Source organism: Siphateles boraxobius, unplaced genomic scaffold (assembly GCF_051911475.1).
Source record: "Siphateles boraxobius isolate OS27281-9 unplaced genomic scaffold, OSU_SipBor_1 184, whole genome shotgun sequence".
NCBI lineage: Eukaryota > Metazoa > Chordata > Actinopteri > Cypriniformes > Leuciscidae > Siphateles > Siphateles boraxobius.
Genome location: NW_027508793.1, coordinates 70,536 through 142,624, shown reverse-complemented (window position 1 = coordinate 142,624; position 72,089 = coordinate 70,536). Strand labels below are relative to the sequence as shown.

Here is a 72,089-nt window from a genome sequence, read left to right as displayed (position 1 = left end):
AATGTAATTACTTCTATAGTCTCAAAATGCAATGGGGGTTGAAATAATTTTGATTACAGCTGTAATTGTGCATAGTTAGGAATAGCAAAATAAATGAAATAATACATTTTAAAAATGAACAGAAATCTTTCCCATGTATTTTCTTACTGATGTCAAAGACATTTCATTGCCAAGTTAATATAAATGTGTACTCAGACTAATTAATGGTGCTTATATCAATGATATTAAGATGTTAAGTTTGTTTTGTGGTAAGCATTACAAATGTACCATTGACAAATGACATAGGACTCACCCTCAACTTTGACACAAGATAAATCAACAAGCATACAATGTTGTGCAATAATTATGGTGAACATAAATGGGTTGGTCTAATATTTTACTAGCATCATAACTGATAATAGTGGGAAACGTTTTGTGTGTTTATTTGTCTGTCTCTTTATATCAGTTTCTATATTTGACTCTCTATGTATATTTTCTCAGACAACTAGTAAATGTACAGGCCAAAATACATTTATCTCCTCTAATAATGGTGTGTTATGTCTGGTTCTCATTAACAGAACTTCAAGTTCCTCTTTTTACGAAATGCGTTTGGCTTCCACAGCTTTTGAACAATGTCTCAGTGATTTTTGCCCATACAATGAAAGTCAATGGGGTCTAAAAGAACATTTGACCACACTGACTTCCATTTTACAGACAAAAACTATTTTTAAAAATATGTTGTGTAAAGTAATTCAGGTTTGCAATGATGTGAAGAAGAGTAAATGATGACAGAATTTTATTTTTTGGGTGAATTAACCCGTTCAGGGTCAGAGTAAAGAGAGGGTGATTTGATGATTTGGTGTTGGGTATGTATCGATGATATAATCATAGGAGTTTTGTGTCAGTGCATACTTAAAATGTGCGTCACCTGTGTCCATTGTCTCAAGTATCTGAACTATCATGGTAACTGTTGCTCTGGGAAACACATGTGTGTTTTAATAATGCACATTGATCTTTCCATTGACTTCCCTCCCACATCTGATAAGATCAGCTAAAGAGAAGTCCTTTGGACCTGTCACTCTTATCATTGAAGAAGACACACCCTTAAAATGGGGAATGAGCAAACTTCTGTGTGCAGGTTTGATGACGAGATGTCTGAAGTACAGATTATGACGCCATGATAAAATCTATGAAATAAACTTTTATAGGCCATATTAGCTTATTGTTATATATAATCGTATAATGTCATCGGGATACTTTATTTAGCTTCACAAAGGGGTCAAAAGAAACACTTGACAAGACTAGAGTCATATAGTCATATTTTATATTTTATATCGAAATAGCATTACCATTAGCTCCAACAGAAAACATATAAAGAGAACAACAGCAATGCAACTGTAATAAACACAATATTATGGACTTATTACACATTTATAAACTAAACATGGGCAATAATAGTCATCATCAAGAAACAATTGCTCCGAGAAGTATTATAACATTATCACTTTCTCATTATCCAGGATGATGGTTCATTTTCAAACTCTGAGCTATCCCATAATGCCTCTCAGTATAAAAAATGGCAGCTGTGGTTGCCAGAGATTGACCAGCAGCATTTTAGGTTTTACAGACTTAACTTAAATTTATAGTAAAAAAACGTATTTCATTGTCGGATATATTGTTAATTTACATGACATGTTGAAGTACTAATTTCTAAGTAATACATTGACAACCACCAATCACAGTGGAGATGAGAGTCACATGATGAATCAAAGCTCACACAAGAAGCTTTTCATCAAGAAAGTTAATAGTTATATAGAGAAGCTGCACAGTCGCAATCACACAAACACTAGACACCATCATAACACACATTAATATAACAAAAGTTAATTTAACAACATTAAATGTAACATGAAACCCTAATGTACATAACTGCTTAGAAAAAATCTAAGGAAAACTATAAAGAAACAGTTAGATCTATCACAGTTATTCACCGTATATAGAACAGAAACTTTCTGTTAACCAATTAACAGTTTTTCACTGTAGCATTTTACTTTCTTTTACCGTTAAAATCCCGATCATTTCTACAGTGTACATAAACACCACAAACACTGCATTTTAATATGAACTTGAAAGATTGTGCTGAGAGGAATGAGGAGTGGAAGAGGAAACTCCCACAAAAGCAATGCAGCGACCCTGGGCAGTAAGCCAACACTGGACACTGGACACCAGCCGGGATCAGGCGAGGATGGTCAGGGTCGCTGTTGTTCAACTGGACCAGAGGATATATTTACAACAGGCCTTTCAGCCCATGCATGCGTCATGAAGTGTCTTCCTTACACACTAGCAGAATCCTGTGCACAAGATACACCTTAAAGACTCGATAAATTCAGTTTCTTTTAAAGCAGGACATTTTGAAGGGTGGTATTAATGGGAAGGACATTTTCTGAGAGTATTTGAATGGACTTAAAATGCCCCTATTATGCTATTTTAAAGTTTCCTAATGTTGTTGTGGAGTCTCCTACAACAGGTTTACGTGCATCAAAGGTAAAACAAACTGTTTCATTTTCTCATAATATACTTTTGCACATCAGCACATTTTCAAAGATTCTCAAACGACTCGTCAGATGAACCAATCTCTCTAAATCCCTCCTTTCCACAAGATACTCTGCTCTGATTGGCCAGACAGCTCAGTCTGTTGTGATTGGCCAGACAGCTCAGTCTGTTGTGATTGGCCAGACAGCTCAGTCTGTTGTGATTGGCCAGACAGTTCAGTCTGTTGTGATTGGCCAGACAGCTCAGTCTGTTGTGATTGGTCGACAGCTCAGTCTGTTGTGATTGGTCGACAGCTTAGTCTGTTGTGATTGGTCAGACCAGTTCAGTCTGTTGTGATTGGCCAGACAGCTCAGTCTGTTGTGATTGGTCGACAGCTCAGTCTGTTGTGATTGGTCGACAGCTTAGTCTGTTGTGATTGGCCAGACAGCTCAGTCTGTTGTGATTGGTCGACAGCTCAGTCTGTTGTGATTGGTCGACAGCTCAGTTTGTTGTGATTGGTCGACAGCTTAGTCTGTTGTGATTGGCCAGACAGCTCAGTCTGTTGTGATTGGTCGATAGCTCAGTCTGTTGTGATTGGTCGACAGCTCAGTCTGCTCGTGAGTCTTCCTAGACCGTAAACTAAACACAGTAACAAACAATGACGTTGATTTTACCATATCAATCCGAGCGCGAGTCCGATGATGAAACGCTGGAAGAACTAGTTCTTCATCCCGACCTCCATCACAAGAACGACTCAAGCAGGACTCAGTGTTTCTCAGTGATGCGCTACTCAGTTTGAGGAACATTATGGGATGTTGCAACTGTAATTCCTCACCATCAGCATTAACAAGTGCATGTCCATCAACAAACCGATTATTTTACTTGTACTTATTTATGTACAGAGCATTTTTCTAATATATTGCAATGAACACGTGGAAACTGTATCAATAACAGTGCATGTATGCAATACATTAGCCAAGCTCTAGCGTGAATGACTGATGTAACATAAACGTTGCTAAAACAAATCTTACTTCATGCTTTATCTTTCAGTTTTAGGTAATAGTGGCCCACAGCTGATCAGCAGAAGTATTTCAGTAAGACAGTGATAACATGAGTTAGCCAGTTAGCAGGAGACCTACACAACATAAAACTCAAAACTAAGTATTTTGAACACCATCTTTCAAGAGCAAGCGGTTTGCGAATCCTACATTGAACTCCGAGATTTGAGAAGCAGTCGTCAGTAAAATAAAGGGAACACAGCAAAAGTTTAGGATTACACTGCTGTGGTATCGTGGAAAAGATGAATTTTAACCACTGATTCTTCACATGCTCGTCATTGGGCAGTGAAAAAAAATTAATAAAAAAAAATGTCTTTACCTTCACATTGTAGAGCACAGCGTCTTCTGGACATGATGATATCCAGTGTCCACAGGAATCAGCTGCCGTGTTCGAGTTTCCCTGGTTTCTGCGCGCGCTATATGCTAATGTTTCGTCTTGACGTCACAACGAAACGGCACTTTCAGATTTAAAACTTTGCAGGATGTTTTCATTCACTTAGAGCTATATTACACACTACATGAAAGGTCATTTTCAAAAACCCATAATAGGGGCCCTTTAAGTATGCAATGAATACTAAAGTCAGTCTAGTTGTTCATTTCCTGGATGTTCTTGTCTATTAATAAATGCTCCCCTTTTGAGTATTACTGTTGCCTGTGTTGTGAGTCATGTCATGTTGTGTGTGAATTTAATTTCCAACTTACTTGGAGTTTATTTTAACCCAGCAATACAGTTATTTTTAAACAATAGTTCAGTTAAGCCCAGCATGTTGGGTCAAACATTGAACCTGATGGGTTATTATATCCATATTTGACCAAGCGCTTGTGTTGCCAAAGTGACCCAAATTAGGCTGTTTTTAACCCAGCATTTCTAGAGTGTGAAGAACATTTCATCCATGGCAACTTTCTATTCCACGAAAGGTTCTTTATAGTGGAAAAAAGTTTTTTTCACAACAACAAAAACACTTATTTTAAGAACTGTTGACTTCTTCATGGAACATGAAATTGTTCTTTTATGGCATTTCCTGCGAAAACCTTTAGCTATGTTAGCACAGAGACTTCACACTGGAAACTAAGATTCAGTACAAAAAAAAGTGTAAATAAAGGCCATAAAATATTCTTTATTGGCCTGTAAAATCAAAAGTCAACATTTGTCCAGAACTAATGCTATGAAGCCTGTCTAAGATATTTGTAGCGTCACAAGTGTTTTATCTCTGTCTGAGACTTGGTCAGGTAACTACAAGTATGCAAGATCAACAGTAGAAACGAAAATAGTTAGCCGATAATGAGACACAAACGTCTGTAATTATGACTGATGCTGTCGTTTGTGGATAGTCAATGTCATTCACATAGATGATCTCTTATGGAAAAAGTGTTGCTATACCATGGTGTAATGAAGGTATCAGATTATAAATATCATGGTACAACTACAAGACAATAATAGCAGAATTGGACACAACCAAAAAATGTGGAAGTATACAGGGCAAGAAAAAAGGGATGTTGTACACTTTTTATACCCGTGAAATATGTTAAAGTTAAAAAAAGAGTACTTTTTAAGGAAATAATAGACTTTAAAGGAACATACGTTGAAAAGAATGTAACGATTCAAGACACTTAATACATGTTATTTGCAATTAACTGAAAATGTATAGTAGTTTGAATTTAGATTAAATACACATAGCTGAAATTTAGTGTGCTTTTTTGACTTAAGTAGGATTTACATCTTTATATGTAATTTCATAATTACTTATTTTGTCTTTGTAATGTGGTTTAAGTTACTGCTGAATGTACTGACAGGCATTGATGATAAACTAAAATATACCTTAATGTAATTTCTATTGAAACTTGTCTGTCATAGATATATTTGTAATCACACATTTTTGTAATGAAGCAGTTATTAATATTGAATTATTTGTAATATCAAATAACAGACTACAGTTAAAATTATAACCAAGTTTACATGTGATTTAGTATGTTAGTCAACCAAATCAGTCTTTAAAGCATGATTATTAAAACATGATTTAAAATGTACTTAAGTAACACTTTTAATGTGAAATTATTACACTGCAAAAAATGTTTTTCTTACTTAGTTTTTTTGCCTTTCTGTTTCCTGTCCGAAATTTCTAAAAATTCTTAAATCAAGAAGCATATACTAGAGAAGTAAAATGACATAAGATATAATATCTTGTTTTCTAAAAAAGAAAGAAAAATATATAAAAATTAAGTGAGTTTTTGCTTAAAACAAGCAAAATTATCTGCCAATGGGGTAATAAAAATAATCGTAATTCAAATGGAAAACAAGAAAAAAATAATCGTAATTCAAATGGAAAACAAGAAGAAAATAATCGTAATTCAAATGGAAAACAAGAAAAATAATCGTAATTCAAATGGAAAACAAGAAAAAAATAAAAAAACAAGATGATTCTTCTTACCCCATTGGCAGATAATTTTGCTTGTTTTAACTTTTGATCTTTTTTAAATCAGAAAACAAGATAGAATTTCTTATGTCATTTTACTTCTCTACTGAATTCTTCTTGATTTAAGAATTTTTTTAAAATTAGGATTTGGTTGTATGTAATTACGCATAATTTACTGTTATTACTGTGGAACGTACATGTAACAAGGATACTGTAAAATAAAATGTTATCGCTTTTTTTTTTTTTACTGTGTAAAATGTGTAATTGCTATTGAGCCAGGCAGTCAAAGTAACATTTAAAACCTGAAAATCTGTCCGGGTAAAAATGGGAAAAAGCATCATTCACGTCATTTTTTTTTTGTCATGAAGTATTGTGAATGAAGTATTGTGCATGCTAAGGTGGAGCCGGTGTGACTCAGTGCTGATAGTGTGTGTGGCTCTGATAGAGGAGCAGGACACACCACAGTTACACATTTACAGACCGGTGCCTATAAATCCTCACACACACACACACACTCACCTGCACAAGCACAGCCACGGACACCTTACCCGAACAAGGACTCCATCGTCACACACCCGGTCCTGGACTAAACTTCCCTCTGAATCATGTGTTCTGGAAACTGTGCTAAATGCCTGGGGATCACGCTCATCCCGCTGGCCATCATCTGTGTGCTCTGCAACATCCTCCTGTTCTTCCCCGGCGGGAAAGTGGCCGATGTGAGCGATGACATCACAGACGAGGTCTTTTACCTGGGAGGAATCCTGGGATCCGGTGTGCTGGTGAGTGAACGCTCGGACGTTCTCATTTCTCTACATGAAATGTCATGCATTTAACGTGTCAATTTATGTTCAAAAAAGGGTTTATGGAGGATTTAAATTTGCTCTGTTTGGAGCTCATTTTCTTTAGGCTTACTGGTTATGTGCAATATCGTGAGTTCTTTTAAGGAAGTGTTTTTATTTCGCTAAATGTTACACTATTTTTTTGTTTGATTTTAAGATTTTTGAGTAAATGTAGAAAACCCTCACATTTACTGAATATACTGGGATGGTCTTTGTTTAGATGATCTTCCCAGCGCTGGTTTTCCTGGGTCTGAAGAACAACGACTGCTGTGGATGCTGTGGGAACGAGAGCTGTGGAAAACGGTTTGCGGTGAGAAAACTCATCTTTAACTCGAACGCTCTTCTCTTGAGGATCAGAAGTCATGTGACAATTGACATTTTCACGCCATTCTTCCACACAATGGCCACGTTATTCCCGCCATCTGAGAAAGGCCTTTCCGGGTTAAATATTCAGAATATGCATTTTTTTCTTTTTTTAACTCTTATAAGCGATTTTTGCAACACACTGGCTACCGTTTTAAAGAAGAAAGATGAATGCAATTACAGTTCCAAACATTATGGTAACATTTAAGGTAAAAATATATATATAAAAAAATTTGCTGCCTTACATTTTTAAGTACAATCAACTTGGATATTTAAGTCATTTCAACTTAAATTTTACATTAAACTGACAATTTTTTTATCTTGTATAGCCTAACTTAAAAAAAAAAGTTTTTTAAATAACATTTTTTAACTTATTCTGATGAGTTAAAGCAATATAAAAACATATGTCATAACTTATTGATCATATTTCGGTTTGTTTTGATCTAGATGTTCAGCTCGATCCTGTTTGCCGCGGCCGGAGCTGTCGGCGCCACTTACTCCGTGATTATCTCATGTGTGGCCATTAATCACGGACCCAAGTGCTTCACAGAAGAAAACAGCAATTTCACCCAATACCAATTTAGCGAAGGGTACGTGTTTATTTTCCAATAACAATCAAATCAGATAATAACCCAGTAGCCGTAATGTAACACTGTTTTATGTCCTTCAGAAACTACCTGTCCAACCACACGATGTGGGATGTGTGCACGGGCCCCGGGGACATCATCACGTGGCACCTGACCCTGTTCTGCATCCTGCTGATTACCGGCCTGGTCCAGATCGGCCTGTGCGCTTTCCAGGTGATCAACGGGCTGATCGGCACCATCTGCGGGGACTGCTGCGGCTGCTGCGCGGTACGCTAACCACGGCACAGCACTACACTTACAGACAACTGAGGAAACCCAGTGCCTTCAGTGAATTATTAAGTAAATAAACTTCATGCTTAATCGAACAAATTGAGTAATGTGGAATTGTCAAGTTCACAAAACTTAATTTTTTCAATTAAGCATTAAGTTTATTTACTTAAAAAATTTAGTAAACCTGTTGCCTTAAATTTATTAGGTAAATAAACTTCATGCTTAATCGAAAAAATTAAGTAAATTGGAATTGTCAAGTTCAAATAACTTTTTTTTTCATTTAAGCATTACGTTTATTTAGTTAAAAAATTGAGTAAACCCATTGCCTTCAAATTATTAAGTAGCCTAAATAAACTTCGTGCTTAATCGAAAAAATTGAGTAATGTGGAGTTGTCAAGTTCACATAACTTAATTTTTTCAATTAAGCATTACGTTTATTTACTTAACATAATTTAGTAAACCTGCTGCCTTAAAATTCTTGCTTAATCCAAAAAGATAAGAAATTTGGAATTTTCAAGTTCCAATAACTTAATTTTTTCAATTAAGCATTACGTTTCTTTAGCCTACTTAATAATTGTAAGGCAACGGATTTACTCAATTTTTTTAACACTTTTTACAGTGTGCTAATAATAGTCCACAGATTATATCTGCATTGACAGAGTTAGATTGCATGATTGCATGATGTATGCAGATTCATGTAGCATTCATATCTATAACATGTTTATTTGTGTTTATCTGCAGGAATAAACCACTCGGAATAGACATGGATCAATGATTCTTCAGTTCTAATCATACACCGAAATCTGTACTTGTCAACATTTTTCATCTCATGATTTTTATTTATACTGTTCAGATGGATGGTGTTTTCCTCCGTTTGTTGTATTCCACATTCTGCCCGATGGCTGATGGCTTATGAAGGCAACAGATATTTGATATTGTTATATAAATAGGCCTATATAGGCTACTTATGATGTATGATACAGATTTATACGAAACAGGATATTCATACAGTATATATAATAGCTATAGTGTATTGATACATAGGCCTATTAAAAAGATATTTATTCAAACTGTAAGAGAATGTTATTTTCGTACAAGTATTTAGTCTTTTTTAATGATGAAAGGGAGCGTGCAAATATGTGAATTATTTGATTAAAAATTGAAAAACAGTTTAATTTTATCTCAGGAAATCCATTGCTATATTAGTAAAATATTATTTGACACTTAATAAACTGTTGATTTAAAAAAAAAAAACCTCTTAGCTGTCCTTTGCATTTTTCCATATCACTCAGCAAAAAAATCAATCTTTTTTGACTTCTCGCTTGAAAACAGGAAGCAGAAGGACAGACAGAGAGAGGATCTGGGAAGCACTCTGACAGACTCGGGAGATTTCGGGTTACAAACAACAGCTGGCCTGTTCGAGATGATTTGCGTAATTTTCATAACTAAACATGCAATAACAAGCACAAGCCGAAACTGTACTGACCGGTACCGACACGTTTCTGATAAGAGCTCTTTCGTGTAGATTATAACTCATAGGCCTGTCCAAGTTATTGAGAGAAGGCTTTCTGGATAAAGTAAATGTTTGTTGTTCCGCCGTTGTGATAATGATGTGTTATCAGTGTGTTTATGAGGGGAATGTTATTTTATGATGGGTTTATAGGCAACAGCTCTTCACACAGGAATGATTAACTTTATGTCCCATGATCCTATATTACTGACAGATTATCACCTCATGGTTTATCCGGCTTTTGTGGCAAACAAAACGCATTATAGTTGCATGATAAATGTTTTGTTTCTCGCCAAATAGCCAGACCAGCAAATATCACTTTATGTGTTTAATATGTTTGGTATGACAACAACAACATTGTGTAATTACAAGCAGCTTTAGGCAGTATTTCCCTGTGAAGCACGTGTACAGTAGTAATACTGTAGCAGCTGCACAGTAAAATAAACACAAATGTAAAAAAAAAATTACCTTAATAAGGCATTAGTAAAAAAGTATTTAGCTACTTATTAACAGATTAGTAGTTTATGTACTTTTAAATAGTAATTGGGCTATAAAAGAACATAATGTTCTTATAAAACCAACATGACTCAATGCAGACCTTCATAATTAATTGTATTTTACTGATTTGAACTCTGACAGAAATCTCAGTAGAGAATATCTCCCAGATGTTGAGGTGATGCTGAGACCTCTGCTGGACATCTGAGGAACTACAACATCATTCTTAAAGGGATAGTTCACCCAAAAATTTAAATTCTGTCAGTAATTACTCTCTCTCATGTTGTTTAACCCCGTAAGACCTTCGTTCATCCTCAGAACATGAATTAAGATATTTGTGATTAAATCTGAGAGCTGGATCACTCCTCCATTGGCTTCTAAGGGATTGACACTTGCTCCCCGAAAAGTTATTAAAGACATCGTTAAAATAGTCCAAGTGACTACAGTGGCTCAATCTTAAGTTTATAAAGCGACGAGAATACTTTTTGTGCGCAAAAACAAAGAAAAATAACGACTTCATTTCAACTATTCATTTCCTTCTCTGTGGGCCTCGAGTCAGTTAGCGTAGTGTGATAGCGTAGTGTGATTGCGTAGTGTGATAGCGTAAAGCTTACGTCACACGAAGGCTCACTATTGGCCGACGCTGGTCATGTGTGTGATGCGTGTGACGTACAACACAGAAGCGCTGCGCTGTTACACTAGTGAACTCACTCGACGCCCACAGAGAAGAAAATGAATAGTTGAAATAAAATCGTTATTTTTGTTTGTTTTTGCACACCGAAAGTATTCTCGTCGCTTGATAAACTTAAGATTGAGCCACTGTAGTCACTTGGACTATTTTAACGATGTCTTTAATAACTTTTCGGGGAACAAGTTTCAATCCCTTAGAAGCCTATGGAGGAGTGATCCAGCTCTCAGATTTAATCAAAAATATCTTAATTTGTGTTCCGAAGATGAACGAAGGTCTTACGGGGTTGAACAACATGAGGGAGAGTAATTCCTGCAGTATTTACATTTTTGGGTGAACTATCCCTTTAAACGTGTTTTGAAGGAATCCGCTGTATAAAGCTCCTAGATCATCTATAAATTTCCACAGCTCATGTCGTTGGGATTTTTTTGTCAACTGGAATTCCTTGAAAATATATATTTGCATTGTTTTATCAGCAAAACAATACAAAAAACACATGAAATAACAGTCCAACCCACTGAAGAGATGTATGTCTATCCCTCACAGCCTCGCTTTCATTCCCGTTAAACATCAAGATGGCGCTGCTGTGAATAAGGTCTGTAGACCCTTCGCAGAAATGTTACACATCATGTTCTCATGCAGTAAAAAAAAACATTGCAGAGAAGAGGTTTAGCTTTTGATATTAAATAAAGTCTCAGCTTATATTTTGTCCATTTTTAAGAAATTCAAATGTGTGTTGACTGGTGACGGCTGTAGCGCCTCAAAAGCTGTTTCTCTTCCTACAAGTTATTGCATGAAATAAGCATGAACCAACATCAGAAGGAATGTTGTTTCAACCTCGGAGGACGTCAATACCATTTAAGTTAACGTCCGCTGACATTTTTCCACTAATGCCGGGTTCAGACTACACAATATTTTTGGCTGTTACGATAGTCAAAGATATCATATTATGCGATTTTGACAAGAAACATGTCAGACTACACATTGCTTACTGACCAATCATCTTGACTCGCCATCTTTAAAGTCCCACTGAAGTGCCTTGAAACACAGCATTATTCGTAATTTCCACTGAAACAGGGAGAAGGTGGGGCATATTGAACAGCTCCTCCCCTTTAAAAAATAGCCAATAGCGTTAAGTTTATGTCACAGCTCATCCAGAGCCGTTGAGCTCAGTAAAGCCACAATTTCCTCCTAATCTCTAACCGTTTCTCCTTCTAATCTCCTCCATATCGCTTTAAAATACACTATTCAGTTCAGCATTTAAATGGGTCTGATATGTTTTCTGGTCTGCGTTGCCTTGATCCGCTCTGTGTGTGTGTCTCTGTACCGGAGCTATGACGGTTCGCGTGACACTAACCTGAAACCAGACTTCATTCGCCCCAATGGAAAACACACTTACACTCTCTGAATCGTTCCCTATCCCCTATATAGTGCACTATGTGCCATTCACCATGTAGAAAACAGTAAATGTGTGAAGAGTGGCTGATTCACCGGAGAAGGGGGCGGAGCCTCAGATGCTAGAGAGCAATTGATTGAACAGAAAATCTGATGAAAGCTGAAGATTATCCATATTGGAGGAAGTGAGACTTAGGTTTGAACGCTTATATCTTCTAAATGTGATTATTTAGACTCCGATCAATATTTCATTTCATAATATTTACTTATGTGTCAAGTAGCCGTGTAATAAGCAGGATAATGTACATCCAGCCGTTTGTTATCTCAGAATAAACCCCCTTCAGGATAATGCAAGACTCTGCTTTGGGGTCTTCATCACCCTGTCAGGGTTTATTCTGAGATAACAACCGTTATAATAAAAACACAACTGTTCATTGTTAGTTCATGTTATATGAGTTCCATTTAATAATGCTAACAGATAAATACAAATTTTAATTTGATTAATGTATTAGTAACTGTTGAAATTAACATGAACTAATATTAATATATACCTTGGAAGTATTCCTCATTCTTAGTTCATGTTAACTTATGTAATTAACTATTATGAACAAATGGAACCTTATTTAAGAATAGGGTATATAAATGTTTAAATATGCTTGTATTTAAGTATATTTGTAATTACACATTTGTAATGACGAAGTTGCAATTTAGTACATTTAAAGTATTCCAAGAACACAAAACAGATCGGCACTGATCCTCAACACACTCGTCTCCATACGCGCGTGATGACTGATCTTCAACAGATGAACTGCATAATATCCTGAATGTTCTGACCCAATCCTCCACCTGACCTGTAATGCCTGAATCATAATCATACACTGTTGGTTCGTTGGCCAGAGGAGAACTGAGCGACTGAGTCTGGTTTCTCCCGAGGTTTATTTCTCCATTCTGTCACTGATGGAGATTTGGGTTCTCGTCACTGTCGCCTTTGGCTTTTGTCTTGCTTAGTTGGGGACACTTAATATTCAACAATATTATTGATCTTCCTGCATTGACAGCATTATAGGAGAACTGAACTAATTTATATATTTATATATAAATTAACGAAATTAATAACTTTTTTTACAACAGAAATGAACCATCACTGAACCTAAGCTGGACTGTGACACTTTTCTTCTGGAAACAAACTCTGTTGCATTATTTTCCTGTTATCTCTGTAAATCTGCTATTGAAACACTCTGTCCTGTAAATATAACTGTATATATAAATAAAGGTGACTTGACTACAGTTAAACATTCTATAATCAAATAGTTTACATGTGCTTCAGTATGGTAGTCAACACATTAAAATAATTGTACTTTTTTAAAGCACAACACAAGATTATTAAAAATGTTTTAAAAATATTTAAAAAGCACTTTGACTATTAAGTGGACTTAAGTGTTAAAACATGAAAGAGTGTCTCTTTAAGTGCACTTAATTGGCCTTTTATTTAGTTAAAAAAAAAACTTTTCAAGGTTTTAAGTACAGTATATGGGACATTCAATACATTTAAGAGCACTTATTTTTCACAAGAGACAAATGTCACTGAAATGGATAATAAATTGTTTATCCAAAGGTTTTTTCCCATTCCGGCTGGTAAAGACAAAGAACTGATTCATAAAGAAACACAGCTATACATCCATGCTAATAAACAATTTTATTCTTTTCCTTTTTTGATTTTACCGACAATTTTCGAGATTTCTTAGAGGTTACAACCACGTTTCTTACGTACAGTACACCGCCATCATATTTCTGTGGTACACTGTTTGTCTTCTGAGCTTTCCAGCATGTGACCAACGTTCTCACGAACCCTAATGCATGCTGAAGTGTTGAGCGCTACACAACTGGATCAACACATTACACTTCACCCCATTACACAGCCAAAAAAGTGTTCGGTTCCCACCCACTACTTTACAACTCTGTGGGAAATTGCATGATTCTGGTTTTGGAAAAGCAGTTTATATTATAGAAAATAGTTAAATCTTTAAAAGGTCCCTCTTGCAGAACTGGTCAAGACCAGCATATCTCATCCTTAGTTGTCCAAAACTGAAGAAAGCGACCTCTGAATGATTCTCAAGGTCACTCGGGTTCGAGAACAGCTCGTATCGGCTCTTTCTGACCCGGGACTTAACCGTTCGGCCCTTATAAAGGACGTCATGAGCTCAGTTTGACCTACAGTTACTAAAACCCAAAATCTGCACAATCCACAAATCCAACACACTTTTCAATTCATAACCTGTCTATAAAGTAACCATACACAATAAAGAAGTCATGGTGAGGTGGGTCTACACACCCCCGATGCTATGAATATCAAACAGATCAAACATGCAATACAAAAATTAGACCTGTGTAGAAAAAAAAACATATTTATATGTTTATATATTGAACTGGATTTCAGCCAGGGTAATAAAATCAATAAAAAAACATGTGTCGGCCACAACGATCATTCGAATGAAGGCAAAATGATCCGAAAATACTTGATGCGCGATATTCCCTGAAAATATTGCGGGACTAGAGTAGTATTGCTGAATCCTTGGTGTATTTGTAGTGCTTCGAAATTTTAAATTCCTGAAAAGAAAATATCTAAAAACTATTTAAAAAGAAGTTCATACAGTGGCTCTTGATAAATACTAAACTGCAAACTAAGTAAATGCACCAGATGTCAAGAGCACAGAATAGAAAACAGGAATACTGTAGCAGTACAATAAAACATATATGATATGAAACGCTTGTCTACATGAGCATCGTGAGCTTGCACAATAGCTAAACTGGAATAAAAGTAAAACACATCTGTAATAGTTACTCGTTGGATATAATTCACAATGTAAAGCTTTGACAGGCACACTGCTGCTGATTTGGCAAAATGTGAATTATTAAAGCAGGGTGAATCTCATGAAAACCTAAGGACCATTATGATTTTTGAAGCATCTGAATCAGCTGGTTTTATACAAGCCAAAAATAGCATCACTCAATCCACCTAAATACATTAATTTATTCCAATAAAACTAGTTTTATGGTTTAAATAAGACAGAAAGAGCTTGTTAAGGTGGCAATTGCATGTTCCCAGTTTTTACAGTGCACATCTGTATTACTGTAACACATTTGAATCTCTCACTCTCGAGTTTGATTGTAATTCTCATTCTCAGTGATGATTCTTCTAATTAGTGTTTGGGGGAAACATGCTTATATATTAATCAAAAATTCCTAATGGTCCTAAAAATTGGCTTAATTTTCTTTAAGCATTTATTCTTATTTCTTATTATTGTTTTAGACATGTTCTTATGGAAGTTATTTCTGCTACAGAATAAAAATTGAAAAATTATAACTGTTTATATCACAATTCTGACTTTTTTCACGATTCTCATTTCCGCAATTCAGGTTTCAGTTTTTTTTGGGTACGTTTACACAACAATGTACAAAAAATTTACGATTTTATTTTCGCGTTTTTCGCATACAGACGACAACATCATCAAAACGATCCCCATTCACACGGATCCGTGAAAACGACTAAAAACGCAGTATTTTTCATTCCAGGCCAGTAGGTGGCGACGTCACTTTATAAAGAAACACTATAGATTGAGCACAAAATACACATGCGCATGATGTCACCATTTTCACAAATTCACGTTTCTGTAGTTTAAATGGAGATGATAACGCTATCGTTTTCAAAAACTTGCACTTTGAAACCCGTTTTCAAAACTTTGCATTTTCAGGCCCCAAAACGCCATTGTCGTCTAAATGAACGGGCAAAACGGATAAAAGCTTTTCCGTTTTTAGTTGAAAACTGTGTCGTGTAACCTGACCTGAATGCACACACATGCAGAATTTCAGAAAAAATATCTGAATTGTGAGCTATAAACTCACAATTGAATTTGAAAAATACCCAATTATGAGACATGAAAGTCACGTTTACTCTTTGTTTTTTTCCCCATGGCGGAAATAAGACTGCATGCATTATTTTCGTGAGATTCACCCAGACTCTCTCTCTGTGTTAAATGTACAAACACACAGCGCCTGTTAAACATGATCCGAGAGCCGGACTCACTTATACGACACTATTAATGCGTTTCCACTCTCAATGTGATCCTTCTGAACACAAACACAATCATAATCATAATCATATCTACCCAACATCAGTTACAACACAAACACGTTTGTCTTCCTCTAATGCTTTGATTGACACATGCTTGCTCATTTGTTCACAGGCTAAACACTTTGGTATTGTTCTTAGACTCGTGGTGATTCTAACACCTAAAAAGTGAAACTAGAGGAAGAAGCTGATTGAATATATAATATAATATCTATATTTGTGTAAAACAGTCTTTAGTGTGCCGTATGGGCCTAAAGCCAGGTGAGGAAGGGCTCGCTCTTGTTCAGGACCGACTCCACGTCGTTGAGGATGGGCATGAGGTCGGCCCCCTCCAGGGTGCCCAGGTCCACGTTTGTGCCGGGCATGGAGTCCAGGAAATCTGGGAAGCGGCTCTGCTGGGGGACGTTCATACTGACCGGCACCATGTTCTCACCTGCACACGCAACACAGGAGCTCAGTCAGGAATACATATCACCCTTTAAACATACAGAAAACTAGCTGACAATGCTGAAAACAACATTGATAATAATAATAAATGTTGATTTGATGACAACAATTTGATGACTTGAGCATCCAATCATCATATTATACTGATTTCTGAAGGATCATGTGACACTGAAGACTGGAGTAATGATTCTGACAATTCAGCTTTGATCACAGGAATACATTACACTTTACTATATATTCACATAGAAAACAGTTATTTTAAATTGTAGTTATATTTCACAACATCATTTTTATTTTTAATCAAATAAATGCAGCCTTGGTGAGCAGAAGAGACGTCTTTTAAAAACATTAAAAATCGTACTGATCCCAAACTTTTGACCGGCAGTATATGTATATATATATATATATATGTCCATGGTCAGTGTATACAGGTGCTGGTCATATAATTAGAATATCATCAAAAAGTTGATTTATTTCAGTAATTCCATTCAAAAAGTGAAACTTGGATATTAAATTCATTCATTACACACAGACTGATATATTTCAAGTGTTCATTCCTTTTAATTTTGATGGTTATAACTGACAACTAATGAAAACCCCAAAATCGGTCTCTCCGAAAATTAGAATAGTGAAAAGGTTCAATAATGAAGACACCTGGTGCCACACTCTAATCAGCTAATTAACTCAAAACACCTGCAAAGGCCTTTAAATGGTCTCTCAGTCTAGTTCTGTAGGCTACACAATCATGTGGAAGACTGCTGACTTGAAAGCTGTCCAAAAGACGACCATTGACATCTTGCACAAGGAGGGCAAGACACAAAAGGTCATTGCTAAAGAGGCTGGCTGTTCACAGAGCTCTGTGTCCAAGCACATTAATAGAGGCGAAGGGAAGGAAAAGATGTGGTAGAAAAAAAGTGTACAAGTAAAAGGGATTACCGCACCCTGGAGAAGATTGTGAAACAAAACCGATTCAAAAATGTGGGGGAGATTCACAAAGAGTGGTCTGCAGCTGGAGTCAGTGCTTCAAGAACCACCACACACAGACGTATGTAAGACATGGGTTTCAGCTGTCGCTCCCACTCTTGAACAAGACAGCGTCAGAAGTGTCTCACCTGGGATAAAGACAAAAAGGACTGGACTGCTGCTGAGTGGTCCAAAGTTATGTTCTCTGATGAAAGTAAATTTTGCATTTCCTTTGGAAATCAAGGTCCCAGAGTCTGGAGGAAGAGACGAGAGGCACAGAATCCACGTTGCTTGAAGTCCAGTGTAAAGTTTCCACAGTCAGTGATGATTTGGGGTGCCATGTCACATGTTGGTCCACTGTGTTTTCTGCGGTCCAAGGCCAATGCAGCTGTCTACCAGGAAGTTTTAGAGCACTTCATGCTTCCTGCTGCTGACCATTTTCCAACAGGACTTGGCACCTGCACACAGTGCCAAAGCTACCAGTACATGGTTTAAGGACCATGGTATCCCTGTTCTTAATTGGCCAGCAAACTCGCCTGACCTTAACCCTATAGAAAATCGATGGGGTATTGTGAAGAGGAAGATGCGATACGCCAGACCCAACAATGCAGAAGAGCTGAAGGCCACTATCAGAGCAACCTGGACTCTCATAACACCTGAGCAATGCCACAGACTGATCAACTCCATGCCACGCCGCATTGCTGCAGTAATTCAGGCAAAAGGAGCCCAAACTAAGTATTGAGTGCTGTACATGCTCAAACCTTTCATGTTCATACTTTTCAGTTGACCAACATTTCTAAAAAATCCTTTTTTTGTATTGGTCTTAAGTAATAATCAAATTTTCGGAGATACTGAATTTGGGATTTTCATTAGTTGTCAGTTTTAATCATCACAATTAAATGAAATAAACATTTGAAATATATGTTTAATGAATGAATATAATATTCAAGTTTCACTTTTTGAATGGAATTACTGAAATAAATAAACTTTTTGATGATATTCTAATCATATGACCAGCATCTGTATATATATTGGTGTGTCATCCGATCAGATACTGTGTAAGAATTTAGCAATGGCATGTAATAATAACATCGCAAAGCGTTGTGTGTGCGTCACCTGTGTCCATCTCCTCCATGTTGTTCAGGAAGTCCTCAGGAGTGGTGGGAATACTGTAGCATCCCAGTCCGAGTCCACTGTCTGTGCTCTGCTCTCGGGAGTGATACGGCCCACTGCACACACACACACAAACACACACTCTTTAGCACAGCTTCACACACTGGAAGTGAGAGGGTACGGAGGACACCTGCCTGTTGAGGAAGGGATCTGAGCTGTTGTTGGGCATGTTGGCCTGGGTCATGACTGGAGAGCTGATGGCTGGAGCCACGGGTGCCATGTTCTCAGAGTCCATGGGCAGCTGTCGGAGCGCCACCTCCTGGAGAAACACACACACACACTGTAACCCGGCCGCAGGCACATTGACAAACGTGAACAAGAGGAACTCAAACACTGAGAGGAAGAGCTAAAATAAACCTGACAATCTGTGCTGATAAAACTGCTTTACTAGCAGTATTATAATAAACTAAATATACCTTGTATTTCCAGTTATTAATGCTGATGTGAGTATCAGGAACATAGAAATGTTGATTATAAATTCTTTACATAATACATTCAACAACTCAGATTAAAACTAGTTAAATCTAAATAAAATAGCAGTTGTAAAGACATTTATATATATATATATATATTTATATATACTAGTATATATATATATATATATATATATATATATATAGTCTTATCGAGTTGGGCTGGTGCTTTCAAGTGGTAGCTATATTGTGGAGCAACGAAGTCTTTAATATTTTCCTATTCATATGAAAATATGAATATGAGAATATTAAATACAATAGACAGTGTATCAATACATCCTACTAGAAATTGTATTTACACACAAACTCACTCGCGCTCAAACTACTAATTTAGTTTAGCCAATATTAGAATTTTTTTTGCATGAATAATTCTTTATTGTGAAAAACTAAGCAAAAGCTTAGCATACAGCTGCCGTGCCAAAAGCCAATAAAAAACAAGATGTAAGCAACATGTTATCATGATTTTTACCCTGACTTTACCATGAATTATCCAAATTTACAACTTTATTGCCATGACAATATAACACGTAAACCCATAAGGTGACTGGATTATTTGAGCTTTAAATTGTTTATTTCCTTTTTACAGTTTTAACAATGAGTTTTATCAGAAGAATTAGTGTAAATGCTTTTATAAAACGATAATCTTCACAGTGAAGCTTTTAAATGCACTGGTCAGAGCAGCTCAGGCTGTTATATATAGAGATTCAGGGTGGAGTGAAGAATCCAGTCCAGCAGAAACCGTGGAACACATCCAGCTCCAGAAACCAGTGAATGACTTACACACACACATGCAAAAACTGCATGTGTTCTCACACAGAAAAGCATGTCCATGATCAGAAACTGAGTGAACAGAGCCAGAACTGTTGAATGTAAACACAGTATGTGTTCTTGTCTGAATCATTCCTATAAACATGAGCTTGATTTATGTGTGTGGACCACTAGGGGGCGTCAAAGTTCACATCAGAGCTTCCCAGCCCTTTCCCTGAGCTGACCCTTGTGTTAAGTATGAGAGTCATATATTTCATTCCCCATTTCAAAGCACTGCTTATCAAAGACTATAGACATTAGCTTGATCCAGCCTGAAATATTTAGCCTTCTGTCATTATTTGAGCGTTTAGAAACAGAACTAATGAGAAACTTGTTGTCAGATTTCATTGGTGATTTAAAATATGAAATTTAATTGTAAGCTTGGTGAACAGTTTTGAAGAATTTGATGTTTCCCCACTCAAAAAGACAGAAGCTGCACTTGCATGACTGAGAGGCGTTTCAAAGATGGCCGCCGAGGGAAATGACTTATCTTAAAAGGACTTTGCTTCTTATACTGTACACTGTAAAAAACGATATGATCAATTAGTCATGGCAACATATGTTTTTTTAATTACTTTACTGTCAAAATAATGTAAGAAATTTCACATTTTTATAGTAATACAAGATTCAACTCGATTTTTAAAGTCAGTTTAATATAATATAAGTTGAAACGACTTGTACAGGGAAATTGATTGTACTTGATTTAAGGCAGCAACTGATTTTTAGCAGTTCTTAAGTTTTACCCCCGGTTTCCAGACTAGGCTTAAGCTAGTCTCAGACTAAAATGCATGTTTAAGCTGTTTTACCTGAAAGCAACTTGTACTGATATATCTTAAAATATGCCATTGTTTTGTTTTAAGATTCACACCAGTAATGTTTTTTCTAAGAAGGGAAAGCCTAATCTGCCTAATCCTTGCTTAATCTAAACCCTGTCTGTGAAACAAGACCTTAAAGTTGAAATAGGTGGACTTTCTTTTTACATTGTACACATTTTATTCACATTTTTAAAATAATCTAAAAAAGTGAAATCCTAATCAGTTCCACTAAAAGCAACCCCTACGAGAGCTCTGGTGACACCTGGTGGGGTTTGAGGCATCCAGAAGAATAAACCGTTCTACACAGCACTGTGAAGAGAGGACTTTTCTCCCTGTCCAGTAGACACTCACCTGTCTAAGGAGCTCCTCCTGTCTCCTCTGGATGCGCTCTCGCTCCATCTGGATGCGCTGGAGCCTCATCTTCTGCTGGTGCTGCTGCGCGCTCATGTTCATCATGGGCTGAGAGCTCTGCTGCTGCTGGGAGCCCTGAGCCTGAGCCTGAGCCTGAGCCTGGGCCTGGGCCTGGGCCTGAGCCTGAGCCTGCTGCTGCTGGAGGTGCTGCTGATGGGCCTGCTGGCTGAGCACTGAAACACACACACACACACACACACACTTCACTGAGCATCTGACGCATACGGAGCAAAACGTTCTTCACTGGCAAGCTCTAAGCTGATCGTCGTTTACGCGTCTACAATGAGTGACTCTGTGAGGGAGCCTTTTTCGTCTTTGGCTTTTGTCTTGTTTAGTTGAAGACATTTAATTTAATATTCAACAATATTATTGATCTTCCTGCATTGACACCATTATATGAGAACTGAACTGAGCTGGACAATGATATCACGGTTTTCTCCAGAGAGGCTATATATATATACACACATATATATATATATATATATATATATATATATATATATATATATATATATATATATATATATATATATAAATTAACTAAATTAATAACTTTCTACAAATGAACTATCCCTGAACTTAAGCTGGACTGTGATGCTATTTTCTTCTGGAAACAAACTTTGTTGCATTATTTTCCCGTTATCTCTGTAAAGCTGCTTTGAAACCATCTGTATTGTAAAAAGCGAGATATAAATAAAGGTGACTTGACTATATTCTTAGTTATAGTTATATAATAAGTACTAATAAGAAAAGTACTTACTACTTTTTCTTAAGTCTAGACACATTTTTAATAATTTCTTCTGTGTGGAGGAATTTAAACAATTAAACTGAAAAAAAACTGGCTTCACTGTAACGTCTCGGTTACATATGATAACCCCCGTTCCCCGAAGGAGGGAACGGAGGCGCACGTCATGACCGACTAATAGGAATCTCGGTAGAGAGGCAAATGTACTTTGAGTGAAACTAAACAAGCCAATGCACATATCAGCTGCGCAGCCTCACAGCGCGGGTATATAATGCGCAGCAGGTGCCATTGCACTTCAGCCTTTTGCTGAGGAGCCAAGCCTGATAAGCTGGCCGCCCAGGCGGGCGGCGGCAGTTGTGGCGACGGGACGAGGCGTCTGTTCCCTCCTTCAGGGAACGAGAGTTACCATATGTAACCGAGACGTTCCCTATCAGTCGGTCTCTTAACGTACGTAGTGACCGACTAATAGGAGTCCCTACCAAAGCACCACAGCTGCTGCACCCCATATAGCGCCCTGTGCAAGCCTCTACACCTTCTTGCCTGGAAGGACGATAGGAGGAAGCTTACACAGAGTGAATCTGTCACTATTGTTCCATGATAACCCATACAGTGAGACATTGGATAACACTGGGAAAGCATGCCCTTTCTGCTAGGAAGGAAAATGCTGCGGAAGCCACTTTTTTCAAGGAGTTATGTGGGAAATACATATGGACTAGCCCGAAGATTGTACTACATATGAATACTGGGTGACTAGTCCAGGGAAAGAAACGGGCTTCCGTTAGGAGCAGTCGTGGAAAAATATATACATATGGGATCCCCGTAGGTTCACACATATGGGACTCAGCCTAGACCCTGTTCTCAAAGATTTAGCGAATAAAGGCCTGGCACCGGACGCTCCACCATGTCCGGGCCGAGGGTGTTGGAGGACTCAATAGGTTTTTCACTCTGGAATAATAAGGGTGCACAGTAGGGTGCAGCAAGCCGACAGTGCCGGACCTCTCTGTGCTTCTGTCCGTTTAGGGTGAGAACACGGGAGGAGACCGGCTTTATACGTAGGTTATAATATCTATCGAACGTGTTAGGTGTCGCCAAGCCCGCTGCTCTACAGATATCTGTTAGCGAGGAGCCACATGCCAGCGCCCAGGAGGATGGAACGCCTCTCAGGGAGTGAGCATGCAACCTGAGCGGTCAGGGCTTGGCTTACCAAAAACAAGGCAATGGCATCCACTATCCAGTGGGCCATCATCTGCTTGTAGACAGCCCTTCCCTTCTGCTGGCCTCTGTAACAAACAAAGAGCTGGTCTGATGTCCTGAGACTTTGAGTTCTGTCCACATATAAACGCAGAGCGCGAACGGGACAGAGCAAAGTCCGGGCTGGGTCTGCCTCCTCCAAGGGCAGTGGTTGCATGTTCACTACCTGGTCCCTGAAGGGAGTGGTAGGAACCTTTGGGCACATAGCCAGGCCGCTGAACTACGTGGTTGTCAACCGGCCCGAACTCTAGGCACGATTCATCGACCGAAAATGCCTGCCGGTCCCATACCCTCTTGACAGAGGCCAGTGCAACCAGCAGCAAAGTCTTCATGGAAAGAAGTTTTAAGTCTACTGATTGCAAAGGCTCAAAGGGAGCATCCTGAAGTGCTCGAAGCACCAGGGAAAGATCCCAAGAGGGTTGAACGACCCCAAGGGGGCTCGAGGAGGATTTAATCGTCTCACCCCCCGAAGAAACCTGACGACCAGGTTGTGCTTTCCTACCGTTTTGCGATCTATGTGGTCGTGATATGCTGAAATAGCGGCAGCATGTTCTTTGAGGGTGGAGGGAGAAAGCCTTTGCTCCAACCCTTGCTGCAAGAAGGAAAGCAAAGACCCTATTGAACAACTTTAGGGGTCTTCTCGGCGAGAAGAACACCACCCGATGAACAGGTTCCACTTCAGGGCGTACACACGTCTCTTGGAGAACTGGGCCAGGGAGGAACTGTCACGAGGAGCATGAGTTCTGGGAAACAATTCCTGGTGCGCCAATAGGGAGTCACCAGAAGGACCTGCTCCTTGTCCTCCCTGACTTTGCACAGTCTGCGCAAGTAGGCTCACTGGGGGAAACGCATATTTTCTGAGGCCCCGGGGCCAGCTGTGTGCCAGGGCCGAGTGTTCCCTTGGTCGGAGTAAAACAGCTGGTAGTGGGAGGTCTTTGAGGAGGCAAACAGGTCTACCTGAGCCTCCTGAACTCTCTCCAGATCAGCTGAACCACCTGGGGGTGGAGTCGCCATTCTCCCGGGGGCACAGTTCGTGATAGGTCGTCGGCCACACGGTTGAGCACACACCGGGGACATACATGGCTCGAAGCATACTTCAGATTCTTCTGACTCCAGAGGAGGAGATGGTGACAGGAGTGTAGAACACCTTGTTGATTGATGTACGCAACGGTCGCAGTGTTGTCCGTACGGACCAGTACGTCCCTGTCTTGTATTGGCCTTTTCAAGTGGCTCAGAGTAAGACGTACTGCTAGCAACTCGAGGCAGTTCATGTGCCAATGCAGTTGGGGGTCAGTCCACACCCCTGACACTGCATACCTGTTGTACGTGGCACCCCAGCTGGTGGCAGAGGCATCTGTGAACAACACAGCATGCCTGAACACCTGTTCCAAGGGGACTCCTGCCCGCAGGAACGAGGGTCTGACCACGGGCTGAAGGTCTGGCAGCACTCCGGTGTGATTGCCACCCGGTGAGTGCCGCGATGCCAAGCCCATCTCGGGACTCGGCCATGAAGCCAGTGCTGAGGCGGTCTCATATTAAGCAGGCTGAGCGGGGTTACCGCTGCTGCCACTGCCACATGCCCCAGGAGCCTCTGAAATAATTGAACATGTTCAAGCTGTTCAGCACCGACTGAGCGCGTTCCTCTGTGAGGCGCGCTGTCTGTGCGACCGAATCGAACTCCATACTGAGAAAAGAGATCCTCTGCACAGGGGAGAGTTTGCTCTTTTCCCAGTTGACCTGAAGACCCAACTGGCTGAGGTGCCTGAGCACAAGGTCCCTGTGTTCGCATAGCTGATCTCGAGAGTGTGCTAGTATCAGCCAGTCGTCGAGATAGTTGAGGATGCGAACGCCCTGTTCTCTCATGGGAACAAGGGCACCCTCTGTGACTTTCGTGAAGACACGGGGGGACAGGGACAGCCCGAAGGGTAGAACTTTTTACTGATATGCTCGACCATCGAACGCAAAGCGCAGAAATGGCCTCGGTAGAAATTGATATCGAGGAAGAATCGAGACATCTGGGGAGGTATGGATCGAGGCAGATGTACGAGGACTCCGCCCCTTTGCAGGAACGAGAGTCTCGACCGTAGCTCCGCGATGGTCATCTTCCCACAATGGGTACATGACTCATCCCCGAACGCTGCCTCAGCGTGTTCGAGGCCCAGACAGCGACCGTGACCATCCCGTGACCCCAGGTAATAACCACATCCAGAAACACAAAGATAGAAAGTCATCTTGAAAAAAGACACGATCTATCTGTGTAAGCTCTTTTAGGGACTGCTCTCACTGGTGCTGAAACACGCAGGGTCTCTCTCTCACTGGTCTTACCAGCCATGAAAACGGCTGTTGAGCGCTCTCATTGCGCACCTTACCAGCTGTGACAACAGCTTTTTTGTTTTGCTCGCGCTGCTGTGCTATCACGCCCGCACCAGGGTGGAGAGGTCCGAGAAGAAGGCTTGAAGTTTTCACAATCTCCTGAGAGTTTATAGAGAGCATTGAAGTGCTTGGCTCCTCAGCAAAAGGTTGAAGTGCAATCGCACCTGCTGCTCATTATATACCCTCGCTGCGAAGCTGAGCAGCTGATCCAAATGCTTGGCTTCACTGTAACGTCTCGGTTACATATGATAACCCCCGTTCCCCGAAGGAGGGAACGGAGGCGCTGAAAGGGAACCACTGACTACAGGCAAGTCACATACATCCAATTATTATGTTTACTGTAAAAAAAAAACAAGGCAGAATTTGGTTCTCATGACATGAACTGTTGGATAGTGGTTTTCCAGAGTTACTAGCTACTCAGGATTTTAACTGGCCACAAATTTTGTTGTTAAGGAAATTATGTTTTATTAAGGGTGTGACGAAACACTTAGCTCATGAGACGATACTGGGTTCACAGGAACGAGACAAGAGGATATTTCAACATTGACGAAATATACAAATAGAAAAATATTCTTTCATTTGACTTAAAGTCACAAAATGCAGGTGCATTTTGAAATATACATTTTCAGCATCATTCCTCCAGTCTTCAGTGCCACATGATCCATCAGAAATCATTATAATATGATGATTTGAAGCTTAAGAAACATTTCTGAAAACAGTTGTGCTGATTCATATTATTCATATTATTTATTTGAAATTGAAATATTTTACAACATTATAAATGTCTTTACTGACACTTTTGGTCAATTTAAAGCATCTTTGCTGTATTTATTAAAAAAAGAATTTGACCCCAGACTTTTGATTGGTAGTGTATCTTTAAGATTTCAATAAATAAATGAGGTATGTTGTGATTGGCAAACCTACATGTACCAACTGATTATTAATGTGGGCCTCTTCTAGATGCTTATATCAACTCAAAAAGAAAGGTTTGCTTGGCAAAAGGCTTGATTGAGAAAAAAAAACAATTGTGAAATGACAGTCTGATTTTTTGTCAATTATTGTTTTGTTTTCACAATAAATGCTGTATTTTAGCGTGATTTCATTTGTCTATGTATTGTGAAAAGCTATTCTGTTTCAGAGTAAAGACCGCCTGCTGTTCTCAGAGGAACGGACAGATCGGACTCAATGTTTGCTTCAAGGATGCCACTGGCAGCGTTTCAGAACTGACCTTATGATCTTCTGCACATCAAGATTCACTTCACTGCTTTACTTCAAACTGAACCAGCTTCATTATCATAATCTTTTTTTAATTGTGAAGTGCACAAGGGTTCTTCATCCCACAGCTCCTCTGAAGAGTGTTTGCGACTTGTGACCGTTTGGAATATGCGTGTATCTCTGTGTGTGCGGTGTGTTTATCTGCTGGGTAAACCACTTTCACATGGAGAAAACATTCCTGTAAAAGCCAGATGTGGGCTTAAAGAGTTGTGAGATACGGCACAAACAGAGCACAGACTCAGTGCTTTCCGGATCACGGAGCGGCTTGTACCACTCATGGATTCATTACTGTGCAGCTTATTTCAAAATAAAACGACACAAGTGTCACCATGACTGATGATAAGGTGGCTGCAAGGGCCCTAACAACCTTTAGACTCAGTTTGTATTCTCTTTGCTTGGTGCAAACCTCAACAAGTGCATAGAGTCACACTTTATTTTAAGGTGACGTAGTTACATGCACTTACTATAGTAATAACAGAAAAGTATGCATAATTACAAGAAACTAACCTTAAAACAAACCTGAACCCTACAGTAAGTACATGTAGTTGATTAATACTACTCCGTACTTATTTGTGTAATTACACAGTAACAACGTCATCTTAATATAAAGTGTAACCGTGAAAGTGAAACTACCGTGGTCCACTTTAGGCATCTTTAACTTCAATGCGTCATGGAACAGAATGCAACAACAGGTAATATCCAAAACAAGGGGTTTATTGCAGGTGTACAGATAACACACGAAGTGAACAGGTGAGTCACTACGTTGAGTTGATGATAGCAGTGAATGACAGTTCTTATCTGTTTGAGATGAGAGATGACTGGATTGCTGGAGAAGACAGATGACTGAAGACAGGATCTCACAGGAAAGTCTCTCAGAGAAAGGTAGTCCAGTTAGTAGTTCTTGGTAGGAACAACAAGACCAGACAGATGGTGAAGTGACTGGTGAGCTTAAAGTAACACTATGTAGTTTTTCAACCTTCATAATATATTTCCAAGACCCTTGTGATGGTACATCGACTTACAATAGGTTGAATGACACGTCTGCCATAGCATGCCATAGTCTGCCATGGCTAAATTATTTACGACAGCGGTAATGGACAATTCCGATTCCAACCTGTAGGGCGACCGCAGAGGAAAAGTTCCTTGGTGTTGCATTAAACAGAAGGTGCTGATGAGGGTGATCGCAGGCGTGTGTGGTGTAGGGGTGGGGGGCAGACCGAACGGCAGAACTGTATTGATAAGCCTGCCCCTTGAAAGGGGAATCTCAAGAATGGCCTGCGATGGGGGGCTCTCTGGATGTGAAAGTATGTGTCTTTCAGATCCACAGTGAAACACTGCTATTATGAGGTATCACCATATGTCATCATTCTGTTTTCTTTAGATTAGAAGATTATATGATATCAAGGGCAATGTCTATATTTAACATCCTGGGTGTTGTGACACTGTTTTTGCTTTTAGATCAACTAATAATTACCCAAAATGATTGTCTTGATAATGTCATGCATACGACTTTTTTTTCCCTGTCCTGTACTTGGTCTTGACTCGGACTTGAACCTCTTTGGACTTGGTCTTGACTTGGACTCGACTAGTCCTGGTCTTGGACTCGACAAAGGTGGTCTTGACTACAGCCCTAAACCGATCTGTTATACGTACGTTATACATAGGTTTACTGTACTGCCCTCCACAGCACAGTGTGTATCAGTGCAATGCCAGTCACAAAACATTTTGACTGTGCTCTCTGCAGATGTTCATTCACTTTTTTTCTATAAGCTGTTTTAGATTGTGGTATTCAGCAAAAATTTAACGTCATAATTCTTTATTATTTAGTTGTGTATAAGAGCGGCTTTGTATGTTACTAATTATTCAGAAAATGCGCAAGTCCACAAGCATTATTTTTGTATGAGAGCTGCTAGTACATAATTCCTTTCCCCAAATGTGCCTATATATTCCCACCCCTAGTGTGGTAATTGTGGACCAGCTAATTCAAGGGGTTTTCTCCATTCTGTCACTGATAAGAGTTTGGGTTCCTGCCGCTGTCGAGTTTGTCGCCATTGGCTTTTGGCTTGCTTAGTTGGGGACATTTAATTTTATATTTAACAATATTATTACAACATTATTTTCCTGTTATCTCTGTAAAGCTACTTTGAAACAATCTGTATTGTAAAAAGCGCAATATAAATAAAGGTGACTTGACTTAACTTAATTAAGGACTCCAGGATTACTAGAAACATCCAGGCATGTGTGTTTGGTCTGGCTGGAGCTAAAGCTGTCATGGGCAGGATTGGATCACCTGAGCTAGATTAAGTGCAATGAAATAAAACTTTCAGGTTTTTGTGGGTGGATGCCAGGCATTGCTATGTGGTTGCTAACATAGTCTGAGTGGTTGCTACTGTAAGTGGTTTGTAGGGTGTTGCTTGTTTAATTGAAGATCTCAAGAAAAATGTTGGGTTCCATTTTATGTAACTATGTACTCATGCTAGCAATGCCAAGGTCATGGGTTTCATTCCCAGGGAATGCAATAAATGTGTACCATCAATGCAATATAATTCACTATGGATAAAAGCATGAATGTAAAACTGCTGGCCCAAGTCAAAAGAGCCGAGACCCAAGAGCCCATCTCTATAATTTTCTTGTCTAAAGGTATGGCTTCCTCCTTTAAAGTAAAATAATTCAATAAGTAATAGAATAAGTGATAGCACACTTTTCATCAGCAAATGGCTTGTTTGAAATATCATGTTCGAAGTCTGTTTGTTCAAATCCCCCAATCCTACATATCTCCACAGGACCCACATCTTCTTAAATGTGTAAAAGACTCAATCAAACTTACTGGGTGGAAAAGGTTGAAGCACATCACCCTCTGTGTCTCACAGTTCTACTATAAATGGATTTCTGTTGGAGAGGGTTACATAATGCACAAGAGAACGGCTTAAAACTGGCACTTAACCAATTTCCTTGTTAGACTACATGCAGTAATTCTTCAGACTTGCTATAGACATTTTCAGGCCATCAATTGTCCAGCGAACAGGAAGACATCACGTTAACCATCCAACTGGGTGTGGAATATGATAAACCAGGTCAAAATGTCAAGAGATACCATAAACAAATCTGCATCATGTACACAAACAAGCAACTGACCAAAAACTCGTAATAAACGCCACAGTCATAACTACGCAGGAGCTGAGGACGGTTTGCTTTATTTAAAAGATATACGAACATTTATTTACAAGGAAAAGATCTTCAAAAGGTATTTTTTTATGGATGGGGTGGAGGATTTGGCAATCGAGCAGATGAGGTGAAGCAAAGACGGCCTTATATGGTAAGATGAAGAGGAGACATTCGCTAGTTCAGACTTTACTTCTGTCACTGAAGTCATCAACTATTTTTACTGCCATCGAGATATTTTGCATTGTGATATTATTTTCCATGACAATTAAAGGGATAGTTCAACCAAACAGGAAAATTCTGTAATCTATTGCTACCCATCATGTTGTTCCAAACCTATTAGACTTTTGTTCATCTTAAAATCACAAATGACAATATTTTGAAACCTGAGAGATTTCTGTCTTTCCATTGAAAGCCCATTCCACCAAAACATGCTTGCTTGATGCAGGAGAACCAGTGAGGTTTGGGCTTCAGTCAACCTATGCATTTGCTCGATGTATGTTTGCTAATCATTGTTTGTGATGGGAATAAAAGCCTGTATAAAATCTGTTCATCATATAAAGTGACTGTATCTTCAGAAGACTTGGATTAAACCGCTCGATTCATGGGTTACTTTTATGATGGTTTCATGAACTTTTTGAGGCTTGAAAGTCTCGGTGGAATGGACTTTTAATGGAGGGACAGAAATCTCTCAGGTTTCATTAAAATAACTTGAAACTTGAAAGTGTTACATGGTTGGAACAAAATGAGGGTGAGTAAAAAATGACAGAATATTTGGTAACACTATTTTTAGGTGACGTAGTTACTTGTAACAACATGCACTTACTATAGTATTTAGAGTAAATTATGGGTAATTACGAGTAACTAACACTAAACCAAACCCTAACCCTATAGTTAGTACATGTAGTTAATTAATATTACTCAGTACTTATTTGAGTAAGTACAATGCAAATTGTAACACTCAAATTTTCTAACTTTCTTCAAATTTGTTTTCGTATAAAAAGGAATTATTCTGTTCGGTGTTGTCTGAGGTGTAGAAACTCAACCAATAATTGTGAGGAAAATGTAGTCTCAACGCAAATAATAAATAGTCCTAAAAATAGGTTAAAAAATTTATTGCAAAATACAATTTCTTTTCGTTGATTTTAAGGTCAAATGTGACACGGACATTTACTTTTAAATGCCATTTATCTAGAGGTTACCACTGTAAAGCTGCTTTGAAACAATATGCATTGTGTGAAGCGCTATATAAATAAAGGTGTCTGAGTCCAACAGATGTGCCTGACTCTGGGTTACTCTCTGTTCCAGTGTGAGCTGCTGGTCCAGATGTGAACCGAGGCTCTGGAGGCGTCCGACATGCACTGCCTTCCAGACCACTGAGTATCACAACAACCCCCATGATGGAAAACACATGCGGAGCGGACGAGGTCCGTGAACGAGAGGAGAGAGAGAGAGATCGGACAGAGTCGACTGAGTTGCTAAAGCCACACCACAAAGAACTTCTTGTTTCATTGATTTCCCAGAAACGGCATCAGCTGTCTAACAGGGTCAGCAAAAAACGACAAGGAAAAAGGAAAGGAAAAAACTTCCAGTCCCAAAAATCTGTGAGATTTAAAAGGACATCCTGTCTCAACAAGAGCTCGTAATCAATAGTCTTTGATAACAAACCCCATATCTCACTCCAATCACATTACTTTATATTAGAAGGTGTCTATTTTTATACTTTTTCTGCTTTGGTTTGGTGGTATGGGTAGGTTAAGGTTTAAGGGCGAGTTAAGGGTAGGTGTCGGGTCAACAGCATAATTACAAATGTCAATTCCAGAAAATAATTACATTCAGTTTTTTTATATATATAAGTACAATGTAAAAAAAAAAAATATTTACACAATGAGTGCATCGTATCAAATTATTAATTTAAAAGTTACATAGTAATTAAAGACTGTAAAGTGGGTCCATATGTGTCACTATTGCTTCTTATGTTGAATATTTATATACCATATCATAAATACACTGAAGGACATTTGTATATTTGTCTGAGCTCTATGTCCACTAGGGGTGTTGCATACCAGAATCGGCAATAACCGTGATACTACTCTTCTGATATCTTTTAAAAAAAGAACATTTATATGTAATTTTTTTTAGAGATAATATGCGATAATATCATTAATGTGAATTGTTTTGCTCACAATACTCATATAGTGAAAATCTAATATTTTGACAGTAACTAATGTCTAGAATTATGAACAAAAGTAGGTTGAAACTCGATGAAAATGTTCCCCAACTTTATGGGGTAAACTAAACAACATATTGAGCACAGGTTATTTCTAATATTTATTTTACAGGCTAAAGGAACATGACATGTCAGTCAGCCAGCCATAACTTTACATATATTTTCACCAAAAAAATACAAATGATTAGATTAGACATTCAGTTGTAGGTCATTCGCAAAAACAATACATTTAGTACCATCGAAAAATGAACATTTGGTCATCATTTACTCACGCTCATGTCGTTCCAAAACTAATTTTTGTCCACAATGAAAGTCAATGTGGTCCAATGTTGTTTTAGATCCCATTGGCTTCCATTATATGGAAGATAATAGTTTAAAAACTCTTCAAATTGTGCTTTGCAGAAGAATGAAAGTCACAAACGTTTGGAAAGACATGAGGGTGTGATGATAACAGAATTTTAATTGTCCCTGGAAATGGTCATCAAGGATCATTGAGTTTTTATAAGGGAAATGATCACTGATCAGACCAACAGACAATAATGACAATCAACGAGTATTAGCATGTTGTATTGCGCAAATCTCAGTATTAGCATTGAGTGTTAGCGCAAATCATCTGTGGATCATTACACTCAGCAGTGATGTCAACAACACATGCTAGTCACAGCACTAGAACAACACCCTCATGCCTTTTCATCATACTGTGGGTTTAGATTAGTGGCAGTATGGGAAACGGGGGTCAATGAATGGCACATAATTCTATATTTTTGAAGGAAAGCTGTTTTGTGAATGAGAATGAGACTGTGGGATTTGAGTGGGGCGGATGTGGAAGAATTAAACGACTGGATCAAGCTAATGGGCTGATTGGACTCCGGGAACTGGAGAAGGGAGTACTTACCCCACCGCGGGTCCAGCCACGAGGTGCTCTGGGTTTTGTGGTCAATGAAGTAAGTTTCTCCCTGTTCCCAAGCCTCGGGCAACTGTCCTGTTCAGCAACAGCACAACAGCTCGAGATCAGCCGGCAGCCTGACCCAGTCCAGAGCGATGACCGCAGACGAGTAGCGCTTCATTAAGGGCACTACTTAAATGTGTCACTGGCGCAGGACCCTTAAAGGAACATACTTGTACCTTATTTACCCCTAAAAGGGACATACACCTTAATGGTACATAATACAAATAAACACCTTTTATGGGTAAAAAAGTACAAAATTGTCCTTTTAAGGGTACTGGCCCAGCGCCAAACTGCTATGTGTCCTTTTTTCTGACAGTGTAGTGGTTTAAGGTTTACTTAGCCCTAAAATGAATTGGCTTTTCTGTTGATGTGGCCATGGGTCAAATAGCAGTGTCCAATATTATAAAATATAATACAGACCAGTTTTCAAGATCCAATCAAATCCAAATGAATAAAATCCAAGGATGTGAAAAAACTAATTATACAATTTTCAAGAAAAGTTTAAATGTACTAACTTTTTCAATAATGTCATGAGGTGTAACCAAGTAAAAAGTAATACAATTTATTTAAACATATTTTTCGAGGCAAGTTTTTTTAAATTATTTTTAAATTATTATTCAATCAATCTCATTAAGTTTTTGGTAAGTTTTGGTGGCACATTTTACAACCTTGCTTTGTCATAAAAAAGTCAAATAAACAGAAACATCTCTATGACATAATTTATGTATCAAATTTAAAAACATCCTCATCGTTTAAGATGTATATTCACTGTATGAATGAACTGCATGTTTTAATGTACGTTTAAATACATTAAAAAATGGGCGTCACATCATTGACCCAAACCACACATTCATGCTGGGCTTAATTTCAGCTTAAGAGCTAAAAAAGCAGAACAGCTGCTTGTAAAACGAGTGTGATGTAATATGTCCATTGTTATCAACTGCAAGGAGAAAAAGATACGGAACAAACTATAGAGTTCTAATAAGAGTGGAAAAGACTGGGAAAAACAGGACCTTAGGCCCCGCATTAGAGTGTCAACTGTCAATTACCTATAATCCCTAAATTTTGAGGGGGGCCAACCGTGAATACACACAACAGGTGAAGGCTCGAGCTGGTCTAAACTAAGAATAGAGGAAATCTGTTGCCCCTCAAGTTCCCAGAGACTGAAAAAAGCCAGGGATAGAGGAAGAACAAGGCATTGTGGGATTGAAGGGGCCAGGTCTGAGTCACGGCTTTCTATTGTGAGTCCTCTGAACTTGTTCTAGTGAGCCAAAATGGATGACACAGCCATGTAAAAAAAAAAAAAACACAGAAAAAAGACCGGTTGAGTCATCAGAAGATCGTGCAAGGCAGAAATGAATGGTTGAGATTACAGAAGATCAGGGAGGAAAACGGCCGTTTGAACGAGTGTAGCAGGTTGGCTGACACACACACACACACACACACACACACACACACACACACACACACACACACACACACACACACACACACACACACACACACACACACACACACACACACACACACACACACACACACACAGTTCATTATTTCAGGCTGAGCAGCTTTATTCACATCCAGTGCGGCGAGATGTCATCAACAGCGCTGCCTATAACTCATGATGCGTGCTACGGTCACACTGGAAACTTTTTGATATTTTTTATTGCAATACACACACTGGACATGTTCTTTTGGGAGGTCAGTTTTTGTTTGGGAGTCAAGTATTGTAACTTTTATTAAATATCTTTACTTCCTGTGACTGCAGACTAAACTTTGTCGTGTGTACTGTAACTCTATACGCTGAGATACTGTATGTGCTGGAAGGAGTCTTTCTCCCTCCAAACTCTTTCGTCTCGCTCTTATCCCCCCCACCCCCCTTCACTGGAATCTGTTTCTCGGCTGCCAACAAAGCAGAGGCACACCTTTTTTTCCATTTCATCACAAATCAGGATTTGGGGGGGGGCAAACAAAGACAGCACATTTGGAAGTCATTTAGCGTACTGACAGAGTCAGAGCAGACACTGAACAAAGTGCCTCACATACAGTACGACAGCTTTAAAAGCTTTCAGATCTGTCAGCTGGGAGACTTTGAGCCCTCAAAAGGAGCAGTTACACATTCAGAGCCACTGCTCAACAGACAGATTGATGTGTGTGCTGTTATACACACATGACAAATAGTGTTCATGTCATAAACAAATACTTAAAGTAAGAAATTGCTGGATGAAACACTTTGTTTGGTACCTAGCCCAAAAAGCTGACTAGATTTGTATATTCTTGAAGTAAATGTGCATGACGAGGGGTGAGTTTGACACCCCTGGCTTATTACCTAGCAGCTGAGTGTACATCAGATACAGATACTTGTGGGATTGAATGAGTGCACTTAACTGTCCACCATGGTTTCAGCCACCACTACAAATGCCCTATAAAAGGGTAGAGGAGGCGATTTCGGAAAGCTTCTCATGGGTTTTTAGCAAGTTACTATGTGGTTTTATGGGTAATGTGTGGTGTTATTCATGTATGGATTAAACTGCTTTATTCACATGGATTAATTTTTCAACACTTGGACTTTCAATGGGGGGACTGAAAGGAACCTCTAAAGTTTGATTCATTTGTCTTATGAAAAAACATGAGAGTGAGTAAATGATGACAGAATTTACTTATGAAGAGAAAACCCTTTAAGACTCGGAGCTGTTTAAATCTCTAACCCTATGAGCGTAATAAAAGAGATGCTTGCCTTAGCACACACCTCTAAAATCAAAAGAAGAAATATATGCTAGCACATCAGAGCTGTGATATTAGATGTGTGTGTGGATGTCATGGACCATCGAGCGTTGGAGCGAACACCATGCCAGCTGATTGAAACAGCTCAAGAGAACGAGTGTGTTTGCATGAGTAATAGGCATGGCGTTCACACTCACCGAGGTTGGGTTGAGAGAGGGCCATGGAGCGCTGCTGTATGTTGGCGTTAGTGGAGGCTTGATTGTGCAGACCCATCTGGGTCACCGAGGGGGTCAGGTTCTTCCTGGGGTCGTGCCATGTGGTGATCTTCTCAATGTGGCTGCACAAGAAAAACAGCAAATGTTCACATTAAACACACTTCTGCAGAAGGGCATTTACAGTGTTCGGGAGGTCAAGCAAATCAGAACTACTCTAGGAACACTTGGTGATTTTCCATGTTGGGCATTTTAGCCTAATCCTTCAATCTATTCTAAAACCCATTTAGAAGGAACCCAACTATCTTTCAGAGGAAATTTTGATTTCTTGGCCGTGTCGAACTACAGCGGCGTCAGTGTTGGGGAAGCTCGCCAGAGCAACTAAAAGGACATGGTTATGGGGTAAAAGTGAGATGGGAGAAAAATATATAATCAGTGCTTTGGAGCTCACAAAATGGTACCTAACCTACAATATTAGAGAGCTAGATTTTGGTGAATGATGCTTGCCTGTGCTAACCCTGAGACAATGCTAGATTCAAATATGCTCCGAAGGCAACCCGATCTCATGAGAAAAAGCAGTTATTTTTTGAGTCCAAACAACTTTGAGTTGTTTGGATTCTTACAATTTGTAATAAAAAAAAAAAATCAACCAAAAAAATAAACTAAGCATGAAGGTCAACCCCTTACCCCACCCCTAAACCTAGCCTTCAGAGCAAGAGCAGATCATACAAATAAGATCGCTCATTCTTAAGAATTCACCAAAACATAGTAATGCATAACAGTAATAGTAAAATGTGATAATTGCTATTGGATTGTCGCTGGATCCGAACAACATCGGTCCTGGAGAGCCACAGTCCTGCAAAGTTTTGCTCCAACCCTGATATTAACCCGCCTGTATCTTTCTAGTGGTCCTTCAGACCTCGATTCGCTTGTTCAGGTGTGTTTGGGCACACCTGTCCTTTACCATCTTTCTCTTTCCCTACAAAAATATTCAGCTCACAAAATTCTTGAGTTCTTTGGGAACAAACACAAAGTCCCTTGGGTGAATGCAAAGGTTTTGCGAACTTGCAAATGTTAACTTACTCGGGGGAACGCACACGTTTTACAATCAAAAACAAAAGTTTTACAACCATAAACAAAAGTTTAGCAAGCAAAGGCAAAAGTGTTGTGAGTGAGTGCAAAATTCATTGAGGAACGCAAAAACATTTGCAAGAAAATGCAAAATTTTGGATGTCAAACAATATTAGATGATGTCAATTTGGCTGACAGCATTTTGAACAGACAAATTTAAACTAAATACAACCAACAAAACTATATATGTTGCTACTTTAAGTCAGTTACTCCAAATAGCCAGATGCAAGAGTGTTTCTCTCCGGTGGTCTGATGTTTTTCTAACTCTTGTGCTAAAGATATAAGAATCTGACTTAAACCGTTCAACTCAAGCCATGGCTGGACTCAGCTCAGCTGTTTGACCTGCAGTTGTAACTAAACGTCACGCCTCCAAACGTCCAGCATGAACAAACGCTGCGATTCGTGAATCAAGGAACAGGTGTAGTGTGTTTCCTCAGCTCGACACTCCTCCAGCCTCAGTGAACCCTTCAAAGCTGCAGCTACATGAAATTCTGGCTCCTCTGCATTTTTTCTTGCAAGGCCACGAGCGCCAGCCAGGCGGTTGCTGAATGACAATCCCAGTGTTCCTCAGTCAGTGAACCAGTTTAACGTTTCTTTCATTATCAGGTGGGCTTTATTGTCTAGTTCAGGGGTGAGATCGGATCTCAACCTTGACTGACATTTTCAACCTCGATGAGCTGGTTCAGGTGTGTTTCATTAGAATCGGAAATGAGCTCTGCAGGAATGTAGATCTGCAGGACACGGTAAATGATGAATGAAATTCAAGTCTTGTACAGCATTGGTTATGCTCCAAAATGTGGTTATCAGGAGGCTTTTTATTGACCACCAGTTGATCACCTGCAAAGCTAAAGGGGAGGTCACACCATTTCGTTCAAATCTCATGTGAAAAAGTTTCACATTCTGCTCTGTATGAAATTTCAAGTTTGCTGAAATAAGACATGCGAATTGAAATGATGTGACCAATAGAAGATTGCTATGTTACACTATAAACACTTAGCTTTAAATTTGTTATATACACTGAATTTGAGCGTGAAGTCATATCACGTCAATTGCATTTTACATTTTAAATGCAACCCAAAATTAATTCCGTCCTTAATTTATCCTGGGAAGTTCTTAGTCACGTATTTAAAAAAAAAAAAGTATTTAAGTATTATTGCAATGTGAAAAATAATGAAGTTATTTCATCATTCTTAAGGTGCGGCTACATTAGCAACATTTTGGTGAAATTTTGTGGAAATTTTCCATTGTCAGTAGTGTAGTGACGTATGAAGCACAGCTCATACAGAAGTCACTTTCACACCGAGTAGTGTTCTGTTGGTCAACATAACGAATTTGTCCAGCTTGAACACAAACAAAATCAGCGTTGGGAATGTTTTTCGGCCTTGTGAAACTCCAGAACGAAATTACTGGATTCCACCCACAACATTTTACTGAGCAATGGTGTATATAAATGTGACCAGTCCTGCTGAAAATGTTTCTTCATGCAACACTGTTATAGTATTTTTGACAAACTTAATTGATTAATATAGTACAGAAAATATGTATAGTCAACAATCACACTTAAACCTTAATTATGACCAAGCAATCAATATAAAAATCTGGGCCTAAAAGATCTATAGATTCAATTACATAATTTTTATAGAATGAATGACTCGAGGGCAGCAACATGTCTACATTTTCACGCTGGTGACATGAAGACACATTTTCCCCTAATTAACGTATGCCTTGGTTGGTTACATTCTTTACGGATCTTTAAAAAAAAAAAAATTAATCTAAAATATGCGCCTCATCAACTACACCTGCTTGTTTGTACACTTGTAAACTGGACCAAACATGGCAGTTTGTGGCCAAATGAGTCACAAAATACACAAAGCCTCAATCAGAGAGTGACTCACTGGAAGTATTCATGCTCCGCTGGGAAGACTATCTACTTCTTGCTGATGTCAGGCCACGCAGTGGCAGAACAGGAAGAAATGTGTCCATGCGCTGCTCTGATCTCTCAGCACGAGTTGTGAGGGAGTTTAAGATACATGAGGAAGATATATGAGGAAGATTCTTTAATTAGGGGAACTTTTTAGTCCTGACAAGATTATTTTAAAGTGCTAAAGTTCAAAGTTTTGTCCTTTAAAATCCTTCTGATTAACTATAATTGTGTTTCTTTAATAAGCTGTTTGTAGAATTTTTTCCAAATGTTAAATTTCCCAGAATATAAACCTTGAAGTAAAATATTTTAACATAACTCGTGTTTTTTAAACCTAACTATCAGTTGTGGTTTAAGAGACCCCAGCTGCGTGAAACACACTAACAGTGGTGTTCATTAACAGAGATAGGCTAGTTGTTTTTAGATTTATGAAGGTCTTTGGGGTCTGAAGGAGAGAAGGAACGAGCCCTCGGGGTCTGAAGGAGAGAAGGAACGGGCCCTCGGGGTCTGAAGGAGAGAAGGAACAAGCCCTCGGGGTCTGAAGGAGAGAAGGAACGGGCCCTCGGGGTCTGAAGGAGAGAAGGAACGGGCCCTCGGGGTCTGAAGGAGAGAAGGAACGAGCCCTCGGGGGTCTTCGGGGTCTGAAGGATAGAAGGAACGAGCCCTCGGGGGTCTTCCGGGTCTGAAGGAGAGAAGGAACGAGCCCTCGGGGGTCTTCGGGGTCTGAAGGAGAGAAGGAACGGGCCCTCAGGGGTCTTCGGGGTCTGAAGGAGAGAAGGAACGGGCCCTCGGGGTCTGAAGGAGAGAAGGAACGAGCCCTCGGGGGTCTTCGGGGTCTGAAGGATAGAAGGAACGAGCCCTCGGGGGTCTTCCGGGTCTGAAGGAGAGAAGGAACGAGCCCTCGGGGGTCTTCGGGGTCTGAAGGAGAGAAGGAACGGGCCCTCGGGGGTCTTCCGGGTCTGAAGGAGAGAAGGAACGAGCCCTCGGGGTCTTCGGGGTCTGAAGGAGAGAAGGAACGGGCCCTCAGGGGTCTTCGGGTTCTGAAGGAGAGAAGGAACGAGCCCTCGGGGGTCTTCGGGGTCTGAAGGAGAGAAGGAACGGGCCCTCAGGGGTCTTCGGGTTCTGAAGGAGAGAAGGAACGAGCCCTCGGGGGTCTTCGGGGTCTGGGTGGGGCAGCTGTCCTGCACCTGTGGGTTGGGCCCCTTAAATTTGAGGCCCATCTTCCCACATGCTAAAGCTAATATGTGCAGCAGAACAGCTGTTTAACAGCTTATTGTTAATGCAAACAAATTTATTTACAATTGGTCAATGGCAGTTTTTGCTTTCTCTCGTTTTGTAGAGTTTAACAGGACTAGCGGCATAACAAAAAATAAGCCACAAGTGGTTAAATAAATATAAGGGCTCCATGTTTCAAAAGTTTCAGAGGAGCTAGCAATCAGCGAATACAGCACATTTATGCCAAGCCTTTCTAGGTGTTTATATTGTAATATGTTGTAGATGGTTGAGTGCATATTTCATTTTTTTAAGTATGTTTTAGAATTAGCAGCCAGCAATAGTACAGCACAGACATTTCAAAATAAGATTCCCTGTCTTGTTTATAATTTAAAGTCTCACATTATGCTTTTTTCCCCCTGATTATTATTGGTATTTTGGTTGGAATTGTATCGATATCTTTAACTGTATGTGGCATTTCAACATTAACTCTAAGGTATTAAAAGTAGCTTCTCTCTGAGCCACATGTCACAGGAAGGAAAGACTAAGAACATCATTAACACATACTATTCATTGTATAGACTTGTATAGAAAAAAAGAGTCTATTATCATAATTAACAATCAAATCAAAACCCATTTCATAAAAATATTACGACCCGGGCGAGCCCCCATATTTGTACTTTTCCCTACCCAGTCTAAGGTTGAACGATACGGTTTATAGTTTTTCAGAAATTATTTTCTCAACTAGTTTGGAAAAATAAAGCAGAGATTATGAGGCACAGGGGTAGCTGACGCTTGGGTTCTCGCACGGCCATGTTTGTGTACGAGCCACATGCTGTCTGCAGAGGAAACACACACATCTCAAAGAAACAATGGCTTGGTGGTGGATTAGGGGTGACACACAGGCTGAAACAACACTGACACACACTCACAGTAGCCAGATGGACACAACATCTCTGAGCGGAGCTTCCCGCTCTTCCTGTTAGTGTGCTAGCGGTGGAAAATAACACACACACACACACACACACACACACACACACACACACACACACACACACACACACACACACACACACACACACACACACACACACACGCACACGCGCACACGCACACGCACACGCACACGCACACGCACACACACACACACACACCAGTATAGTTCCAGCGCTTGTCATGGGCCAAGTCCACGTCAACAAACATGCTTACACTGCAACAGTGATTGATTTAGTCTCAGTCTTGATTTAATCTCATGTATATATCTAAAGAGGGGCAATCCAGGAGACTTCTGGGATTATTTTCCCCAGAAAATAATGCACTGGATGCAGTTTTAAGACCGCATCCAGTGCGATGAGCAAACGTCTGTGATGGGGTTTAGACAGAGGGTCTACACCAATGATCTCTGGAGCCTGTGAGTCACACACAAACAGCCTCAATTCATGCAGTATGAAAAAATAATATTTGTTTACATTGCTATTTTAACATTTGACATAACATTTAAAATATTCAGTATTTTCTTTTTAAATAAAAAAAAAAATGAGTGTAGAAGAAGAATCAGCTGTTGTGGCCACTGAGCTTACTGTAAACATCCCAGGTAATCTACATTAAACATTTATCTATTATCCTTTGAAATTGACTGATTTTCTGTTCCAAGAAAATGGCGCAAAACATATTGATGACTCATGTTGAACCACAGATTTTGTCCAATCAGATGCTCTCTAAAAAGAGTATGCCCCCCCTCCTAATACCACCTGAGGATGACTAGAAACAATCTGTGATGTTACTAAAACCTATTAATTATTAATAGAAAAACTGGGATGGTCTGTTTGATATGTCCTGTTTGAACAGATAACGACCTCTACCCAGATCACCTGGTCTGATGCTGTAATTACAGAGCACCTTTCACCCGCATGTGTTCAGCGTCCAGCAACACAACTCCAGGAATGTGAGTCTGTCTGTAGCCATAGTGATTTCAACACACTCCAGACGGAGCTGGCGCGGACACACACACACACACACACACACACACACACACACACACACACACACACACACACACACACACACACACACACACACACACACACACACACACTTAAGAAAACAATCTGTGTTGGATATCTATAAGATTTGAATCTACCTGAGTGCTGACTTGTATAAGATAATACTTTTGTCAAATATGTTTTTTTTTATTTCGTCAACTATTATTCTGCATATTAATATATATACACTGCCCAGCCAAAAAGGTCTCTGTCTGGATTTAAATAGGCAAAATTTGAAGAGGCTATGATTGGCTTATTATTTTAGTGACTATTCTGTTTCTACTCTAGCATGTTAATATTCATCAGGTTCAAATTGTGAAAGAATGGTTGGGAGGAGCATGAAGAATTATTTTAACCTCTGAGTCCAGAGCTTAAACTCACTGAAAGTCTTTGGGATGTGCTGGAGGAGACTTTACAGAGTGCTGGACTCTTGCATTGGCAATACAAGATCTTGACCAAAAATGTATGCATGTTGTGATGTTATAGTTGTGATGTTATAGAGGTGCATACATTTTTGGTCAAGATCTTGTAGGATGTCTAAAGTGTTACCAAAACCTTTTGACTGATTGTTTTAACCTTTTGTGCAAACTGGAACTGAAACTCTCCACGGGATCAAGGGTGTTTATCTTCTCCACAAAACTCTTAAAAGTATCTCAAAGGTCATTTCATCTAAAGTCAAGTCACCTTTATTTATATAGCGCTTTTTACAATACAGAGTGTTTCAAAGCAGCATTACAAAGATAACAGGAAAATAATGCAACAAATTTTTTTTCCAGAAGAAAATAGCGCCACAGTCCAGCTTAAGTAAGTTCAGTGATGGTTCATTTCTGTTGTAAAAAAAGCTATTAATTTAGTTAATTTATATTTTACATATATATAGCCGCTCTGGAGAAAACCGTGATGTCATCGTCCAGCTCAGTTCAGTTCTGATATAATGGTGTCAATGCAGGAGGATCAATAATATTGTAGAATATTAAATGAAATGTTAAAATGATCTGAAAGGTTATAATAAAAGCGGAGGACTGTAACTGCGCTTGAGTCGGTGTCCCAGCATGGCTCTGGGACGATCTCCACCCAGCTGTGCTAATTGAAAACAGGAACAAAAGAAAAAGATCCACTTTCCCAATTACTGTGAGCTCGGGTTACTGGGGAATTCCTGCACATCCAGCACAAAGGCGGCGACTCCCCAGAAGAGAAAAGCAGCGTGTGACGGAGGGCCTGTCCGAAAGACGGATCGCCAGAGGTCACATGTAGACTGGGGAAGGACACCAGCTGGATGTGCTGGAATCAGAAGTATTCAATTGAATGTGGAAATGTGAGGGAGGGGCGCGCAGGAAAGGGAATGCGCCACTAATTATAGTCATCCAGATTACAGGAATAAAGCTGAGCTCTGACATCTTCTGTGGAAACGGGGCAAGTCGTGGCTTGTGTTTGCAGGCATGGTCAGCCGTGAGGACAGTGTGACGTCAAACAGACACTCAATGCCTCGTGAAGATACAAGTACTTCAACTACAACTCAAGCTACTTGTACAATTAGTTGCTACACTACAAGCTAATAGAACGTTGATTAATATATACAGAAGAAACTATAGTAGTTATTTAAGAGGCGCAATATATATATTTTTTTTAAATCAGATGATATGTACTTCTGTGCAATTGAAGTAGTTAACTATTATACAATTATTACATACTTATTACATGCTACACTGTTATGAAATATTATGGTTTATTTTTTTTTAAATATTCTTACCTGTATATATATATATATATAACTTTAAAGGGAAAAAAAATGTTATATTTTATTTTAAGGTGTCCTTGTTACAGTGTAGTTATACATTTAAGTACTGAGTAATATTAATTAACAACATGTACTGATATAGGGTTAGGGTAGAGTTGTGGTTAAGGGTTAGTTACATGTAATTATGCATAATTTACTGTTATTACTATAACAAGTACATGTAACAAAGTCACTGTAAAATAAAGTGTTAACAAAATTCACAGCAAAATCAAGTTTTACAGAAAGCAATGTAATAATGAGATAATATGTAATTAATAAAAAAATTAGCACTGAATATATTCGCGGGGAGTGAGGATATATATATATATATTTATTTTTTACAAACAGGTCGGTATTTATTTGCTAAAATGGAAAAGTTTTGCATTTTTAAATACATTTTTATTTTAATCGTTTTCAAATTTCTTATAAATTTTAGTTTTGTTTTTATTAGTTTGATTTATGAGTTTTAATTCACTTTTTCTAGATTCTATTTCAGTTTTAGTTCTCTGGTTAACAGAATTCAAAGAAAACTAATTGCAAAAAATGGACATTTTGATGTAAGATTGGGGACGCAAACACAGCGACACAAACTTAAAGTCCCTGTGAACCAGAGGTTGCAACCAACTGAAACGGAATCTTGGAAACGGAATCTTGGAAACGGAATCTTGGAAACGGAATCTTGGAATTGGGATCTTGAAGAGAGGGCGGGGCTTGACTCTAGCGTACCTCCTCTCCATCTCTCGCTCACAGCAGACTGATGGTTGGAGGAGAGAAGTTCAGGATATTCAACCCAAGCCGTCAAACTGACGTCATAATAGAGGGAAAGTAGGGCTGGACAATAATTCAATATCAATATATATCGCGATATTTTTTTTTCCGATAACGGTGATATGATTTTTAAACACATTTTCGATATTTCAATATACATAGCAGCATTTGTCACTGACTGACGTTAGGCGTGCAGCCGTCAGAAAGGGCAGAACAAAATTGGCTACTTTTGTGATGACACAGACACGCAGCCACTGCTCAGAGCAGCGGATCTCCAACGCGGCAAGTTTCAGCCACAGAATGAGCGCCCCTGACCGCAATACAAATGTGACTGAACGAGCTTCCACAAGTTAGGAGAAAGCAGACGAAATAGTTGATAAGAGAGGAAAGACTTATTCGGTGGTATAAATTCAGTGGTGTTTCGGTGTTTCAGCGTGCTGCAAAATGTGCCGGAGTGTGACTGCCGAGTCAGACTAGCAGCGGAAACAACTCAGACGAGGATCAGGAGATAGACTGTGTCGATGCGCGCGTCCGCGGCCAGGAACGTCGCGTCCACACTCTAAAAATAGCTCACCGAAAGTTCTAATGAGCAGGTATCGCTCCCTGTGAATGTCCTAACGCGCACACACACACGCACACGACGCGCAGAATCCAGTTCTCTTTCTTTAGCGCTTGAATAATAACACACACACATTTATGCCAAAATGTCCGTTTTGTATCCTCACAAGAACAGTCAAAATGAGTTAAATAAAATCTTAAATGAAAGTTAAGAGTAGCCTAAATGAGAAAATGAAATGCGTAAGATCCTCTCATCAGCGACAGATCTTAAAGGGACAGCAGCCAATTTTGTCTGTCAGTAAAGTTAACCAAAGAACAAAGGGGAACAGAGCAAATTACTCACTGATCTTGTCTAAAGAACGTTTGTAGCTTTAATAAGGATTAATCTATATTTAATTTATAATTTATGCAGGTTCAGACTATTTGATAACCTTATTCAATTTCTGTATATTTCAGTTTTATTTACACATAAAACATTAATGGTGAACATTTTTGACTTTATAAAATGATTATCTCAAGTCTTGAAAAAAGTAAGACATATTTTTGTTATACATAGTTTAGTAGCCTACTTTTATTTTTGGCAGAATTTATCATTATAATCAACTTAATTATTTCCTGGATTTTGTAACACCATAGTCCCTAAATTTATATAAATGCAGGAAATGGGATTTAAATCGGAAAAAAAATTCCCCCATTTTGTGCACCAAATGTAATGGCAAATGTAAATTTAAATACAGAAATGCTTTGCCATTTTACATATTACATTGTCATTTTGCATATTACATTTCAAACTGAATATTGCTACCCATATGCTTTCATAGTCTTTTAGCAGGTATTTAGAAGAGAATAAACGACGGGTTATTTCATTGCTTCATGTAGTTTGTTATGGTGCAGTACCGAAAGACTCCAGCAGATTTCATAGACTTGGCAAATTCATTTTTCAGAAGATTGTTGGAACAGACATCTGTTATGAGCATTCTTGGCAGTTTTTCTGAGGCTTTTATATTGTTCATATCGATATCGGAATTATATCGTATCGACCGAAATTAAGAAATATATCGGGATATAAAATTTGGCCATATATCGTCCAGCTCTAAGGGAAAGCCATTCCAGAGCGGAAGCACATTTTCAGATTTTGATAAAAGATTTCCACGATTTTTTCTTTCTTCTGTGTATTAACTTGCACTGGTTAATTTTTCAACGCAAGACTAGTAATGTCTGCTAACAAAGTAAAAATAGGGTCCATTTTTCAGTAACTGTTGTTAGATTTGTTTCTTTTTAGCTTTTCGTTTATTTTGAAAATTGCATTTTATTTCCGTTTATGAAAATGTTTTTTGATCAATCGTTTCGTCTTAATTATAGATTTCATTTACGAAAATAACCTTGGTATAAGCAGATTTTTTAACTGTTGAAATACTTTCTTCGATCTCAGCTTGTTCTGTGGTTTGAACATCGCAAACAGCCGCTTCTCCATCAGAAGTGTGTGTGAGTTTGGGCTGGGACGATGCCTTCATCTGACAGCGGATGGAGGAGCGCTCAAGAAACCTGTTCAAAAAGAGTCACTGCTTTTGAAAGTGATGTTAACAGCACAGAATTATAATTTTCTGTTAGCAGCATCAATAGATTTAGTTATTTACAACTCTAACACTAAAAACTATTTGAAACCCTTTTTTTGCTTCTCAAAAATAGGACTCAAACATCACAAAGTCTCAAGCGCTAACTTGACCACTGGATGGAAAGGCACGATAAATAGTTGCCGTGTTTGTGTGGAAACAGTCTCCAAAAATACTTATTCAGCAAGTGTAAAAGTGAAGCAGTCCCGCATCAGATCTTCCTCAGCTGTTGTGAAGGACTTCGGGCGGCTCGTCGTGTTACTGGTTTGGACAACTGGCCTGTGAGTGTGGGAGTGAGTGGCGCGGCAGCTGCCATTGGGTGCGCTAACTTTAGACCTGGCAGGGGTTTACTGGCTCTGTTCAGCCACTCAACTGTTTACCAGCCATACATACAGAGAGCCACGATGATCTATAGAAACAACAGTGTGCATTTATTGAGTGGACAGGTTGTGTTTGTGTAAGATCTACAGCTCAAGCTACGGGTCTGAATACAGAGATCATGGCAGCAATCCAGTGAGTCATGACTCCTGCCTTCCCGTCAGAGAAAAGCCTTATGGGAAGTTTGGGAGTTGCTTGACCCATAGCACAAATAAACGGTTTGTTCAGCTTCACAACAGGAGTTAAATACATGAGCGATACCGTTGAGTATTTTGATGATTGACTCCAGCCCATGCTGGTGTTGAGACTGATGATGTCATTAGGGCAGTGTGTTGAACAGCTCACACTGATCCATCTCTTACAGCGGAGAGATAGAGCCTCTCATCAACACACACAACTCAGGAGTACCGCTGGCCATCAAAGTCTGTGAGTGTGTGTGAGTGTGTGTGAGAGAGTATGCAGGTTTATATGACATAGGATAGTAAAACCTGAATTCACCTACACTGTGGGGACCAGCCACCGGATTAATAAACATACTCATTTTTTTTTTTTATATGTTAAAATGCAGAAAGTTCTGTGTGTGTGTGTGTGTGTGTGTGTGTGTGTGTGTGTGTGTGTGTGTGTGTGTGTGTGTGTGTGTGTGTGTGTGTGTGTGAAATAGGTAGGTTTAAGGGTCTGGTTAGTGTAAGGGGACAGATTACAGTTCATACCGTATAAAAATCATTACACCTATGGAAAGTCCCCACAAAGATAGCGAAATCTAGTATGTGTGCATGTGTGTGTCAGCGTGTGTTTGTGAGTGTGTGTGCATGAGTGAGTGTGTGTGTGTGTGAGTGTGTGTGTCAGCGTGTGTTTGTGTGTGTGTGTGCGTGCATGAGTGAGTGTGTGTGTAAGTGTGTGTTTGTGAATCTGTGTGTGTGTGTGTGTGTTTGTGAGTGCGTGTGCATGAGTGAGTATTCGTGTGTAAGTGAGTGTGTGTGCGCGTTTGTGAGTTGCGGCTTGTTTTCATTTAGTCAAATTTGATCAAATGTTTATAAAGGTGAATCCTAAAACAATATATTCTTGTCATAATTTACCACAATTATACTAATATATATATATATATATATATATATATATATATACGCCTATATATATACACTGCCGTTCAAACGTTTAAAACAAAACAAAAATCTTAATAATGTTCTTTGTAAAATTCACCCATAAACCTCAGTGAATGTTAGTCGAAACGCCACTGAAACTCAACAGTTTTTACAAACCCTTTACAGATCACTATATTGATTAGCCACACACAGACAGTTTCCTCGTGTGTGTGTGTGTGTGTGTGGGTTGAAAGAATGCTGAGTTAAATTCTAGCTCAGCATCACCCTGACAACAACCTGTCACCCGTTCCCACATCACACATTAACATATAAACACCCTCAAACCTGCTGTAACATCCTTTCACACAGTTAATGTTTAACTTCATTCACTTCAGACAGGGTGTGTGTGTGTGTGTGTGTGTGTGTGTGTGTGTGTGTGTGTGTGTGTGTGTGTGTGTGTGTGTGTGTGTGTGTGTGTGTGTGTGTGTGTGTGTGTGTGTGTGTGTCTCCTCACTGGACTGAGGTACCAAAACATTTAGTTAAACATTGGTGATGATGATACGGTGAAATATAACGTGTCATAACTTGTTTAAGTGTGTCGGGTCACCGCACAGATCCAGCGGCAGACGCTGGCACACACTTTCAGATTATTGTAGAAAAGGAAACACTTTACAATATTTTCATTAGTTAACTAAAGTTAACATGAACTAACAATGAAACATACTTCTACAGCATTTATTAATCTTAATGTTAATCTCAACATCTCAAACAAACTAACATGAACATTTTTATTAACTAATAATAACAGATTAATGAATACTGTAAAATACTTTGCTTTAATATTTTGAGTTAATAGTACAATGCTCTAATAATAAATATAAGAAAATAATAATACACAACAAAATTAATTAATTTTAATGTAAGTAAATTAAAGTTTATTGTTATGAAAAATGCACAAAATACACGTTTCTATTTCTATATAAAAAAATTAATTATATATATATATATATATATATATATATATATATTTCTCAAATCATGTTTTACTCTAAAACTGAGAAAATCAAATCCAATCATCTAAACAAGTTGCGTTAAAAATGTGAGGTTGATATCTCTAGAGTGCCAAACACTTCCACTAGAGGAATGCGATTCCCATTCATTTCCAGGGCAGTGAACATTGACCACGAACAATACACGTGTGACTTTTTTTTTAATCAGGACCATTTAACCTTATCGAATCATGTCCATGATTGTGTTTTTGTGTTCACATAGCAAGAACCAAAACCTTTACCAAGTTTCATACCATTCCGATGAAGTTCAAAATATTCTACAAAAACAACACATTTTTCGGTTAAAAATAACCAAAGAGCACCAGACGGAGTTTAAAATTTTTTTGTAAAAATTTAAAAAAAAAAATAATTAACAAAAAATATTTTGTAAATAAAATATTTTATAATGAATAAAATTTAAAATAAATATTTTGAATTACAAAAAAAGGCACAAATTTTAATCTCACAATAATAGTAACACAAAATAAAAATATTTGGAAATACTTGGAAAAGACCAAAGTTCTTCATTAGGCTAAAGGTCATGTTTGGTAAGATATTTAAATTTATATAGAATTAAAAGATGTTAAAATCCGTGTTTTTTGTTTTTCTAATTCATTCCTCCATCTTGATAATCAGCTTCATCATGAAATTGAAGAGGTGTAACTGGTTGTAGGTGTAACACCACTGACAAAAGAGCATGTGAGTCAGTAACAACTGAACTTTACTAAACTGACTAAAATCCTACATTTATTTAAAGTGGCAAAATCATTCTAACCCAAATTAAACCGTCTTTGGTTTTAGTTCGTAATGCATTATGGGATTGCCTTGCCCATGAAGGATGCGTGCAATTTTAAATGTAACCAAAAGTATCTAAAAACTAGGACTTTGAACTGAGCTTATATGAAGTGAGAAAAAATAATGTTGCTTATTTTGTACTTTTTTTTTGTGGTTGCAATTGTTGAATGAACCAAATAAACGCCTTAGCATTTTTATTTAGTTTAACTTGAAGTTGTAAAAAAAGCAAACTAATAAATACAAATTTAAAACTAATAAAAGTTTACTAAATCATTAATAGAAATTTTAACTAAAAGTAAATTAAAAACAGAAAATATAAAAAATAAAATCGAATAAATATATGAAGTTATTTTTCAAGTTTTGACTGCAAATGTCACATCCATAACGCTGAAATTCCCCAATTTTAAATAATCTCAACTAGTTTTGTGGTGTAGGTCTACGTATTTTATAATGTTAACTTCAAAATTCAAATAATACTAATAGTAATTTAAAGATGTGGTAGTATTGGATCTGGACAGGAAGCATAACTCTTGGTGTGTCGCGATTCTGCAGGTTCGTGGATCTGAGTGTTTCATATCGCATATCGTTACAGCCTTAGAATGTTAAGTTCTACTTCTGTAAAGCTATTTTGGTGAAAGTAACTCAAAAGTAATAAAGCATTACAATTCTGATACAGTAATATTGTTAAATATTAAATTACAGTAACAAGTAATGTATAATGTATTACAGTTTGGAAGTAACTTGCGCAACACTGAACCCCAGCCGCGGGCCGACACTGGGCCAAACACACGTGTGTGTTCTCCCTGCAGGAGAAAGAGTGCAGTGTGTGATGTGTGTTCCTGATGCCGGAGCTGGAGGGGGAGATCAGCAGCCACGCCAGGCTCTCGACAGCTTTTGAAACCAGCACAGACCGTTGTGCATTATCTTGCTGCGAAAAACATGATTTTTTTTTTCTTTGATTCTCTAGAGCTCAATATTCTCAATATAAACTCGTAATCAAACTGCGCTTCGTTCTGAAACCCACAGCGCATGTTTTTATTTGTCGGCGACCCGTCATAATAAAAGATTGTTGCTTTACCGTTTAAAAATTATACAAATTAAAATGTAAATATTTGCGGAGAGAAAAAAAGAATCTATAACGAGACCACGAATGAAGAACGCGTTCCCATTGGTCGAAAACAGTGGGAATGGTATAAAAGCTTGTTTTTTTTATGCAATTATGACTTTTTTCCTCAGCGATATAAACCCACAATATCAAGTTATAAAGTCAGAATTACGAGATACTGTATAAACTCGCAATTGTGATCAAATTTATGAAATGCAAGTTTATATCTTAGAGTTGCGACTACATCGTAATTCAGACTTTATTTCTCTCACTGCGGACCCAGAGCGGGTGTGAGGAGTGTGTCCGTATGCCAGCCGGCTGAACCCGGGCCATTCACTGAGGACGCAGGGACACAAAAGAGCGTTTGACACAAACCCCCGTCAGCTCATGACGGCACACAGCCGTCTTTCTCTCGTCTCAGAGTAAGTACAAATATAAAGACTGGACACATATTAGCCTAATGTCTGCTGGACAAAGCGCTCATTGTGAATAATCCTACAGGAGACATGGGAATGAACCCTGGCTCTACACACACAGACCTTTACATTCGCTTCTCTCGCACTTGGCTCTCGACTGCTGAAAAACACAATCATCTTTTTTCATTTCTATTATTTTCTGTTCTTTTTTTTAAGTCACTAATAATACACATCATAATTAACTAATTAGTTACATTGGGCATTTAACAAAGTTACCCTCATTATCAAGAACATGATCGTCATTCAATTTAAAACGCTGTTAGCAACTCATTGTATTTCCGTAAATGTATTGGATTAGTTTGAATGTTTTGATTAAAGAATAAAAAACTAAACTTTCATTTGGAAAAATGTACTAATGCAACATTTACAATAATAAACTTTGATATTGGCTTGAGAAAGATCATTTTTTTGATATTGAAAAGAAGATAAATTGTTAAATAGCTGAGAGAGAGAGAGACAGAGAGAGAGAGAGAGAGAGAGAGAGGGAGAGAGAGAGAGAGAGAGAGAGAGAGAGGGAGACAGTGAGAGAGAGACAGAGAGAGAGAGAGAGAGAGAGAGAGAGAGAGAGACAGAGAGAGAGAGGGAGACAGTGAGAGAGAGACAGAGAGAGAGAGAGAGAGAGAGAGAGACAGAGAGAGAGAGGGAGACAGTGAGAGAGAGACAGAGAGAGAGAGGGAGAGAGAGAGAGACAGAGAGAGAGAGGGAGACAGTGAGAGAGAGACAGAGAGAGAGAGAGAGAGAGAGAGAGACAGAGAGAGAGAGACAGAGAGAGCGAGAGAGACAGAGAGAGAGAGAGAGAGAGAGAGAGAGAGAGAGAGAGAGAGAGAGAGAGAGAGAGAGAGAGAGAGAGAGAGAGAGAGACAGATGGGCGAGAGAGAGAATGAGACCACCATGAGAATGAGGTCACTTTTTGATTAACTTAATGCATCCTTGCTGAACAGAACTATTACGTTCTTCAAAACAAATAAAACAAATAAATCAAACACTTACTGACCACAAACTTTTGAACGGTACTGTATAATATATTGCTGTGGTGATGCAACAGTGGTACTGTAAACCAAACCACACTATAAAACCTCCACATATACACATTAGGGGTGGGCGATATAGCCTCAAAATTCTATCACGATATTTCAAGAATATTTGCGATAATGATATTTATGACGATATAGACATTTTTTTTGTTGTTGTTGAAAATTTTCTTATTATGTTTATCTCGCCTAAATGTTTGCTCACTCATTGCGTCTTTACAATGTGGTAATTTTGTTGTTAAGAGTTTACACAACTCAAGGAAGCTTGATTTCAATCTTTGAATTAAATGTTAAATGTGTGTAGGTCTAACACCAGTATTCAGAAATACTACAGAAACATAATAAAGTAATCAAATGTAAAATCTTTTAGTTCTGTTTCCTGATTAAATAAAATACATAGGCTAATAATTCTCATTCATTACAATTAAAGCTATCTTTTGTTGTTTTGACGACAACATTAATGACAGACGCATAGCCTATGGCTGCTGTCACTTTTACAGCTAGTGCACGGATCCATTGCTGTTTTCATTATACTGTCTGTCACACTGTCACATGCGTTTTATACATAACCGACTGTGTTTATGAGTATACTTACCAAGACCGGAAGTTTTACACAATTTTGCGTTTTCCCCCCCATTAAAGCGATATAATCCGCGAAAAATAACTCTAGTTTCTCGCGAACTGTACTCTATGTACTCTCAGAGAGTGCGCGAGTAGCTTAATGGATAGTTTAAAACCGCTTGAATGTTTAAACTGATAAGAATTAAGAAGACTTGACAATTATAAACTTTAGTTACGATGCACTGATGGCCCGATTGTGCAAGAGACCATTCAGTCATGTACCGACTCCTAAACGCGCGCGAGAGAAGACGCGCGTCAGCAGCCCCGCTGAACACTCAAGCTGTTTGTGAAATTGCTAAATCGTCATCGGAGGCTGACAGGCTGCTCTCGCGCTCAGACAGGTGTTGTTGTTGTGCGTGCTAGGGAACGTAAATGCGCCATACGTCATCGCGTCGCTATATCATTGATATCGCGATATGACACTTTTTTATCATGTAAAATGTATACCGGTATTATCGTGGACGGTATGATATGGCACACCCCTAACACACATACAGTAGTGGCCAAAGGTGATGTCCAGAGGGGAAATTTGGTTTTAATGACCCTACAATTTCAATTAAATCAACTAATTATTTTATATTTGAGGGAAGAAAAAAAAAACACTAAACTTGATTAAGGTATTTATCTGACAAAATGATTTGGTAAAAAAAGGCACAGTGTTTTGTTTTACTAGGCAAAAAAGAAAAAAAGAAAATAAATGCGGACAGGAAAAGGCTCACATTGACTACAACATAATCAGTTATTATTATTTGCTTGGTTGTTGTTGCATGCGTTTATAATTTATTTGTATGTCAGCCTGACCAAAAATGATGTCCGCACAATTTGTGATTTTTCATTGCGTTATCACAAATAAAACAACTGACTCCAAGAACAAATACGCAATATTACATACAATAATACAAAATGAACACATTTTTAATAATATTTGAATAAAGGGTGAAGATTTAAATTTTCCTAGGACAGACATCACCATTGGCCACTAATGTATGCGTATATAAAATGTTAAATATTCTCATTTGTAAGTGAAATGATGTGTAAAATGTGTAATATGATGTGTAAAAAATAAATAAAAGATAAATAAATAAAAGGGGCCAAAAACTAAATCCTGTAGGAAACACTGATTCCCACAATGCCAAATGTTGCCTCATTTATAAAACAGCAATGAGAGCTGCCATAGATCTCCAACTTTATCCCTAGTTACGGAGTTGATTAGGATCATAGAGCAGTAATGATGGATGAGGCTGTCAGAGCTGCGGTTATGAGTCTGCAATAAGACACTAAGTCTCCGCAGACGTGCGACACACAGCGACACACTGCTCAGCGCTGTACTGGTGTGTGGGATTACTTCACTCAGGTGTCTTTGTGCCTCAAGGATAATCTGTTCAGGCATCGGCCTTCATTGCACAGCTATGCAGCTTTACCTGTTTGACTCTCAACACCTGCTTGATCACACTCACAACGAGCAGGAGACGATTACATCTGCAGAACAACTACAGTTCTGCTGCGCTCACGAAGATTACAGGGTCAATACAACTAGTGCTCAATATACAGCATTTGTGGCATTTTATTTCACAAAGACAAATCATCATTGTTTAATAATCATTTTTATGGTTGTTTTAGGGATTATGTTGTCACTGTCATGGTAACAAAGTTGTAAAACTGGAAATACGTTAACACAGAAAAGATTATTAAGCATTTTTCAAACTTAACACACGTATTGTTTAGTTATGATCTTTCATTCAAAAAATCTGAAAAAATCTAATCTTTCATTGAAGTAAAATAATTGAAAGTGTGTGTATGTGTGTGTGTGATGAGTTTGGAGATCAGAGACCCATTCCTCCATACAGAATCTCTGCTTCAGATTGCCAGATCCATGTCAGGGAACTGGGACGGTCATGGCAGAAGTTTCATTTTGTGCCGTGACACATTTTTGTGTTGATTTTGATGTTTGGTTTGGATCATTGTCGTGATGGAGATCCAACAATGGCCCATTATCAGATTTCTAGATTTCTGTTGGTATTTGCTAGAATCCATGATACCATGCGCCTGAACAAGAGGTCCAGGACCTCCACCAAAAAAATAGGGCCACAACATTAAAGATCCAGCGGTATAGTTAACCGTGGGCATGGGGTACATTTATCCCTGTGTGCATCAAACACATCTAGTGGGTTTGCTGCCAAAAATCATTTTTTGTTTGTTTGGTCTGACCACAGAATCCGGTCGCTTGAAGCTCCAGTCGTGTCTGACAACTGAATACGCTGGAGTTTGATTTTGGAGGAGCGAGGAGGATTTTTCCTGAAACCCTCCCAAACAAATGATGGTGATGTAGCCTAGGGGTTGTTTGATTTTGGGCTTTCTGACCCCAAGACTCACGTAATCTCTGCAATTCTCCATCCTTGGAGAGTCTTAGGCCACTCAAACTTTCCTCCTCGTCGTGCATTCAGACAATATAGACACACGTCCTCTTCCTGGCAGACTCATAACATCTTTAGTTGATTGGAACTTCTTAATTATTGCCCTGATGGTTAAAATGGGGATTTTCAATGCTTTAGCTATTTTCTTACAGCCACTTTCCATTTTGTGAAGCTCACCAATATTTTGCTACACATCAGAACTATATTCTTTGGTTTTACTCATTGTGATGGATTATTAAGGGAATTTGGCTTTTGTGTTTCCTCATATTTATACTCCTGTAAAAAAAAGAAGTCATGGCTGGACAATTTCATGTTCATACTCACCCTGGTGTGCTAATTTTTTTTTAAATATTAATGGGAATATACTTCAGAGATATTTTACTCATAAAAAAATTCTAGGGCTGCCAATAATCGTGGCAAATGTGTTTTGGAGAAAAGCCTTCATTTCATAAAGTGATTTTCCCCCTACTTTCAATTATTTTACTTCAATGAAAGGTTTTTGTTAATTATTTGAATAAAAGATCAAAAAGGAAAAGCAATGCAGATTTATTTTTACTGCATCTTTGATCATATTTACCAGGGGTGCCAATAATTCTGAACACAACTGTGTATTATGCTTTAGTATTTTAGTCAAAACATCAAAATAAGTGTACTTCTTTTAAACGCGACAAAAGATTATTAAAGCAATGAGCTAATATGTACTTTAAAGTTAAACTTTAAAAAAGTGCACTTTTTAAGTGTGTTAAGAATCGTATAAAAGAGTCTCTCTTTAAGTGGCCTTTAATTTCATTAATATATTATCTGCAAACAGTTTTCTAAAAACATACTTTTAAGATTTGAAGTACACTACAGGGCGCATTCAATCCAATCAAGCACACTTTCACAAGGGGTGTCTTCATATTTTGTCTCGAGTGTCTCAAGAGACACAATGACCTTGTTACAAATATGCAGGAAAAAAAACTATTTATTCCATTGTCATAAAAAAATCTTTCATGGCTGGAATGCCATAATATTTATGATTAATACATTTTTTCATTCACTTGCCATTGGTAGGTGTGGTAAAAAGCGTTAACGTTGGACCCTGATGCCACCTGACTCAAAACCAGTTTAGAAACTTTGACGGTTGCATGTTAAATGGTCTGTCAAATTCGATTAAACTCAAAGAAAATAAGCCATGGGAACGCTCTCGCTGCTCTTTATGATACAGATTCCTGGGCAGCAGCATAAAGGCATTGCTCTCCTGGAATGTGTATTCTTTGGAGGAGACACTTGGAGCTAATTTGACTCTTTTCTCTTCTCCTCTGGTCATACACCTTCTTGCTGGTGACGTGGAGAGAGGAATGCATGGCCGTCTATTGCGCTGCACAGATCAGACGCATGCCAGACTCTTCGTGAGTGCCTGTCCTGACAGACAATGAGCATCACGCTTAAGCTATCCTTCAGTGAAGTCCCATTAATGCATCACACGAGACGGGGCGACGCTGCTGTGAATCAGGGGCCGCCCCATGCTGATGTGGCCCTCCTCCCCGGGCCCCTGATCGACTCGAAAACAAATGCGACCACACCACCCCCCCTCGCTGCTGAATGAAACGGCCCTGGTAGAGGAGTGCTGAAAACAATACATCCACATAACTGAGGGAGAGACAAAAACTCAGTGAGAGGGAGGACTCTGTCAACAAGCCCAGAAGGAGGTGGGGCCTATCTTAGCCCCGCCCCCTCGTGGGTGGATACGCCCACAACACAGTGGGTGGTGTTCGGATAGACTCGAACACACACAACACATTTTCCAAAGCTGTCAGCTCATGCAGATGCTTTGCGTCCAATATAACAGGGACTTTGTGACTATAAAAAGACAGACTTTCAGAAATTCTAACTGAATGTAAACAGCTTCTGAACACCAAACGCAAGCAACCATGGTCGTAATGACAGTCACCATAACTTATTCATAATACAATACTTAGCTTATACATAACTTATTTATATCCTGAGAGCAGAATATCACAGAGATATGGCGGTGGGTTCTTACTTACAAAGCTTTGCTAGATAAATGAGACTCTCACCCAGCCAACATTGCATGGGGCTATTAAAGTAGATATGTTTGTCCAAGGGTCGCATGTTGGCCCTGAATTGTTCTCAGTTTGGGCCTTAAATGGGTTTGTCCATGGGTTCAGATGTTTTATTTCAAGACATTTGGCAGGTTTTTGCCCTTTAAACACTCTTGTGTGTAGGACTAAGTTCTTAAGCATCTCAATGCAAGCCTCCATTGTTAATTTCAAAATGTCATTTTAGAGCTAGTAACAGAAACTTGACCCACTGACTAGTGCAGTTAATATGAGAGAGAAAGAGAGAGAGAGAGAGAGAGAGAGAGAGAGAAGAGATTGATTGATTGACACTGTGTGTCTCTCAACAGTGTTCGCCAGCAGTGTCTCTACTAATAGCGAAGCTGTAAGTTTAACTGCTTCAAAAACAGCCATTTTACTAAACCGATATTGAGAAATGTATTGTAGCTTTTTATATGCAAATCTATTTCATTGATAAAGTCCCACTTATAGATTTGCATATAAAAAGTTACATTACATACACATTACACTACATATAAAAAGTTACAAGAAGTTTCTGAGTGCATATGTTTCCGTCTCCGAGTTTGTGTCTGTACTGTATGTGTGTGGGAGAGAGACCGGAAGAAACAAAGCATAAAACATGTGTTTTATTTTGTGTGAAAAACATGGAAATATGTTGTCATTTTACCCTATTGTTTGATATATTTATTTGCTTGGTCGGTGTCTGTGGCTTGGTCAGGATCTTTGAAATAAATGAAATCATTTGACGAAGTGATATGGAATCGTAATGCGGTCAAGACCTGCCAGGAACTACTTTAGCTGGAATTAATATGCAATCAAGTATCTAATATTATTTCAACATATTATTTCCACAATAAGTACTCTTTTTAGAAGTATGCTAAATTGTATAGGGTTTAGAAGTATAAAGGGTATAGAAGAGAGTATGAACCAGAGGTCATGTTAGACTTTCACACTGCCGTCATTTTTATGGACATGATCGTAAACATTCTGTCATAATCTAACTATTAGCCTACCCACCATTTTCATTTTCATATTTGAATGATTATAAGGCATATAATAGCTTCTGTTTTCGTTCATATTTTCATTACAAACTTACAGGACAAGCTATAGGGTAGGCCTATGTTATATTATGAAATATTATTTCTTTTATTATGAATATTATTATATTCTTTTATTATGAAGAAACTTATTAAGAAACTTAATTATGTAAGTGTAAGTATTATGGCTGCTCAACTGTGATTGACACCTTCAGATTTGTCCGTCACTGCTCAAATAAACTCTGTCAATGACGGAAAGTTTTCGGTTAACGCGACTTCTGGTATAAACATTGCTAGACATCTGCTTTTGTCTTCCACAGTTTGGAATGTCACATGGGTGACTAACTAATGTGAAATATTGTAAGAAAAATATTTTTTTGTGTGTAATATAAGAAGTTTTGAGTGTCTACGCTGAGAACTGTGATTGCAGCTCAAGCAAAGATTTACAGGGATTTTCTGCTCTTATGGAAAGACACCGTCAGACAGCAGGTGTCAAAACTATAAACTTTTGTTTTTTTTAGGTACGTAATTCTTATTTGCCTTGTATTTCTTCTGAAATGCTCTTTGAAGTGCGTACCGTGTGTTTATTGTTTTTACTGTGCCCAGAGCGTCCCTCCAGCCATTATTCTCACGGACAAAAGGAAATGAGCAGCTCCATATCCTGCAGACAGAGCCATCGCTTTCAACTGCTTATTGGAAAGGGGGAGCGGAGACGAGGAAAACACTGGAAAATACCTCTCAGAGGGCAACAGTGCACTCAGACATAACATCCACGCCGAAACAATCACGGATAAGCACTACTAAAACACTTCAAGCGTAAAAGTAGAGGAATGGCTACAATAATAATTCAAAATCCTCTCAGGGAAACGGAATAAAATACAGGTTTTAAAATTGTGTGCTAATGATAAGAAAATATTTTTTTGGGGTGAACCATTCCTTTAAGTATGAGCAATAGTAAAAGTGGCGTTTGCCTTAGCAAGCAACACTACTGAAGAAACGGAAAACAGCTTTTGGGGCCGTAGTTTAGGTCACTATCTGTGAACTGACTGAGATATGAGGGCCGTGTGCACCGAAATCTCCCATCCTCCCCTGCTAAAGGGTTACAGATGTCTTCCCAGAAGGGGATGTCTGTTGACGGTCAGCAACACTGTGTACAAGAGCCACTGAAGGGCTACAAACCTGCTGCTTTATTTAAACGTCGTAAAACACTTTGGCATTGAGCTCAGAGGAGCGGCACTGTACACAAAGCAGTCTCTGTCCAAACACTTCCAGCCTCTATCTGGCATTAAACGCAAAATAAAACGCATCTGGATGATCGACTGATCTGTGCAGAAGAGCCTAGTTAAGTTAGTCACTTTCTTTGCTCTCTTGCCAGGCGAAATTTAATAAAATTAAAGCCCTGACTGCAGAAATACTCTCTTATCTATTTGATAAGACCGTCCATGGAGGGAATCAACCATTTAAAGAGGTTCTTTGTTTTCAAATGTTTAAAGTGATGGCATCGTGGCGTAAGTTACGTCTCCGCATCACTAAAAAAGGTAAATAAGCGTCTTCACCCTGAATGTGTTAACACATTAGTGAAATTTCATAGGCAAGAAAGGTCTGTTGTCTGTCGTCAATAGTGTAGAGAAGTATGAAGCTCACACACAACTCGCTTTCAAACCAAGCAGCTTTCTTTGGGTCAACTTGAACCTGTTGTGAAATCTACGCGGGGAAATCTTTTAAAATGACCAACTGCATGGATTTCTATTGAAATGACTGGATTTCGCCCACAAGAACAAAGACGTGAACGCTTGTTGTAAATAGTTCCCGTGTGTTCTTGCACCTTCAAATGAAACTTGAACAGGTTATTACTCACACAACTAGCTATAAACATGTCAACAATGTATTTTAACTACTTCAGCTAGATTCTCCTCACACTGTAGTTGACCTTTTTAGAGGACACGAACATCCACAATAGTGTTCCAAGTGATAATATGGAGATTGTGTCAAATAATTTGAGTACTTGTGTTGCTTTATGAATTGCATAACACATTTTGGAATAGAACGATGTAAAATCAAGCTTTTTCGGCATGAAAATGCGATTTCCGCAAGTCATTTGCCTGTTCAGACCGAATGTGAAATAAACGGCGGATGGGCTGAATAAAAATGCAATCTTACTCTCTGACAGTAGGTGGCGCTTATAGAAAAGTAGACGTACAGAGATATATTTCATTCATTCTAATTTCCATTTCTGACAGCCTGTTCACACAAAGTGACAATTATTGTGTGTGACAAACATTTTACTTTGCAAGACTGCACCTGTTCACACTGAAACACGTGGCATCAATGTACCTGTTATTTTACAGATAGTTCTTCTAATCACTTTTCCAACCCAAATTAAACTGGTCAACCAATAAGCTTTGCACTTTTGCTCACATGCTGTTGAATAAAATTTTGACTTGATTGCAATCACAAACTATTTTGTTAAGCTACAGTGAATAGCAGAGGAAGAGTTTGAAACTTATTCTCTGTACTCTTGTATTTGGTGTTGTTTGATAAAAGCACCATTGCGAAAAGACACAAATACATTTGAAACCATGTAAACTGTTTGACTTCCTGTCTTCTCTTAGAAAAGAGGGTGTGAGAAATAGAAAGTTGCGCAGTGTTTTGTAGGGCTGTAGCGATACACTGATCTCACGATACGATACAATATTCGGCTGACGATACGATATATATCACGATATTCAGCCAATGATACGATTCAATATGATTAGATACACTTACATCATTTTCTGAAAGATTTAAAGGGGACAGAGTGATTTTGGTGACATCTTGTGAGTCTTCCATTTACTTGGAATGAATTAATTGAACTGAAAACTGAAAACATCAATTACACAATATATGTCTCTGACTGGACAGAGAGTACAGCTTGCAAATGCTCGACAAAATGAATCAAATATGTGTTGAGAAAATGAGTTCTATTTATTGAAACACAACTGTGCAAACTGTAGATTACAAGCCTTTGAAAAGTAAATAAAGTGCAGTATTGCAATTAACAATGGAGAGTTAAAAAGTGCAGCAAGTGGCCTGTTCTGAACAGTTTCTTTGCACTGCATTTTCTTTGACAGCTTTTTTAGCTTGACACTGAACATGTGACATATGCTTCAGTTGTGCGCGAGGTCCAGCCGTTGCACGTCAGGGAAACTCTCTCCGCGCTGGCCAGGGAGGCGTTGACGTGTGCTCTTGTATGTGTACGGCCTGGAAATGCAAACCTTGATGAGGTGTTCGCGGCTTGGAACAGGATAGCGGGGCTCCATTGCGTACACCATGCGCCTAAAGCCGGCGTTTTCCACTACCGAATATGATTTTTTTTACATTTTTCTTTTTTTACTAAGCCTATTTAAAATCATATTTGATTGCAGAGCGCCGTAGCGCATTCGCGCAGCACTACCTCTCTCTCTCTCTCTCTCTCACACACCAATCCGTACCTCGCGCACTTTCTCACTCACGGAACACCGCTGCACAAATCTTTCCAACACAGCGCTGTCAATTTCGGAGACACAGCTTTTAAAAAAGCTACTAGCCAGCATGCAATGAGCCTAGCCAACAAGGAGAGCTAAGTTATTGTTTGAATACAGCTGGATTTTCGTCAATATCGATGCACGCGCGCAGCTGGCCACTAGCGGCAGGTTGACCAAATCACTCTTCATGCAACGCGAACAGGGGTTAACACGGGGGATTTGAATGGGACTTATGTACCGATACTCGAGGCCTAAAAAATCGATACTTTCTTGGGAAAAAAATATCGATTTATATCGCAGAATCGATAAAATCGCTCAGCCCTAGTGTTTTGTTAGATTGGGTAATTCTGCTTTTCTATAAACGCCACCTACTGTCAGTGCGTAACTTTGCATTTTCAGTCAGTTTGTTATTTTTTACGAAAAATGGCATATGAAAAAGAATCTGACTGAATTTTCATACCAACTTCCACATTGGTCTGACCAGGCCAAGTCCATAAAAAAAGAAAAAATGTTGTGAACGTTCATATTATTCTAAAGTGCTTTAACAAAAGTTTGTTCTTATTAAAATGTTAATCGCATCTAATTTTCACACCAAACTTTAGCCTTGGAGTGAACAGGCCTTCAGAGCGTGCAGAAACACATACTGTGTGTCTGTCTTTATAAACAGTCAGAAAAGATCATGCTTCAAACAAAGGCAGAAGAACACAGTCTAGTCCTGAGGACCATAAATAACAGATGTTTTTATGTATTGGATACGTGTGTGAGCGCAGAAGCCCCATCAGCTGCTGCCGTGTGTGAAGCGCAGATCCAGTGTTATTGTAGACGTCAACCAGCTTACTGAGCACTTCATAACACTGGCCTTTGTCTGAAAACACCACAATACCACCGACTGTTTCAATGGAGCACCATGTGATTGAGTTACTAAGTTACAAATAAAACGCATTATAACACAGAGTGTAGTATGTGTAAAAGGCTAATTACATTTTCTGCATAAAACATGAGTGCTGCATGTTGCTGGGGTGTTTTGAGTGGGTTCCAGTTGTGAGGTGGTTACTTCATAGTCCAAGTCAACTTTTATGAAAAGTGGACACTTTAGCGTACTTATTACGAGGGATGCATCGATAAAAAGAATTTGGTCAATACTGATATTTCTTTAAATATTTGAAAGCGGATAACCGATATATTGTCTGATAAATCTAAATCCAGATTTTTAAATAATATTTTAGAGCCTGATTAAAAAAACACCATTCACCATTGAATCCATGCCCCGAACACACAATTATGTTCTCATGATTGATGATGTTTAATGTAGCCGATATGACAGACTTGCGCTGCACATGTTGCCTTTTCCTGTATTTAGTGATTTCAATCATATTTCAAGCAGTTCAAAAGCATCACGCTGAACAGTGCGCATCTGAAGTGTTAATATATCGGCCAAATCTTCTTATCATGCCGATAACGATAACTTTAAAAAATGAACATTTATCGGCCGATACCGATATAGTGGCTGATATATAGTGCATCCCTACTTATTACAGCAATGACATACTTTAGAAGAATGTATTTCAGACACATAACTGCATGTTAATTGCAATTCAATTAAAATGTATTATAGTTTAAATTTATATTACATAAAACTTGAGAGTGTTTTTTACCAACTTAAGTAGGACTCTTTCTCTTTATATGTAATTTCATAATTCTGTCTGTGAAATGTTGTTAAAGTTACTGCTGAATGTACTGACAAGCCTACTTTAATGTCATTTCCATTGAAAATTGTAAGTTGTGTATTTAACTTAATCTGTAATTACACATTTGTAATGAGGGAGTTGCAATTAAGCACATTTAAAATATATTAACATTAAATGTAATATCTAATAACACCTCAGTTAAAATTAAAAGCGAGTACAAAATGAGTGTACGACTTTAAAGCATGACAAAAGATCATTAAAACAATGATTTAAAATGTATTTTAAAGTAAATCTTTCAATGTGACTGTAGCAAAGTGCACTTTTTAAAAGTGTACTTAAGTGTGTTAAGAAAAATAGTCATGAAAGTTTGCTCTTTAAGTACACTTAATATTATATTATCTAACATTAAAGTTTTGAAAAATATATACTTTAAAGATTTGAAGTAATACACAAGTGTACATTCAATATAGTTAAGTGCACTTCTTTCTCATGAGGGAAAGACGCCCATCTCACAGAAGTCTTCATGACGTTCTGTATAAAAACTGTAAGTTTGATCACTCAGATAAGAATTTTGTGATGTATCATTCATCATTTATTTTGCTAGAATCCAGCCAGTAAAGATAATATTCGTTATGCTGATGTCCAGATACTAAAAATGTCCTTTAAATCTAGATGTGTCTGAGTGAACTGACATTTCACTGCAGTTAGAGACTCATTTGTTTACAGCAGACAAGTTTATAAAGTCTCTTTTATCTTCATTTATTTATTTCAGTTCTGCCCATCTCTACAAAGACACTGGTGTTCAGCGCTCAACACACACCATTTCCTTCCAGTTTAATAGCTTTTATACAGTTTATATCAGCGAGTCACGCAAGGCCCTGAAGTGTTTCTGGAAAAAAATCAGTGCTACAAAGAGACTTTTGTGTTTGTATGGCAGCTTTCGGCGGAGAAGAAAGAGCCAGCATCAGACGACTGGATCTTCAAGCCTCGGACTCACGCGCCGGACAGGAAAACCCTCCGGCCTCGAGCGGCTCCCGTCCCGTGCCACGAGAGTCCACTCTCAGTCTCCAGGAACCCATCTGTTGCATTTAATGGCATCTTTGGTACACATTTCCTGCAGACTGGGCCCAGACCTAACTCTGCTAACAGCTCCAGTGTAAAGTAGAGCTGAGATTCAGACGTTACCTCTGCTTGACACAGCACATCTGGACTTCAATAACGGCAGAAGGGGATTGTGTTTAATAAACCAACCAGTTGCTACAGCAGAAGCGTTTAGTTTACAGATTGAGTTGGATCGAGCGAAATGTTCCTCCCGCTCATTTCAAACGCTTCTACAGCGACTATTATACATCACACCCACTGCTATGAGTTTATTTACAGCAATATCAGCGTCATCGGCCAGCCAGATCAAACGCTAGACAAACTCCTAATCATTACCTCAGCGTGTTATTTAAAGACCCGCTGGGTTTAAAGACGCGCAGCTTTGTTTGATGCGTTGACGTGATTTCCACTGAAACAGGAAGCTGAGGTGAGTTTCCCTCACACTGCGAGTCGTACTTGACGGCAGGGAATCAGAGCGCGGATGATGCGCTGGATTCAATAGTAGAGCTGTGAATAAATTCTACCCATTTCATTTTTAACCAACGTACAGTTGGAAAACGGGATAAAACTCGAGCGTTTGAGCAACCGAACACACACACTCCCACCCATATTGCTCCGTGACGTGTCAACGCACGCATCGGCCAGGTGCTGTTTATAGCAGAGGGGGCGGAGCTTTAGATTCTAAAGAGCATTTGATTGGACTGAAGATGTGATGAGAAGCTGAAGTCCGCGGTGATGTCATAAAAATCCCTGATCTATTTTAGCGGAAGTGAGAGACTCAATGCGGATGTTGTCATTATTTTGAAACACACCAGCTTATTCATAACCTTAAGGCTAACATATTCATTCTAAAAGCTAAAAAGCTTAAGTTATGGTTTCAGGGGGTCTTTAAGTCTATCTGTTATGTGCCATTTTCATTTACATGGGTCAATCTCACCAAACCTGTCAAGAACATGGATAAATTCCACTCCAAAAAAATAAAATTAAAAGAATTATAGTTATTAGAGATTAAATGAGATTTAAAAAAATAAATATTGGTGCAGAAATAACATTTTGGGTGAAGAAGGCATGTTTCCATTTAAAGTTGCAAATTTAACTTATGCATAAAATTGGAATATGGCATAAAACATTTGTGAATAAGGCAGCGTTTCCTTCCAATGTGTTCAAGAGAACACAATCGTCAATTCCTGGGAAACGGAACAAAATATCAGTAATAAAACTAAGTTTTCTCTTTTCCCTCCATCATAAACGAGTGTGTCTCAGAGCGTCAGACGAAACTCAATAAACGCTGTCATGATCTCTAGCTTTGGGATGCTGGTGTTTGTGAACACACTCGTGTGAGACGCACTCGTGTGAGAATTAAACCAAATCATTCTGATCACACACTTCGACTCCGGCGTTTCAGAAACACCAAACCAACATCTGAGATGCTGCGATGTGATTGGTCCCTATTTTATTCTATGAAATTTTTTTTAAAAGTCTTTTGTTTTGAGGGGATACTATGTGCTGCAGGGAGGTTTTCTGACATCATGTATCTCTCATGAATCCAGGATTCCAGGCAAAGAAAGCAAGTATTACAGAAAGATGTGAGCTGGCAGTGATAACTTATTCACAGCTTATCTTCAACATAATGGAGGAAACTGGCCAGCAAAAAGCCTGAAGGGAAGACATTCTCCTGCTTTGCATGGCATCAAAAGAAAGCATAATTACAGACTTAAATTCTTTCGCCTCACTTCACTTTAGATCAAAGCTGCGTTGGTGTATTTGTTTTAGAGCAATAACGGTAAAAAAATAAACCACATGCTGAAAGATCCTTTATTTTCTCCCTGTATAGTGAAGTTGGGCAAAGAAACAGTTAACAAATAGTTAAAGTCTCCCTGTAGTCAATAATTTTATCTCTTAAAACTCTTTGATCACCAAAATTACATATTTAAAAGTTTTCTTCCTTTCAAAAATAAACTATTCACGCCTTAAAATATATTGAATGTAACTCGACACCCTTGCCTCATTTAGTATGCGCGGTTCTATGAATATGCAAATGAGCCCCGCCTCCACTCACTCACTCACTCAGAGATCCACTCGTTGACGATCACACCTTGATCTGACTGGTTACAAGGTAGTTTGTGATGTCAGAAACACCAGCGATTTCAAACCGTGTTTTTGAGACTGTCTTTGGTTCACTGCAGTTTTAAGCAGAAAATACTCAGCAATGCTGTCGACTTATGAATTTACACATGGTTTGTCTTATAGAATATTAAAAACACCACATAGACACATTAACAACATTAAAAGCTGTATTTCACCACAGGGGGACTTTAACCGTTCTAGAATTTGCACACTTATTTTTTTCCCAGTATTTTTTAATGACTATTTTCCACGAATAGACTGTGAAGTAAATCTTTTTTAATTAAATTAGTTTGATTGGTGCTGATACTCAAAACTGTATGAGAAAACTAGCAAGTTAGTGTCATTTCATATGAATTTGTACTATACAATTACAAAAAATAAAATAAAAAGTAAGACCGTCAGTGGGACGTAAGCAGATCGTACGAAAAAGTACATGATATGTACGAATTTCATACGAATTAGCCACCAACTCAGCAAAATGTTCAATAGTTACGAGATTTGGTTATAGAAATGTGCTGCTTCTCTTTACTATCAAACAACAAACTCAATAATCTCTGCACTGAGACGTTCAAGCTGTAGCGTCTTGAATTGCAAGTCGTAACAAAGATATCCAGAAAAATGTTTAGGCAGAAATAAGGGGGGTCATGTGACGCTGGAAAGAGATACGCGTTCCCTAATAGTGGGGGTGAACGACAACCAACAGCTGCAACAATCCAGAGAAGAAGAAGACATATCAGTCTCTCACACTGACAACAATGCTCACGTCCCGAGCCTCAACACATCATCTGTGAAGCTGCACATGTACTGACACTCACAGTTCAGACGCTCATCACCCACAGGTTGGATTGGTGTAATTGCAGGGTGTGTGTGTGTGTGTGTGTGTGTCTGTCTGTCCGCTCACTGAATGTGTGGCAAGCCCTGGCACGCTTTATCACGAGTCTCACACAGAGTTTCAGGTGAAACACAGACGGAAACTCAGAGAGAAGAGCCCAACACTATCTGAAGTCATTTGTAAGTCGCTTTGGATAAAAGTGTCTGCTAATCAGAGCATCTAAAGTTACGTAACCGCATTTATACGTATTTCCACATTTCTAATCTTTAAACTTCAGTGAGTGTATCACGGTTTCTACAAAAATATGAAGCAGCACAACTGTTTTCAACACTGATAATAATCATAAATGTTTCTTGAGCAAGAATGAATCATATTATACTGATTTCTGAAGGATCATGTGACTGAAGACTGGAGTAATGATGCTGAAAATACAGATTTGATCACAGGAATAAATTACACTTTACTATATATTCACATAGAAAACAGATATTTTAAATTGTAATAATATTTCACAATATTACTGTTTTTAATGTATTTTTAATCAAATAGATGCAGCCTTAGTGAGCAGAAGAGACTTCTTTCAAAAACGTAAAATAAAAAAAACTTAATTACACCACACTTTTGACCGGTTTTGTATATAAACCCAAAAATGGCTTGCATACAGCAATGAAAAATGCTAAATGCGAATAAAAAAGTACTAACCATTGCAATAGAATCAGTCACTTGGTAATACGGCTAATACTCAGGGCCAATCTGCTGTAATTTATGCATTTACAAAACTGTCAATATTCCTCTTCAGCATATGTCATATTATTTTGGGCCTACGCACAGTTAATAGTATACATGTCTTGTTTATTTTGCCACATTGTTTCCAGTGTAAAATCTGGATGCTAAGGCAAAAGCAATGGAGAAGCACTGATTTAACAGCCATAAATCCACAAACAGGACCAATACAACACAGAGAACAGACGAACACGACTATTGGAGGACAGAGGAGGCTTACTAACTGTTTTAACATGTAGGTGAGAATTGATGTTGCTCTCTAGTGTCAGCAAATAAGATTTAGACGCATTAAAGCATGTTTGTCTCCTGAACATGGTGTGATCCTGAGTTAATCTCAGCGAGTCGACGTCCCACCGGGCCGATCACAGCCCTGCTGACTGAATCAGATAAGACCAGTGTCCCCAGGGCCACAGAAGAATAGCTGTCTCATTCCTGAAGAGACGCAAGTCAAAACACACATTTACATTGAGACACACTGAGATATGCTAAACACATCCTTATCAAGGTGAGAAAGAGCCTTGATCATAGGCTTGCAGTGTGAAGCATGCGTTACACACGACAGTATACGCAGGACCGGGTGTTTTTGTCTTTCTGATCCACGCCCAGATACCGTTGTGTGTGTTTCAGACCCACGCCTTCAGCATTAGTGTGTTCACAGGTCAAAATGAAAGCTTGAACGCGACTGCAGAGATTTCACCAGTGTGAACGCGCGCACTGATTCGGATCAGAAACCGGTTTAGAGATCACAACCTATTGCCCTTTAAATGACACACAGTGATGATGTTTCGAGATGAATCATCAACATCAAATGTAAATAAAGTGAAATTGAGCAATTTTATAAATAAACCAAGTAAATGAAGTACTTGGTTTTTTTTATAAAATTGCAATTTTGCCTTTATTTTGAAATTGTAACCCCCCAACAGTTGTGTTTATCCATATTTGACAATTGAAACAACCCATATTTTTTGTGTATGGTAATATATATATATACTTCATTTACTTGGTTTATTTATAAAATTGTTATATTAACATTTGTTGTGGATATGGATAAACACAACTGTTTGTAAAATGTTTTAAATATTACTTAAAATATTTGACCGTTGAAACAACCCAGTATTTTGGTACTTCGTTTATTTATAAAATTGCTTTATATCACTTTATTTACATTTGGGTTTGCTCTAGAAACATCATCACTGTTGTTGTTTTGATTTTTTCCTCAAACATGAGTTGAAACAACCCAGTATTTTTTTGTTTTGTTTTTATTTTTGAGTGTAACGTTAACTGATTTATGTGTCAGTTAATGTAAACTGTGTGTGCTGGAATCTCGTGAGAGCCGTGAATAATTAATATGGCACTCACTTGAGAAAGTACTTCTGTCCGTTGGGGGTGTAGGCCATCTCCCAGCCCGGGGGTAGCGGCAGCTCCTCGGCCACGTCGAAGGACTGGTGTCGGATGTGCGAGTGGTGTCGAGCGGGGTTCGGGACGCCCAGCGCGCCCGCGGGCAGCTGCAGCGACGCCGGGGAGGAGTGCGAGCGGACATGCGTCGCCTGGAGCCGCGGGGGGAGGCCGCCCGAGTCCGTGCTGGACTGCCGAGAGTGCGAGCCCGAGTCCGGCTCCTTGAAGAACGACTCGGGCAGATGCTTGTTCCTCCAGGAGCTGCTGATCTTGGGGTTCATGACGGAGTTGAAGAGAGCCTCCAGGTCCGTGTCAAGGTCTTTGGCGACATGGATGACCTGCTGGCCCGGTAACGGCTGGAGAGGGTTGCCGCTCATCGTGTGTCAAACAATAACAAACAAGCCGAAGTTATTCGATTAAAAATGGCCTGTGAAAATCCTGTAGGAACTTCTTTGGTTAGGCCTGCTTTTTTTCTTTTCTTTTCTTTTCTTTTCTTTCTTTGGTAAAAGTTGTTTCGCTCGACTTTAAAAGCTTTTAAAAGTCATTAAAAAAGTTGTCATAAAGCTAAAGGAGTGTATGTCATGTTGTCCCGCATTGAGTTTTTTTCCCCGGAGATTATTCCTCCTGCGCTCCGTAACTTTCCTGCGTCCGCTGGCGGAGTTTCTGTCCCGATGGAAAGTTTGTAAACTCAAGCTTTTCCCCTCTCTCTCTCTCTCTCTCTCTCTCTCTCTCTGTCTCTCTCTCTCTCTCTCTCTCTCTCTCTCTCTCTCCGCGAATCCTGTATCAGCTCATGAATATTCAACAACTCTGGAACTCATGAATATTTAATTATCACTGTATCGTTCATAACAGAAACAATGGACTATAAATGGATTATGAAATTAACAACTCCACAAATAAACTCTTTTTTTAATTGTATTGTTGCTATTGAATGATATTCGAAACCAGCTTTTTAGTTATTTATTTATTTTTTAAAAAGTATCATAATTATCTAAATATTTTATTGTAATCCATTAAATTCGTTTATAATTTCAATGTACTGCTTTTTTACTATGTTATATTAAAAATGTAAATATATGTATTAATATTATATGTTAAATATTAATCATATGTTTTAATTAAATTTTAAACAACACACTGGGTATAAATAATACATAAGTTTATTATAAATTCGACATATTATGCATTTAATCATCAACTTGTTAGTTCAAAGCAATTTAAAATATTACAAAACACCTAACATTTTTATCCGGAATTCCCAAATACAATGTATTCAATATTGTAATGTGTTAATGTATGT

The 72,089-nt window shown here is 38.6% G+C and overlaps 2 protein-coding genes across 3 annotated transcripts; one reads left to right on the top strand and one right to left on the bottom strand.

Moving 5' to 3' along the window:
• Positions 1 to 6,495: 6,495 nt before the first annotated feature.
• On the top strand, positions 6,496 to 9,211 carry tm4sf4 (transmembrane 4 L six family member 4). The gene is made up of 5 exons (XM_077233721.1): positions 6,496 to 6,762; positions 7,043 to 7,132; positions 7,633 to 7,775; positions 7,856 to 8,039; positions 8,784 to 9,211. Exons 1-5 carry the CDS (start codon positions 6,589 to 6,591, stop codon positions 8,787 to 8,789), a joined length of 597 nt encoding a protein of 198 aa, XP_077089836.1. The 5' UTR covers positions 6,496 to 6,588; the 3' UTR covers positions 8,790 to 9,211.
• Positions 9,212 to 13,811: 4,600 nt separating this feature from the next.
• wwtr1 (WW domain containing transcription regulator 1) lies at positions 13,812 to 71,560 on the bottom strand. Of its 2 annotated transcripts, none has more exons than XM_077233719.1 (6): positions 70,754 to 71,560; positions 36,255 to 36,394; positions 21,289 to 21,521; positions 18,977 to 19,101; positions 18,786 to 18,898; positions 13,812 to 16,692 (listed from the first exon to the last, which is right to left on the bottom strand). In XM_077233719.1, the coding sequence occupies exons 1-6, from the start codon at positions 71,164 to 71,166 to the stop codon at positions 16,511 to 16,513; spliced, it is 1,206 nt and encodes a 401-aa protein (XP_077089834.1). In that variant the 5' UTR covers positions 71,167 to 71,560; the 3' UTR covers positions 13,812 to 16,510. The 2 variants fall into 2 exon arrangements, with proteins under 2 accessions (XP_077089834.1, XP_077089835.1); XM_077233720.1 differs by having other exon boundaries at positions 18,977 to 19,098; positions 70,754 to 71,555.
• Positions 71,561 to 72,089: the final 529 nt, after the last annotated feature.

Bases quoted from the DNA above. Each gene is read 5' to 3' on its own strand.
- tm4sf4 (XM_077233721.1), top strand. From the start codon at position 6,589: ATGTGTTCTGGAAACTGTGCTAAATGCCTGGGGATCACGCTCATCCCG. The intron at 6,763-7,042 runs GTGAGTGAACGC...GTCTTTGTTTAG, and splicing joins TCCTGGGATCCGGTGTGCTG to ATGATCTTCCCAGCGCTGGT. The intron at 7,776-7,855 runs GTACGTGTTTAT...TATGTCCTTCAG, and splicing joins CAATACCAATTTAGCGAAGG to AAACTACCTGTCCAACCACA.
- wwtr1 (XM_077233719.1), bottom strand. From the start codon at position 71,166: ATGAGCGGCAACCCTCTCCAGCCGTTACCGGGCCAGCAGGTCATCCAT. The intron at 19,102-21,288 runs GTGAGTGTCTAC...GTGTTTCTCCAG, and splicing joins AGGAGGAGCTCCTTAGACAG to GAGGTGGCGCTCCGACAGCT. The intron at 16,693-18,785 runs GTGACGCACACA...TTGCGTGTGCAG, and splicing joins CATGGAGGAGATGGACACAG to GTGAGAACATGGTGCCGGTC.